Source organism: Protopterus annectens, chromosome 16.part0 (assembly GCF_019279795.1).
Source record: "Protopterus annectens isolate FY-2018-M chromosome 16.part0, PAN1.0, whole genome shotgun sequence".
Taxonomy (NCBI): Eukaryota; Metazoa; Chordata; order Ceratodontiformes; family Protopteridae; genus Protopterus; species Protopterus annectens.
Window position 1 is genome coordinate 648,739,488 of NC_056750.1, and position 72,089 is coordinate 648,811,576.

A 72,089-nucleotide genomic window follows, 5' to 3' on the forward strand; every position below is an offset into this window, starting at 1 on the left:
AAATTAAAAAGCAATCACACCCCTTCTAACAACCAGTCATAAGTCTTATACATTTAAATTAAGAGAAACCTAAGAAAACATGTTCATAATACATTTTAAAAACAAGAAAAAAAAAATATAAAAATGAACTGACACACAAAGTTTACAACCACGTAACATTTTAAAAGTGTTTACACTTTCTGTGATCTGTCCTTTAATTCACTAACTATGGAGATTGTCTCATTTAAACCAGGGAAAACTATTGTATTGAACCTAAACTGCCAAAACATTTCCTTAGTTAATAACCTGTTTTTCCAATCCTTACAGTATGGTGATATGTTTATTTGTTCCACTATGAAAAATTTAAACTTCTCAAATCCTGTACATATTAATGAATGTCTTGCTAATGCGCTTTTATTGTCATTATATTGAATACTATACGTATGTTGGTATATGCATTTATTAAACGCATTATTAGTCTTGCCAATTTAAAAGGCAGGACATTTCGTGCAAACTGCAAAGTTTATCACTCTTTCTGAAGAGCAATTAAACCTTCCACCCCTGGCATAGTTTTTAACTTCCAAGTATCCAGCCTTCATAGTTGCACTCAATGTAACCACATTGGTTGCAATGTCCATATTTTACCGGGATTGCATACATTTGTATTCTTTTCCTAAATCACTCGGGTACAACACACAAACCAACACAAAAAATAAAAATTATGGCACAACAGTTCCAAAAATGCAAAACTACTTTTATTGGGCACTGTTTTCTCTCCAAACAAAAGACTTCAGCAAAACAGAGAAATGTAAAAGTGATTCATTAAACAGTTTACTAAAACAGCATATGATTCAAATTGACCAATCCAGTGAATTAATGACATTTAGAGCATATTTGTTTACAGAGTGAAGCAAATGTTAATAGGAAACTTTACATTTATGGAGGGAAATGTAGAAGTTGTCTAACTTGCATACACACACAACAATAAATTAAAATATTTATCAGAATATTAATTCTGTATGTATGCAATGTGCACATTAGTGTTTGCACATCAACATGTAAGACTTTACAAACAGGCAAGCTTTGCAATGTCATACTATATGCAGTTCATCTTTCTTGAAGTAGCTTTACAGTATTGATTGAATTGTGTAACACTGTACAAGATGTAGGTGACGTGAACAAAATGTACCAGATTAAAGTATGTATCTTAAAAGTGCTAATATTATTGAAGCTAGCACTAAACTGTGCAGCTTTGCTCTTCATGCAGTTTTAAGAAGAACTGAATCATCAATGGATTGCACAAGGGTTCAAGGTATATTTCTCAAACTCTTAGTGCAAGAAATCTGGACAAAGCCTAAAAATAATGGGGGTATTAAGGCCTAGAAATGGGGTAAGATTTTAAATATGGCCGTTTATAAACTTAGAAATTTGCTATAGTAGCACAATTTGTGTTGGTATGCATTTTTCTGAAGGATATAAAGTCTGAAACTCAAATATCTGTCATTATTTATTGACTTCAACCCTCACCTATTTGCCAGAAAATCCTAAATTTTGTGAGGAACCGACCAAACATATGAGGCAAAAATCTGATATTCTACAGAAATCTGGACAGTTGAGAGGTATAGTTCAGGGGAATCCACATATTTAAGGAACAGCATCTTATTTGCTGTAGCCTGCCATATTTATCACAAAACAGAAGAGTGCAATTGACGTGTAAATAGTGCTGTAAGCAATGTCTGTATGTGTAAATAGCGGTGTCAAAAGTGTTCATAACAATGAAGTTATGAACACATTGGAAATAGTGTAGCACTTCTTTAGCTGCAATAAGTGTTTTACCAAGTTTGAATTGTTACTTTATGGCTAGAAAGGTACCTGATAGATACCTGGCTGTATTAGTAAAATCAGGTTTCTTTTAATGATTTATTGGATGTAATATAAAAAGATGCCTGAGGAAAGCCCATGAGGATAGACTAACAGAGACTATTTCCTAGTGGTGTAGCACCCTGTCAAAGGTATTTTCTGTGCGTTTAATTAAACCACACAAGTTTTTTGTTATTTGGAAGACATTACTTTAACTTCTACCTGTATAAAATACACTTCTCTACTGTTGTAAAGTCTGGTAATCCCAGTTGCATTATCTTCAGTATTGGTGCACTGTGGTGGCCATTTTGTCAATAGTTATTAGTGACAAAACTCCTTAGACCTGTTGCTGCCAACTTGAGTGTCCTTTCTGAAAAAACTAATAGACAGTCATGTGGTGTGCTTTTCCTTTCTTTTTTTTGTACGTGTGGATCTGTGTGCCAAGATGAACACATTAGAGCAGTTACTACAGACTATAGCACCTGCACAAAAGGGATGGTAACGGTAACAAAGTCGATGTCTATCCAAGGACAATGCCACTGTTAAAATAATTTATTCATGAAGTAGACATCAAGGGGTATCATACCACCTTCAAGCAGAATGGCCTCCAAGTGGGATAGGATGGGAGTTAGATGATCATGCCAGGATCTTATCTGTCCACTTAAGTGATGACCTGTCATGAGTATTTATGGACAAAGTTGGGACTGATTGCCATGGCTATGATAAAGTCAACAAGGATTTGCTTGCCACAGCTGTCGTTTCCTCAGTGCCACAAGCTGGATATTTTCCTCATAACAAAATGGTAAAGTCACAATAATATAGCTTAATGAATTTTATTAATTTATGCAGGGATAAACATGATATGAAATGTGACAGAAATGGTAGCAGATGGCAAATTCAAAAAGCCTTTACCTACTCTTCTAAGGAAATGAGTATGCCAGGCTGACATTAAATACTCTGAACATTTTGTTGTGCAAGTAGAAAGTCTTATGCTATGAAACCTTGTCTGTCTGTGAGCAGTTTAGACCTGTCAAGTGTTGGTCACAAACAAAAAAGTAACAGCTGTATGTATCTTCTGTTCAACATGTGGAAAATGGGGCTTGTAGTAGTAATAACACTGACAAACCTGTGAAAACTATAACCTCTAAAAAAGCATACTACTGCTAGTGATGTCATTCTTGTAGAATGTGATATATGTTTTCTAGAATGATTTAAACTGCATTCCCTTACTGTGAGATTGCCAAGTTAATTAAGTGCAATGGTTTAACTGCTAGCAAAGAACAACAAGGACCATTAGACAATATAGTAACACTTCTAAATGAGCAGTATGTTTGTATGTATATAAGAAGAAAGCTATTTTTACCAAAGCAATAGAAATTGCATGCATTCATGGAGATGTGAAATGGTGTCTTATTACTCAAGCAAAAGTACAACTTCCTTTTGGAAAGGTAGCCTCCTCCAGATGCTGTCATTCCAAATTTAATATATGATGGTAATAAGGAAAGATTTTCCTCCACTTTAAATAGGTATGGAATCAGTGGGAAGAAGGAGCTTGTTGAAGAGACCACACTTTCAGTGTGGGGAGAAGAGCCAATAGGTGAATAAGGCTACGGATGTGTCTCTGCCTAATCCAGAAAAAACAGACACATTTTCTCGACTGTATGAATACAGAAAAGATGAAGGCAAACTGGCAGCAATCCTAAACCTACACATAATTTGGCTAGAAATAGAAAGAACGAAAGAGCCTACACCAGTTAAAGAGGTGTGTCAGAATATATAGTCCCACGAAAACAAGTAGAAGGAAAGAAGGGACTTCGATATTAAAATATTTTCTAGCTTACAAGTATTGCAAAGCAGGAAGTGTCAATGTAGACTGAAAATATTGTCATGCATGAAGCTGAAGTGACTAGCAGAACTGAAAATAAGGAGAACTCACCAAAAGTGTATATTCTAAGGAAATGAAGTTAGGAACTATGGAATATGATGCTTGAGTTGAGTTGTCATCAAGCTAAGAAAAAAAGCCACAGAAATGGCGAAGCCTGAGTGATTAAATAAAGCCAACTGTGGGTAAATCTTCAATATACCACACCATGGAGTCGGTTATTGCTATTATACAATGACATTATTTAAGAATAAATTACTTAACTTTCTTAAACAATGTCTTTGTATAATGCCTCCATGGTGCCTCTGTGGTGCCCTTCCATGTTTTTTCAGTATCCTGGGGCTTTGTCTGCTGTACTACGCATGTGCATGTGTATGGGACTTGTGTTGTCACACTTGCACAGGTACATCAGTGCTGTACAAAAGAAACAATGGAGAAAGGAAGATCTCTGTTTCTTTTTTTTTTTATTCAAAATAAAAAAAGGAACGGGAGACTTTTACTGTTTGGGAGAGCCTGGACAGACAAAATAAAAGTATAATCAGGTAAGTTTCTTTAGTTTCACAGAACGTACCTGATTATCCTTTTGTTTTTCTTTGCACCATCATTTGAGGTCTTCTGTTTTCTAATTTGAATAAAAAAAAAGTAAAGTAAAAAATCTATGAGATATACTAATGGAAAATTGTCCAGGTGACTGCACCTTTTTCCATTGGTATATTCTCAGATTTGCAACAGGCATGATGGTTGGGCTGACCAATCAGTGTGCTCGTTTTTGAATATTAATGGCCAGTCACTGAATAATAGGAAATAATTAACCTGGGTATTTTAAGAGGGATAACAGTACTAGTCAGAGTTCTAAACCAATTTCTTTCAGTACAAAACAGAAAAGTAAAAACAGAAAAATAAAATAAAGGGAAGTCTGTAAGCAACCGGTATGTGTATCTAGAGGTAATCTGTGTTTTAAGTTGCCCTTTTGAGAGAGAAAGAAACCCAGAGGCAAAAAATGGCAGTGTGAGAGAAAGATATTAATTCTCTCTTTGGGAGAGGGATAGCAACATAGAGAAGATAATAAAAAGGAAAAGCGAGTGTATATGGATGGACAAAAGAACCTTGAACAGTGCTCTTATGATTTTCCTGCTGAGCCAAAATACAGAAACTTGAAGCAGAAGGGTGAGAGTTCTATGCATTATTAGGAAGAAAAAATACATAGAGAGAGAGAGAGAGAGAGAGAGAGAGAAAGCAATTGACAACAAGGAGTAGTGTTACGAAACCTCAGTGCCAGCGTTGTTAATGTTGGAGGTAGTGTCTTCAACCTCACAACAAGCTGAACTTGATGAAACCCCAGAATAAGCTGAACATCAGGTAACTCAATTATATTTTAAAAAGACATAGTAGAAAGACTACACTTTAAGCAGAGCAAAAGAAAATATAATATAACTAGGTTAGAAGAGGAAGATGCTGGGCAAGATATTTCTACATTCCCACACTTTTAGTTACACAGTGACTTGTTTTACAGAGTAAATAAGCATAAAGAAGAACTGGTATGAAAACTATTTGTGCACAAGCCTTTCAGAAACCTAATGATGAGATTAGCACATAGCCATGTGGGAGAGGAACACCTAGGAATGGATAAGACTGAGGCCATACCTCCCAACCGTGCCAAATTACTCAGTTTCTACCGAGTTTTGGGGTTCAAATGAAGGGGTGCCACAATTCCCGAGTGGCACCTCCTTCATTTCCAAATTTTTTCTTTTGTTTTTTAATTTCCACACTGTTAGAGCTGATGTCATCATGTGCGCGATTATGTCAGCTCCGTCAGGGCTACCAGCCTGCTGGAATTGAGCTCAAGGAGCTCACACATTTCCAACTGGCCTGGCTGCTCAAATGCGAGAGGGAACACCAACAAATGGTTGCTGACTGTTACATTGTGGATCATTATACTCTGCGGCGGAATAAAGAACTCTTTCAAATACGGGAATGGCAATTGCTGTTACAGAATTATCAAGGAAATGAAGGGTGGTGCGGGAACAGCTGTAACTATGCAGCGGAATGAAGACTAACTGAAGAGAACTGCAATGTCAGCGGAATGATGTAAGTTTGTGTGTGTGTGTGTGTGTGTGTGTGTGTGTGTGTGTGTGTGTGTGTGTGTGTGTGTGTGTGATTCACTAAATGATAGCCATTAAGTTTCAGTCTTCCTATTTTTCAGGAAGCTGCTGATTTGGTGTAGTAGTATGTTGCTGTGACTGTAGTGCATAGGGTCCTGGGTTCAAGAATTGCTAGTGAAATGCATGGTGGTAACACAACATTTTATTCTAGCAACTTTACAAAATTATACAAGCAATGTTTAAAATGTGTGCCTGGTAAGTCCCTAGCCACCACTACTTGTAACCTTTGTCCAGATTTTTTGTGCTAGGAGTTTAGAGCTATGGTGAGAAGTAAGAACTGAATTTGTATCCCCCCATTATTGGCTTTGTTTGTCCAGGTTTTTTGAGCTAAGAAGGTTGAGAGCTATGGTGAGAAGTGAGAACTGAATTTGTATTCCCCCATTATTGGCTTTGTCCAGGTTTTTTGTGCTAACAGGTTGAGAGCTATGGTGAGAAGTGAGAAATTAATTTACTAAATGATAGCCATTAAGTTTCAGTCGTCCTATTTTTCAGGAAGCTGCTGATTTGGCGTAGTAGTATGTTGCTCTGACTGTAGTGCATAGGGTCCTGGGTTCAAGACTTGCCAGTGAAAGGCATGGTGGTAAAACAACATTTTATTCTAGCAACTTTACAAAATTATGCAAGCAATCCTTAAAATGTGTCCCTGGTTTTTGACCTCTTCCCCCCCCAAAAAAAATGAAATTGAAAATAAGTGCGAGAAGCTGTGCAAGATGCCTATGGCTTACAGTACTGTCACTCTATTTATAGTGTGGGTGTGGAAGTAGACTTTTATGATGGAAATGTTCCGAATTGGGCAGTTTTGTCATTATTGGTTCGTGCATTTTGTTTCATTGCCTACAGTACAGCCTACTGGAAAAAGGTTCAAACAATAAATTTAAAATGCGCTTTGTCTAACAAGTGTGTTGTATTAGACAAGGAATATAATTTAATAAAGTCAGGAAGGTGTATCAAAGAAAATAACACATGTATGTTTCTTGTTTTGTGTGCAAGGAGCCAATGATTTGAAAACAGCACAAAGGTAATCTTTATCACCACTGGCAAGATGCATTTTATTTGGATGCGGTGTGGGTTTCAATGCTGTTTCAATGAATGTGAGTTTCAAGGTCAGATAAGTTTTAATGCCAAGTCTATTTTCATTGTGAGACAGTATTGCTTTGTTTAGCAGTGTTTGTGCATTGTGCTGTAAAATGTAAAAATAAAATCCAAATAATCATTGTAGAAATAAAGCAGTATGCATGCACACAGTGTTTATGGTAAATGGGGTGAAACAGCCAGGTAATGGGACATTGGAATGGCTGCAGGGGGACTCTAGTGCCATATTTTGGTTGTCTTGTCTTCAGTTTGCATTCAAAAGTTGGTATCCCACAATTCCATCGGAGTGGGTAGGGTTATGCAATTGTGTATGCAAATTATATGTTAATCAGCATACCGATTTGTACCTATTTTTCATGGGCCTCTTACAGATTTTTGAAGTTTCCAGGTTGAGAGGTATGACTGAGGCATGGATCCTACAGAGAATTTACTGGACGAGATAACAAAATACATTTAGAACATATGTGCCAAAAGACAGAATCTCATCCAGGTGTAAAAATCCTTTAATTTCATTGCCTATCCCAGAGGTGTCATTTGAATATATTACAATGGACATTGTGGGGCCATTAGTAAAATCCAGTAATGGATTTCAATTTATTTAGTTTATTTTCTACTATACAGCTAAATACCCCAAACACATTCCATTATGTAAAGCCACTGTTAAATCTATAGCCACTTAGTCAGTCTTGTTGGGTAAGGATACCACGGGAAACACTCACTGATCAGGAAGTTCCTTTTAGTCCAGGGTAATGGACCTGTTGTACCAATGCTTTAAGGTCAAGCAGCTAAAATCCTCAGTGTACTATCTCCAGATGGATGGCTCAATAGAGCATGTTAAGCAAATATTAAAGGCTGTGATATGAAATGTTATTAAGAAAGGTGGCACAAAATGGTACAAGTTAACACTATACCTCCTGTTTGGCATAAGAGAAGTGTCAGACTCCTCAACTGGATTCAGTCATTTTGAAATGTTATATGACTGACATCCTCAGGGATTATTAGATATTGCAAGAGAAACTTAAAAAGAGAACCTCCCATTTAAAAGTTTCTTAGAGCACTATACCATCTTGCAAGACAGTCTGAAAATAGTAATGGATGCTCATTGTACAGGAATACATGGAAACAGCTCAAGCTACACAATGGGGTTTATAACTGAAATACAAGCACCAAGGAAATTAAATCCAAAGTCTGTGTGCTGATTTTAGTCCTCTCAGGGTCCATCTAACATAACAAAGAAAATAAATGCAGCAAACTAGAGTTACACAGACAAGTAATGGCAGTACAGAACAGATATACCAAATTAGCATTCTGAAATCATGGAAGTGTATACAAAATTTAATTAGTTTAAGAGGAGAGGTTTGTGAACCTGTTAAAGAAAGAAAACTGGCCTTTACACATTCACATTTCTGTTATGGAAAAAGGAAGTGTTTTCAGAAGTGTCTGGTACAATAAATTTTGATTCAACATAATAATAAAACTAGTCTAGGAGATACGTTTAACGTAATACCCCATCAAATACCACTGTATAGAAAGGCAGAATATGAAGAAGGAAGAAAAATATTTAAATACTTAACTATGGAAAGGGCATTAGACTCCACTTCCACTCAGTAACCATCTTCCTTCACATTTCAGAGCCTGTGATCACTTCATGCATCCCCAACTCCGATAGTACAAGGTCACTGCAACAAGGCCCAATTCTCGAACATTTTCACTGAGAATATTATCATTGTGAAATGTAAGAAAGTTTAACATGAAGATCTTTTCTGTGTATTAACTAGTCAAATACATGCCTTCCCTGTACTGGAAAGTGGTGTAGACATTTTCTCCAAAGGAGTACTCCTTGCACTATCGCTTACTAAGTGGGCCACTGTCCTTTCCCCTGACCAGTAGATTTCACTGTATATGCCAGTGACTTAGTCTTTCTAGATTCCTGATTTCTGCATTCAATAGATGAAAGAAAACGTGTTCTTCTTTGTGCCTCCTTGTTAATTGCTCTGTATCACCTATAAATTGATTATTCTCTGTAATAATTGACCTGAAGGTGGGAGGGTCACTGTAGTAGGATGTACTGCTAAATTCCCACTCAGTTTGGTCTCCATTTCCACTCAGCCACTGTCTTCCTTCACAGCGCAGGTATGTGTTGTGTTATTATATTTCTATTTGTTATGTGTAGAACAATGGAAAGACATTAATAGTATGCATTTGTATTGATTTCATTAAAGTCAGGTAACCTTTATGTATGTTGAGCCTGTGCCCTTTCACAAGTATGCATACAATTTCATTTGCTGTTGTTATGGTATAATTAACACTCATTTAATGTACTGGTTAACCAAAGGAAGGTTTACTAAGTGATTTTGTTATACTGGGCTTCTCAGTGTAGTGCTATATTCTGATAATTTGCCCTGTACAGCTCTATACACCGTATTACTGTGGTTTCTGTATCAGCATACCTCCTGGTGAGCCTGTTTTGACCTTACATTCATGAACTTTCTTACCATCGCTCTTCTCTTACAATACCCCATGTTCTCTTGCTTTGACTTACTGTGGTTCTTTCTCCATTTCTAGGGATATGTATTAACTGTATTGCCTCCATATAATACTACACTTTAGTACACTTTTTCTCTTTTCTTTTCTTTCAGAGTCAGTGCTCATTTTTTTACCCCTGACTCCAGTACTGCAAGGGCTCTCCACAAGGCCCATCTCGCGAACATTTTCCGTGAGAATATTGTCATTGTACAATGTAAACAATGTTAACATGAGAAGCCTTGCTGTGTATTATTAACTGTAACTATTTAAATACATGCCTACCCTGTGCTGGAAAGTGGCTGCATCATTCCCCCCAAAGGAGTAGTCCTTGAACTCTGAGGATCACTTACTAAGTGGACCACTGTCCTTTTTCTTGATCAGTAGATCATAATGTATATACCAGTTGCTTAGATTCCCTAGATTCCTGGTTTCTGCATTCAGTAAATGAAAAAAAAAAACTCACCTAATTGCCCTGTTATCAACCATAAACTGATTGCTCTCTGTAATATTTGACCTGTGGGTCCAGCATGACATTTTTTACATTTCACATGTGACAGCCATTCCCAATTTCCTATTTTCCAACTTACATCTAACATTTAGCATGATTACCAACAACCTTTCTCCCTCCCGTACTGCTTTGCACTATATCAATTCATGCTCAGACCCCTCCTCAACAATACCTATCCACTGTTCCACATTTCAACCTCTACTTTCCCCCAATAAACCTTCACTAAACTCACTGGACCCCACCCAGTTTGGGTTCGTGAAGGGCCGATCTTGTCTCCTGAACCTGATTGACTTCTTCGAATCAGTCTCCAGAGCCGTGGACGAGGGTAAGACAGCCCACACAGCCTATCTGGACCTTGCCAAGGCCTTTGACACCATCCCCCACTCTGGAATCATAGATAAACTTACTAAGCTGGGCATTAATCCCTATGTCACTCGATGGGTTGCCAACTGGCTTACTGACAGAACCCACACTGTAAAAGTAGCTGACTCCAAATCCAGCTCCAGACAAGTGGAGTACCTCAGGGTTCAGTCCTGGACCTCTCTTGTTTGGCATCTACTTCTCTGAAGTACAGGCCAACACTAAGAGACTCTGGCTAACAAAGTTCGAAGATGACTGCAAACTGGGAGCCATTATTGAATCCCCAAATGATGTCGATACTCTACAAAAGGGCCTTACAGAAACAGATGCTTAGTGCCAGAGCCATGGGCTCAAGCTCAATGCCAAGAAAAGTATAGTTATCCCCTTTGGGAAAAAAAACATGTACCCGTGAATTACCACATAGGTGGCAGTACACTAAACACCGAAAGTGTGATAAGAGACTTAGGGACACACGTGGACAGTGGTCTCACCTTCAATATCCACATCATCACAACAGTCTGGAAATCCTTCTATGTGGCACACCTCATCACTAAGGGCTTTTTATCCAGAAAAAAGGAGGTCATTGTCTCACTGTACTCATCCCTCATTAGACCCATTATAGAATACAACGCCCCATTTGGTATGTACACCTCAAGACATCTGCAACAACTGGAAAGGCCACAGAAATACCTCACTAAAAGAATCACAGGCCTAAAGCAGATGCCTTATGCTGACCGCCTTAAAAAACTCCAGCTATATTCTGTCGCATATCGTCTACTCCGAGGCGCTCTCTGCTTAACATACAAGGCCATGTCAAACCCAGAGCTGTTGGACATGCTACACTTAAAGAAATCCCAATCCCTCAGAGCCACACGCTCCAGGGATCTAAACCTTGTCATCACAATAAACATGCTGGAGGGATAGGTTCCTGACCCAGAGACTCCCCAGACTCTGGAATAGACTGCCCATACATGTCAAGCAGAGCACCTCTTTGGCCATCTTCAAAAGGAACCTTGATGACTGGATGAGAGAAAGGAAATTCACCCCAGGGATCATGTCAGTCGCCCTGCTAGACATGGGTCCAGGAAAGTAAAGAGTGTGGGAAGAAATAGCCAAGGAATTGTTATGGCTAGGCTTGTATAGGCCCTAGGGCCGATAGCCTAGTACCAACCTATGAACTACTTCCTATTTTAACTAAATTCTCATAACTCTATCCTTTCACACCCCTCTATTTCTTACCTTTCAGAAACATAAGACAAGATAACAGGGTAAAGTAACTCTAGTTATAATAATTTCACCTTTAAACCTGTGCCCATATCCTACAGAAAACTACTTTTAAACCAACTCAAACAATGCTCTACTTCAGTTGATGGCCTTCCAAGCATGTACCTTAAAATAACAGCTAATAGCATTGCTTAATGACTTCCACGGTGGTGCAGCGGTAGCATTGTTGCCTCACAGCAAGAGGTTCTCCCATTCGATTCTCGGCTTGTGTTGGGAGTGCCTTCTGTGTGGAGTCTGCATGTCCTCCCCACGATCGAGTGGGCATTCGAAAGACATACGTTAAATGGGTACGCCTTTGTTGAAGGTTGGGCATCGGGCTGGCAACTCGACACCATAAAAACTAACTGCCAATCATTAGCGGACCGGAGTTCCGCTGTGGCGACCCCTAATCGAGAAAAGCCAAAAGACAAACAACAACAGTATTGCCTATCCTGTCTCAATGCTTTTCAATAGGTCAAACCAAGAATCCTACTTTCCCTCTCTTTGGAAAAACAATCACTCATTAGCCCTTTATACAAAGGAAAATATTCAGAAGACATCACTAAATTTAGACCTATAGTAATCTTATCCCCCTCTCCAAAATACATGAAAAATTTATTCAAAAACAATTGCTAAACTATCTCTTGCAAGAAGAACTCTTATCCCACACACAACATGGGATCTGTTCCTTCCATATTACGAACACTATACTTCTAGGCTTTACAGATAATGTCAATAAAGCCAGAGATAATAGCAAACAAGTCTTATTTTTAGACTTGTGTAAAGCCTTTGACATAATCTGTTTCAGCCAACTTCTACTTCAAATGTCCTTACTTGGTCTATCTCAGCCCACCCTTCTGTGGTTTAAAAGCTACTTGTTCATTAGGTATCATTCAGTAAAATGGCTCTCCACCCTCCCTCAACACCTTCCAGTCACTACCGGTGTACCACAAGTCTCTATTCTTATTCCCCTCCTCTTTAACGTTCTTACTAACAAACACTTTCCACACATCTACACAACAAGCCTCCCTAATTCAATATGCATATGACTACACACTCATATACACATAGGACAACCTGACACTTCAGAATATTACTCAGGAAGCATTAACATTGACTGAAACATTGTTTTTTACTCACAATTCATGCTCAACCCCCCCCCCCAAAAAAAAATAAACTACTATTTTCCATAAATCACTCATCAAAAATAAAATTTTAAATTTTCTCTCTTAGTAATACAACCACTTACCAGTTCTCATAGCAAATTATGATGATAATGATAAAATTAGCCAACATATGGTTCTTGTACCTCCTTCCTGAATTGTATGAATTTGCTCTTTTTCTGCAGTTCTTGGTGATATATGTACAATATGTTTGTTATTGTTGGAATTATTCCTACTCTCAATATTGCTTTGGAGATTCTCAGTGGTTTTTGCATTCTCATTCTGTTTTAATTGCAATCAGTGCAAATATATTACACTTGAAAATAAATGTGTGTGGTTTATAAGAAAACATATTTACCAGGAAGGCTTGATTACAATGCAAAGTGTATTGTATATGCTGTGTACTGTACTTGTAAGAAAATAAAATAAGGTTATTACAAGGTAAGCAAATGCATTTATTTGTGAAGAAAGATTAATATTTTATGCAAACATTTATGTAGTTCTGTGAGTTGTAAATGTTTTTTTCATTTGTGATGACTGATCAAGTGAAATACATTGAACAACAAATCTGATGCAGAAATTGGAATGAGCATTGTTAGCAGGTGGGTCTACTTCTAAATTTCAAACTTACAGAACTTTGAATTTCTTATGGTTGAGACCATAAGGTCGAAGTTGTGAAACTTCAAACTGTTTAAATGGAGATTGCCATACAGTGCAGAATGGTATATTTACTGTTTTTCTCGCTGTAGTGAGATCTCAGAGTTGGTATATTTAATGAGCAGGGGGTGTGGGGTGCAGGAAGGGTTTGCCCCTCTGCAAAAATGCAAAAAATATATATATATTTTTTTTTTATTTAAATTCCGAAGTTTCAGAACTTTGATGTTAAGTTCTCAACCATAAGAAATTCAAAGTTGTGAAAGTTTGAAATTTGGAAGTAGACCTGGGCAGGTATATTTAAATGACAAAGTGAATTACAAATGTATTTAGGAAACATTGCAGCATAGCAATTAATTTTGTGTAACTTCATGTGATTTTCTTGTGAAAAGCCATGTGATATGTGTATGTTACTTAATGTTTTCTAAATCTGTTTTTCCGTGACATTTTCACATTCTGATCAAGTCTTGTAAGATGAATGTGCGCATGCAATTTTTAGTATTAAAGTTGTTTCATGTTAATTAAGTTTTGTTATGTTTTTAGTACTCAGTGTTCATAAAGCAGAGAAGCAAATCCTGGCTAAGTTGCAACTCCATTTCGGGAGGCACACGCACACACACACACACACACACACACACACACACACACACACACACACACACACACACACACACACACACACACACACACACACACACACACACCACATACATATCTATAAGGAATTTACAGTCCCACCAGTTCATCCCATGTGTATTTGGTATTTGGGAGGAAACTGAAGGCCCCATAGAAAACCCATTTGGACAGGAGGAGGGCTTGCAAATTGCACATACAAGAGATGCCAGTTGGCAAACACAACAGAGAATGGCGTTTTGTGAGACAGATATATTAACTGCTGCACCACTGTAGCACTCATAATACAATCACAGACATAATTTCTACATCATGGCTGACATTTCATATGACAGACTATTCCAACAGTACAAAGCTGTAACTATACCCATGATGCAAGCCATCACCTTTTACAGTTTCAGAATTTGTCCCTGGTGTATGTACAACATCCACATGCTGACAAATGTCATGCTCATGTTTTAAACATACTGGACACCTTGCCCCACCCCTTTTGATTCAAAACAAAGCAATGCACCAGATGCGTTATTATTTACCAGATTTCTATACAGACATCTGGAGAAATGTCCTTAGTTTTACACATAATAAGCATAATTAAAACAATCCTAGTACAAATACATATGGTTCAATATTGAAATGAAAATGCATATATATATGTGTGTGTGTGTGTGTGTGTGTGTGTGTGTGTGTGTGTATATATATATATATATATATATATATATATATATATATATATATATATATAGGGTTCCTATCACAAAATTGAACATTAAGAATGCCGAATACCGGAAGGATGAACTTGGTAGTTGAAAAGGTGAGAATGTCGAAGTCGCGGAAACCCGAATTCTTTCCCAGGGAAAGAATTCGGTTGGCCGTTTCTGCGACTTCAGCATTTTTGGACTGGGTCCACATAAGTGTACGAACAGGTAGTGACAGACTTTAGGGTTATGGTGCGGGTCAGTTAAGTGTGCAATAGTGACGGACTTTAGGGTTAGGGCGTGGGTCAGGTAAGTGTGCGATAGTGATGGACTTTAGGGTTAGTGCATGGGTCAGGTAAGTGTGCGATAGTGACGGACTTTAGGGTTAGGGCTGGGTTAGGGATAGTGCATAGATAGTGGTGTATGTTAGGTTTAGTGTAGGTTTTGAAGGTGTTTGATGTGATTGTGTTGTGTGTGTTTTTCGAAACAGCAAATTTTTTCCCTGGGAAAATATTTGCTGTTTTGAAGTTTCAATATTATCCAAATTCAATCTTCCAAGTTCGAACTTATGGTGTTCAACATTTTGGAAATTCAATTTCATGATATAGACCTTACACACACACACACACACACACACACACACACACACACACACACACACACACACACACACACACACACACAATGCTATTTGGAGCATATAGCTTGCTATAGTATTGTCCTGTGGGTGAGAGAAATGCAGTTATGCAGCCAATACTATCTTACATATGTCTTTAGCTACAGTGTATCAGACACAAGGACTGGAAGGACCACATTTTAATTACTTAATATAGCAGTCACACCTCACTAAAGTATGCGTTTCCCTGCAAAGTAGCAGCACCACTTAGTCACCACTACTAATACAAAACAAACCTTCAACAGTAACTAACAAGCAGAATACTACATTACACAGGAACGTGCCAGTGTAAACAGTTATATATGGCTTCCTGAGCATATTATATCTATATCTATCTATCTATATATATATATATATATATATATATATATATATAGCTCTCTCTCTCTCTCTCTCTCTATATATATATATATATATATATATGTGTGTGTGTGTGTGTGTGTGTGTGTGTGTGTGTGTGTGTGTGTGTGTGTGTGTGTGTGTGTGTGTGTGTGTGTGCGTGTGTGTATGTGAGTGTGGTGCTGCAAGTAAGCCGAGGAAACTGTTGTGCCGCGTGGTAAAGTTGCTGTAAATTGCTGTTCTATGATGTACTCATAGTTAAAATGAATACTTGAAAATGGCTGCCAGCATACAGACTTGCAGATTTAGCCACTAAACAGACATCGTTCTTCCCCCTTCACAAGGTATACAAAAAGCAATATCTACTGTCCTGCTACTTCAACAGATGGCTGCACACTCAACCATCCGTGGTCTAATGTTACATATTCACTCAGATGAATCAAATTTAAAAATCCCTGCTCTCAACTGCTGCAGTTTTCTGCATAAAACTGTAATGACGTATATACATCTGTGTGAAAAAATCGCTACAAAACAAATCTCCAGGCACATATGACATGTGATGTGATGTTTCTTGCCTATTAATGCATACAGTACAGCACCTCCCCCTACAGGATGGGTGTTTAACAAAAAAAAAAATGGATTTGGTATATGGACATTTTATTAATTTCATCCATCCAAAGGTCAGGGGTTTTACCATCACTGGGTGGAACACATTTTTGTATCATTATGATGCTGTACTGCAGTATGTAATGTCTAGAAATGGAATAGGCACCCAAATCACTCTGGAAGAAATTAACAGCTCCAACCATCCATACTTTGGGTGTTACAGAAAATGGAAAGTGAAAACTCAGATCATAACAATGCAACAACCAAGTGCAAAGGAAGATTTTTGGGTCTCCTGTTTACCACCCACATAAATGCTAATCATGAGTTTATTGAATGCAGTTTTGGAAATTCTAGAATAGAAATAAAGAAAGAAGTTTTCTTTAGTAGTATAACATTAAAGCAAACAAAGCTCAGTAGATACTGCTGAAGCTAGCCGAGGAACAAACAGCAAAACCACGAAAAGAAATCTTCTGCATAATCCTGAACAGTCAGGGAAAGAAAATTCACATCCAGACGTCTGGAATGCAGAAGATTTGAAATATGGTCATACTGAAGCTTTATGTGATTACTTTGTTACGATCTGAAGAAGGCTATTACAGCCGAAAGCGCTCATCATTTCTGTTTGTTTTTTGAATAAAGTGGTTGTTTTATCCATAGATGTGTCCAGCATAAGTGTTTTATCAGCAGAGAACAAGCCGTGGTGTTTAGCCGAAAATTTATTTTCATAGTATCATAACAATAGTTAGCTACACAAACCTGTAAAAATCTTTCCCAGATTTAACTCACAATGTTTCAGTAGTCATCTGATTTTTTTAAACATTTAAAGGACTCTCAAAATGCCTACTTGTTAGTCTAGACCATAAAAACTGTAAAACATAGTCCCATTCAATTTCAATCCTCAGATCGCTTTATATTGCAGAAATGACACAAAATGATGATATGAAAAAAAATTGAAGTGGTGTACATAAAATAAGTATAGCAATAACAGTAGCCATTCAGCCCTGGAATCATTGAGTTGTAACTCAGTGTACAAGAAATACCAAATGCAATCTCTTAGTAATATTTAGTGTAATGAGAAGCAAGTTTATTTGCTAGATATTGTTTGCATTTAATGATGATAACAGTAATTCCCAAATATTAGTAATAATAAAACTAAAGTTGGAGAATGAAGAAAATATATAAACTAGGTGAATGGTAATTCACACAAAAGCAATATTATATTGCCTCGGTCAGTCCTTGTTGATTTTAATTAAGAAAGTACTGAGAAAGCAGGCTTAGTCTAAGCACTGGCTTCTTCCCAGCTGAATGGAAAATGGCCACCGTTATCCCATTGCACAAAGGTGTTTCTTCTACTGACCCTGAGAACTATAGACCTATTAGCCTGACTAGCCTTAGCTGCAAGGCCATGGAGCAAATCATCATAGACCTTATCAACAAAGATATAGGTGATCTCCAAACATTTGGTCCTACTCAGTTTGGATTTGTCAAAGGGAGATCATGCCTGTTAAACCTGGTGGACTTCTTCTAGACAGTCACCAAGGCCCTGGATGAGGGGAAATCTGTGCATACAGCCTACCTAGACTTAGCTAAGGCTTTTGACACTATCCCCCATTCAGGCATCATTGATAAACTCACCCAGCTAGGTATCAACCCTTATATCATTAGATGGGTTGCTAACTGGCTCACTGATAGAACCCATATAGTCAAAATGGGGGACTCCACCTCCAACAGTAGGCCTGTAACCAGTGGTGTTCCACAGGGTTCAGTCCTGGGACATGTACTATTTGGAATCTACCTCTCAGAAGTACAAGCAAAAACTAACAGTCTGTGGCTGACAAAGTTTGCTGATGACTGCAAACTGGGAGCAGTTATTGTATCTCCAAATAATGTCAGCATCCTACAAGAGGGTCTTACACAAACAAATGATTAGTGCCAAAGTCTTGGCCTTAAAATCAATGCAAAAAATGTATTATCATCCCTTTCCATAAGAGCAATATTCCTGCTAACTACTACATCAATAGCAACACCTTAAGTATGCAGTCACTGATGAAAGACCTGGGCACACAGGTTGACAGCAAACTTACCTTTGATCATCATGTCTTCATAGTGGTAAGAAGGCATTCTATATAGCTCATCTCATAAGTAAGGGCATTGCCTCCAGAAAAAAAGAAGTTACAACCTCCCTTTACTCTTCCCTCATCAGGCCAATAATTCAGTACAGCGCCCCTTATGGTATGTACCTTTCCAAGCATCTGCAGCAATTGGAGGGACCATAAAAGTTCCTCACAAGGAAATTTCAAGGTTTTCAGCGTCTGTCCTATGTGGATCATCTGAAATCACTGTCACTCTTTTCTGTTTCATACAGACTACTCAGAGGTGATCTCTGCCTTGCATATAAGGCAAACTCTGACCCTGCTTTATTGGAAATGGTGCATATCCGCAAGTCAAACAGTACACAGGTTACTCGCTGTAAAGACCTTAACCTGGTATGTGACATTAAGAGAACCTGCTGGAGGGACATATTTGTCTTCCAGAGGTTACCACACCTTTGGAACAGACTCCCACTTCATGTCAAACAGCGCACCTCATTAGCACTCTTTAAATGCAATCTGGACAATTGGATGGATAACAATAAATTCACCCTGGGGCTTCCATCTGTGTCCCTCTTGGGCAGGGGCAATAGGTGCTGATTGTGGAAATAAGGGTAGAACTTGGCTAGGCTTGTAAGGGCCCTAGGGCCATTAGCCTAGTAACTTCCTATGATCCTATGAAAATTAATGCATGGGCAGAGTCAACAAACTAGCACAGTATATTCACAAGGCAGAGACTTTGGATCTGGCCTGTGCACGCTTAAAAGAAAACAATGAATTGTTGAGACTGTATTAGAAAAATAAGGTGAGTGAGGTACAGGCATTAAGTTCATCAAAGTGTTTTAAAACATATGGACAATTAAGACATTAGTTTATCCTCTAAATTTCTTACCTAAGTTCTAATCTGTGCATCATCTGTAATATGGAGAGTCATTTAGCAGCTCTTTTATTGTTTCTGAATATATTAAAGACTTACTAAAAATAAAATGCGTACATGAATTAATAAAAATAACACAATCTGTGAATAAATTGGTACTGAGAATGAAATAATTAGTTTATAAGTTCGTCATTTATGCCACATTGTTGCTGTGCATTTTCTTTGTTTTAAAAAGCAGTCCTAAGTGACATGAAATAACAAAAGATGCATTTGTTCTCTAGGAGAAATGATAGTTTGACAAGTGCAAAGCACGCTGATCTCTAACACCTGGAGAATGAGGTTTTATTGATGGTTTAAACCTATGGATAAGGAAGGTGGTGGTGTGGGCTTGACAACAGTATTGTTTTGCTGAGACCTGCAAACAGTTGAAAACTAATAAATGCTTTCTATTATCTGAAGATTGTATACTGATGTGGCAAGCGACATATATCCCGTTTTGTTAGTTATAACAAAGATTACTAGCAGCTGATTTTATTAAAGAAAAATTTTTTTTTAATTTGATTTGAAAAATACATACAATTTCTTCCAAATCAACTGAAGTCTGACAGTGAGAAAATTGCTCATCTATGTGTTAGTACGCATTGTGGCACACTCTATCCTGTAAATGATTTAACTTCTCTGAAAGGGTAAAGGAGGCTGTAAACAGTGGCTATGTGGTACACATAGTACATCTTGATTTTGGCACCAAGGCCTTCAAACTATTCCTTTTGGTGCCATCATGCAGAAGCTAAACGCATTAAACATTGACCCATATATATAGTAACATAGCAAAATGGGTGAAAGACAGAACCCACACAGTGTGAATTGCAGGAAGCTGTTTAGAATGCAATGAAAATGACCAGCAATGCCCCTTGAGGCTCAGTGCTTGGACCTCTCCCTTTTAACCTTCTCAGATCTCCAAGCAAAATAATAAAACCTATGGTTAACATAATTTCTTGATGACTGAAAAATGGCTTGTTTTGTTAAGTCACCCTCTGACTCCAGTGTAAACTTTCCCTTGCTGTACTAAAAATGGACTCAAACTACATACACATGTACCCATTTGTTAACCAGCTAGACCCACTGGATGCACAATCCCTTTTTAGGAGTGATCTGGGAGGAATGTCTAGTTAAGTGACTTGCTTAAGGTCACACAGTAAGCAAATGAGGGCTTAGGGAATCAAACCTTGTACCAAAGAAACTAGCAATCACACCTTTAACTCAAAAAAGTTTAGTATTGTCTGTTTTGGCAGGCAATCCATCCCCTCATTATACTACATAGGCACTGTATAGCTTACAAATGAAAATGCAGTCAGGGACCTAGGAGCATAGGTTGATAACTCCCTCTGTTTTGACCAGCATGTGACACTGGCTGTCAGGAATGGCATATATTTAACACAGATGTTTGCAAAAGGAATATATTTAAGATTTAAAGAAGTAATACTTCCCCTACATTCAGCATTGATAAGACTAAGAAATGAGTACAATATCCCCCTCAGGATGCATCTCACTAAACACATCAATCAATTAGAAAGACCCCAAAAATTCGTAACCAAAAAGATAACAGGCCTGAAGTCCCTAAGCTGTCAAAAAGCTGGATGCTTTGTTCCTTTATTCGGTGTCTTGTAGGCTTTTGAGAGGAGATCTCTGTCTCACTTACTGTGCCATAAAAGATCCCATTGACTTGTAGCTACTGCATCTCTGCAATTCCAATGACTGAGAGAACCAAGGACCTAAATTTTCACCAACAAATAAACAAAACATGATGGAGGGGGGGGTACAGGTTTGTAACTCAGAACTTCATAAGTCCATGGAATAAACTCCTCTTGCATGTTTAGTAAAATGACTTACTAACTTACTTTAAACATAATCTAACTGATTGGATGATTGTTCACAAATGTACTCTAGGATTGACTGCTATGGATAAAAGAAGTGTATTCTGTGGAAGGGTAATGACAAGGGGTAAATAGTCATGAGACTAAATGGTTTTGGAATGTCTATAAATTCTAAATCTACGAAAAATTGTACTTATTTTACATACATATGATTGGTCACTTGGAGTGGCTGGAAAGTTGGGCCAGATGCTAAGATTCAGTAAGCTCATTGTCAGTCAAATCAAGCAGACCCTAAATCTGAAGTAGCCATTCATTTTAAGTCTTATGAAGAGCAGTTATCAGAACACAACAGAGCTTTTTATTGCACAGTCTTGACAGAACTGCTGTATTTAAAGGGTAAGTCCAAGTCTTTAGCATAGAAGGATAGATTTTCCATCAGTATCAGGAAGATGGGTAAACTTAGAGCTCTCTTACAAAGCCACAATGTTCCAGTGTTATTGTTAAGATCTGGACCTCACAAGATGTCATAAAGAGCCTTACTCCATTCAGTCCTGGTGAAAAGTAGTTTATCACCAAAATGAGATTCCATCTGCCATTTCAACTGAATCAGACTTTTACATCCTCTGACATGTATATTTTGTGCCCTGGTTAATCCACCATTCTCACATCTTTCACAAAGTGATATTTATTTATTTATTTATGGCAAGGAGTGAATTCCTGACTTTGGTAGAGAGAAGCCTTTGGGAAGTTTAAATCCACCCCCATTGAATGTAGATCTAAATCTTTAAAATAAGTAAACTTCTTGGTGAGTCAGAAATTTCCACACAAGGGTCTATTAGACAGAGGAAGCCTCAAAGGTATAAACAAGTAGAGCAAGTTAAGAGTAGGTAAAATAAACTAAAGTTTTAATTAGGACTACAGACCAAGGATCTAATCATCTATATAGCTAACCTGATAAAACCCCTTTTATTAAAATATCCCAACCCACACATTATGTTAGAATACACTCCTGCTGGAATTGTACTAAATAGTGACAACTTTTGAGTTTTTTTCGCTTAATTGCTATTCATTTTGGGGTATATTATTATTTAATAATTAAGTAACTGGACTGGGTAACCATTTGAAATGTTGGCACCTGCTTGAAAAAGTCCAGAAATACATAGACTGAATGGTCTAAAGATTGGACTTCCATATACCAAGTCTGAAATGCCATTTCTTGGAATATTCCCTTTTCTCCAATGTATGGTGAACTTGGAGTTGGTATATATAAGTTTAGGTGTGTAGGGGGCTTGCCCCCCACATAGGGTGGGCACAGGGGGTCTTGCCTCCCCCCTGCAAATTATAAGTTTTAAGGAAAAGAGGTATCTTCAAGATTTGCTCATCTCCTGTGTTTTTGGTCTTTTTTTTTTGGTATGTGGACACTCAACAATTCAAGTGCCGACATTTCAATAGGGAGCTGGTGGACTGGTCATCATGCAAAGTGAAGAGCACAAAATAAATAAATACATGAACAGTAGCACATCGTACACAGCATATTCCGCAAAACATACACAAAGTTTGCTGGATGTGTTCATAGGTTCATAGGTGTTTACTAGGTTAACGACCACAAGGGCCTTTTTAAGCCTAGCCGTGCATCCCAAATCTCCAACAAGTTCTGATACCCTTGATAAGTGTAAGCAGGGGCTTGGGAGATGAAACATTTACAAGCGGGGGCTTGGGAGATGAACCATATACAGTTTGCCTGTGTCCATTACAGACATAGGTGGCAAGCCAGGGATGAATTTCCTGTTGCCCATCCAATTGTCCAAGTTGCACTTGAATGGGGTTAGGAAGGAACTCTGCTTCACATGAATGGGAAGCCTGTTCCAGAGAAGCAGTAGTGTCTGGGATAAATACCTGTCTCTCCAGGTCCTATTTATATCACAGGCAAGGTTTAAGTCTTTAGAATGGGTAATTCTGGTGCTGTTTGTTTTGTGGATATGCAGGAGGTTCATCAGAGTGGGGTCTGACAATGCCCTGTATTCCAGGCAAGATCTCCCACAACAGCCTGTAGGAGACAGAATACAGTGATATGGCCTTGAGTTGGTCTGCATAGGACATTTTACTTACACTCTGTATTCTTTTAGTGAGGAACCTCTGTGGGCATTCCAATTGTTAGATATGCTTGGTTAAGTACATACCAAAGGGGGCATTGTACTCAATGACAGGTCTGATGAATACCAAATACAGTGGAACAATGACTTCCTTGGACCTAGATGCCATACCTTTGTTTATAAGTTGCGCAACATAGAATGATTTCCTCACTACTGTAGACATGAGATGGTCAAAGGCTAGATTACTGTCTGTGTGTCCCTAAGTCCCTGACTATTGGGTCAACTCTAACTCTTACACAAGTTGTTTGTCTGTGTCAGTCCTTCTTGGAGAACATTTGAGTCAGTGTGGGATTGAATGACAACTCCTAATTTCAAAAAACATCCTAATTTGCAATCATCTGGACATTTAGTCAGCCAGACACCAGTGACCACTCCTAATTTCAAAAAACATCCTAATTTGCAATCATCTGGAACTTTAGTCAGACAGACACCAATGACCTTGGCCTTGACTTCAGAGAAGTAAATGCCAAAAAGGAGCGGTCCAAGGAAGGATCCCTGAGGAACTCCACTTGTGACTGGCCTCTTTGCTGAGGTGGACTCCCCAATTCTAACTTCCTGGGTCCTGTTTGTGAGCCAGTTTGCTATCCGCTGGGTGACATGTGGGTTTATACCTAACCTCTTGAGTTTGTCAACAATGCCTGAGTCGGTTATTGTGTCAAATGCTTTGGCCAGTTCAAGGTAGGCAGTGTGTGAACCATTTTCCCCTTATTCATTGCTTTGTAGACCTTCTCAAAGAAGTCCACCAGGTTGAGTAGGCATGACCTGCCCTTGACCAAACCAAACTGGATTGGGTCCAGTGTTTGGAGGTGTACTATATCATTATTGATCATTTCCATGATAATTCTTTCAGTGGCTTTGCATATAGGACTAGTGAGACTTAAGGATATGTAGTTTCCAGGGTCTACAGATGGCCCAGCTTTGTGCACAGGGATGACTGTTGGTGTTCTCCATTCATGGGGCACAAAGCCTGCTTGGAGGTTATAGTTAAATAGCAATTCCACAGCCCCTGATAGGTCATGTTTCATGCTATTTAGAAGGCATCCTGGGATATTGTCTAAGCCTACTGATGCAGTGTTCTTGGCCTTAGGCAGATCATTAAGGACCTTTTCCCTAGTGATAGCAAAGGGGGTTATATTCAATGGTATTTCCTGAGGGAAGGTTGGGGGGGTAAAGTTCTAGATGAATTTATCAGCCAGGAGGTTTGCTATATCTTCTGGGTCAGAATAGGTGGCTCCATTTACCATGAGCTCTGCACACAATTGTGTACTGCCTTTGAGGTTGTGTTCAGAGCTAAAGAATGCTTTGTGGTTGTCCTTGGCCTGGGAGGCCAAACTTACTTCAAATTTGGCTTTGGCAGAGTTTATTTGTCCTCTGAGTTGTTTGGTTAGTTTGTTGAGAGTGCTTTCAAACTGCTGGGTGCTGCACCTCCTAATTTTTGCCATGATTTTCTTCCTTCTGTTATGCATCCTATTGATTTTGTGATTCCACCAGCGTGGCTTGTTTTTTTGGAGTTTTTATTTATTTATTTATTTAATTAGTTCTGTACTTCTTCCTGGTGGGTACAGCTGCCTCTATGCAACTATTAGCATGCTTTTAAAGAGTTTCTAAGAACAGTTCTGCATAGGCAGCAGTTTTCAGGGTTTACAGGGGCTTGAAATTTTGCCAAGTTCTGACTTATTAGCAGGAGGTTAGCCTTAGAGTAGTTCCTGAATATTCCAGGTTTAGCTGGGGGGGTCTAGGTTTTAGTTTTCCTTCAAAGGAGACCACTTTGTGGTCTGACCTTACCAAGGAAGACATTATGCTAGGGAGTATGCAGCACTCCCATATTAGTTCACCTGATTCATTATGGTTGCACCCCTGGTTGGTGTATTGACAATCAGGTCAACAGTGAGTATTAACAATGCACAGTTAACAGAGTTTACAATGCAATAAATCAGTCAGAGCATATTGCAAAATGTTACCATACATGATAATAAATGAAGTTACTAGTTATGTATATTATGAAGTATGTTACGGAGCTGTCATAGCAAACTGTTTGGGAGAGCTAATACTTTAAGTATTATGTCCTAAACTCCTGCACTTCATTTTTAAGAAATAAATGGTCATTTACCTTTAGTATTTAGACTTTCTACAGTATTCTGTTTAAAGACTTATTATGATTAATCACCATTTCATTTAATCAACATACAATTAATCACCACTGAAACATCAGCATAGATCATATGTAAGTACTAGGCTAGCTGCCCTTACTGGTCATTTTAAGCCTAGTCAACTTCCTTTTTTCTGCTCAAAATAAACTGTCCCCTTTGGATATAGATTGGCCTCACCCATCCTGTACTCTGTAGTTATGTATTACCCCTAATAAGAATAACTGGGATCATACCATAGATTATTTGAGGGGACCCATGCATGTGATAAAGCATTTTGGAGCTGCCTCTGTCCATTAGTAGCATAGGGGAAGTCCTGGGATAAATTTTAATTTAAAGTTTGATACACCTTCAAAAAAAATCACATTCCAAAGTAATGACAATGAGCACATCATACATTAGTACTAAACAACTGTATGGCAAGGCTCCTCCTGCAGCCCCTGATATTATGGAAAGCCCCCTACACCCAGATCTATATATATCATCAAGTAATGGTTATTTATTTTTATAACACGGTTATGTCAGGTCCTTAAATCTTATTTATGCTGCATTAAAGAATTAGAAGAAAGACACTTTTTTTTCTGTTCTCTAAATTCATTGTGAAATAACATCTTTGACAAAGAGAAATTTAACATACTGGAAGTGCTGTCTGTCTGGTGACATTTTGTGACATAAGGTAGTGTTACACAACTGCTTGTAGTATTACAACTTTAAAAGTAGACCCATAAATATATTCGGCTTATAAAAACAGAATTTTGACATTTCCACAATAAAGGGATGTGTTTATTCATATTGTGTAAATGGTACATAAAATGTGTGGCATTTGGCTTCACTGCATCCAATATGACCTGAGCACTGATATGTTTGATGATCGTGGTGTCGCTGCTATAGCCGACATTTTATATTGTGTAAGTGTGACTTGCTTCTGGTAAATTATCTTCCCAAAATTGATGTTTCAATTGTCTGACATCATCAGAATTGGACTGTGGATCTCCTCTTTAATGGGAATAATTAACAGTACTACTACTAATCATTGTGAGAAGTTTGCGCTGTGCGAAAAGTAAAAAATTACATATGTATTGTGATACTGTATATTAATTAAAGGATATTAGTGGTAAGAGATATAGAACCAGCTAAATAAAACTGCAAAAATTCTCTTAAGGAAAAGGATACAGCAGTAGAGTTCGACAATAACCTTTTCAGGTGAAGGTGGGTAGGATCACTCAAACGTCAAACTGAGAGTAGAGCCTCCTTCTTTAGTGTATCACACAGGCATACTGTCGTCTGTGTCAAGTGAAGCTTTAAAACAGATAGCTAGACTGCTGCAAGGAACCAGTTCAGCTTCAACACAATTAAGCCTTGTTAAAATCTTAAAACAAAGGATAATTACAGGACATTAGGGTTAACATAGGATACAGAAGGACAAATAAATTAAAATGTCAGCTAATCAAAAACATTCATAGTTCTAGAAGGATTTCATTAGTCTGTTGTTTTTATATAAAGTTACAAAGTATTTAATTCAGTAATTTTCACTACAAGGAGATTAAATGTTTTGATGAACCACAGTACTTCCTGAAGCCACATTATCATTAAACCATGTTGATATCTTGTTCGGCCTGTATGTCTATATGAGCTTCAGACTATGCTTTTCTGACACTGCTCACATTTTTAATTGATGTGTACTATATTCACTAGGATAGCATTATTTTTATGACTTGACAATTTGTTTTATAATCATCATTTCTGCTCTTCTTGCCAAGTTTCATAATGCCACATTTATGGACAATAAATAGAAGACACAGTGCTACTGTACTATGTGTCCATTTTTTGCAGACTGTTCTGAAGAACTTCACCATCTTTTATTGAAGCAGTTATTGGCATATCCACAACCCATAGCTGGGTGGAAGAGTTTACAAAAATGAAGTCAACCAAAAGTGTCCTCCGGGACACCACATCAAGATAAACAAGTAACCACTCTACTGGCATTGGGTCCTGTTGCCTAGCCTGTGTTTCATTGATTGAATTACATATGGTTTATTTTATGTTATTAATTTAACTATTACCATATGCGGAATAGTTTTGACTGTTTTAATCAAGGTAAGATAATTAACATATGTTGCCAACCCTTCATCAGGTGCTGTTGTCATCTCTTCAAAGTACAACATAAGATTCAAAAGGCAAGATATCCCATTAACAAACCCATTAGATGTAACAACAAGAATGGCTTCTGTTGCAATGAAATGTAATTGATGTTATCTCTTTAAGTGTGAATGTGATGTCATCGGGACATGTGGCCCTAAATTTTTTTTTAAATTGTAGCACTTCAGTTTTATACTAGACCTGATGAAGCGGTTTGTGAAAGCTTTTTAGCTTGTCTTTTGTTAAAGTTATTTGATCAAGAATACGATCCATGTTTGGTGAAGCCGTTCTTGTTAAATTTTCTGTGTGTTGCTTTTGACTACAGATTTACCAACTGAAGCTCTTCTTTTAGAGGATTATTAACAAACCTACGCTCTTCCACATCTTATGGAAGCTGGTCATTTGTGCCTTTCTGGATGCCATCTGTGTTTAGTGAAGTTGATCTGAATAAATCATCACCCCAAGATTCAAAAGGCTGTTCATTATGATTCTCTCTACAATTTTGCATACAATACTGATGAGGCTGATGTACATAGACTTGTTACAGTCTCATCTAACTTACACAATATTTTTGAACCAGTTTCACCACAGCATGTCATAGCGTGAGTCTAGATGCTAACACAAGCAATGGGGGTTTTAGTTATGGTGCCACTTTTTCTGTATAGAAAACCACTAATTATGTGTTTGCTCCCATGAAACCTGAATTTTTATTTGTGCATGTGCTAGAAGTCAAGATGTCTATAGTTATATAAGAGATGCCTCCTTTGTGTTTATAAATCTCTGACATAAGTCTTATTGTGAAGTCTGAACATTTTGTCTGTAACTACATTTGGTATGCATTGGTAACCTGTTATGATCACAATTCTTCCTTTTTAATTTTGTGATAAAAAACACCATATTACTGCTTTAATCCTTTTAAGATAAAACTGAGTTTATAGTTAAAAGCATAGCATTTAGAACTCTGCACAGATCTTATCATTATTAGAAAAAATAAATTAATCCAGCATCCTACTACAGAAATGTTGCAGTCTCCTTCTCTGAAGGGTTAAGTAAGGAAGCTTATCTTATATCATTTGTGAACCAACAAACCTAGGAACACTAGCATAAGTCCAGGAATTTGGATGTGTCTTAACTCTTCCTATGCAATATGGTTATAATTTCAGTGTGAGCAGATGTTAGGACATGAATAGATGGTTCTTCTCCCAGTGTCCTCTAGCATTGTATCTAAGTCAGCACTGTGTTTTTCCTCTTTTTGTTTTTTTTTTTGCTGACACTCAAGCACATTTGAACTTAAAAGCCAGCAATAAAAGTGCAGTGTGGATAGATATTAGCAAATCTTTAGCCACAATATCAAAGTGATCTTCTGTTGTCTGGCATACTGATCTTGTGAACAATTGCTATATACAACTTTATGTCACTGACCACTTGTGCTGAGGATGGGCTAGTGAAGTTCAAGTAATATAGCAGAGCAACAGACTACAATCATCATTGGACAGATGAACTATTTCAACAGAGCAATGATAAGCTCTACTGCTGACTCCTTAAATCAGTACATTGTCTTGTGTGTGTGTAGAAAGCTAACATAAAAATAGCTTGAGAGGAAGAAGAATGACTCAGGAAGTAAAGAACGATGAAGGATAGATGAAATGGGGAGAGAAAGGGCTTATGTATTCAACCTGCAAGGAGGTGGTGTAGTTTAGGAAGCTATGTGGAGGAACAGCATGTGTGGTGAACTGAGAATGTGCAAACTTTAAAGTCAAGTATGAGAGTTTTGAGAGGGTGGTGAGCTGGCTACTCATGGGACTGTGAATCAAGACAGACTGTCACACATGAGTAGGCATGAGCGTAGAAGACAGCACTGGGAAAGGAAGGTAGACAGGAGGAAAGTTGGCGAGAGTAGAAATTTGGCAGAGTTAGTTGAAGGCTGGGTTACAAGAAGAAGCATACAGGAGGTAGAGTGAAGGACAGCAAAGGATATGTGATAGAGATGAAGGAAGCAGGGAAGTGATGTCCTTCATGAGTGAGGTTAACTGAGAGGAGGAGGAGCAAGCTGCCGAGAAGGTACATGGTGAAGATGAAGTATGGACAGAATTAATAGGAAGGGAGGAGGGGAACATAAAATCAGAGATGTTCTAGACAAGATGTTTATATGTGGGAAAGTAGGAGGGAAAGAGCTAGGAGGAGCTTGGTAGACAGTCAAAATTCAGGTAGAAAGTCAAGTCAGTTAGGGGAGGAGGTTGTGAGGAGAGCAATGCATGGCTAGCTCTTGGCTAGAAGGAACGGGGCGGGGTCCAATAGTGTAAAACTCATTTACCAAGGGTATTGAATGGGGACCAGGGGAAAGGAGGAATGTAATGAAACTGGAAAGAGTCATATACCCAAGCTTTACCAAGATTGGTCAAGTATTACCTAAAAGGATCAGAAAAGAAAGGAAGCAATCACTATTCTGCAGAATACAGGGAAGAAGATCTGTTGATAACCCAGAGAAACATAGTTTGACTAATAGCTCAGATTCAGGAAAGACAGGAATGGAAGGTGAATGTAAGCCACTTCTACTGGCTCACCCATCATGGGGTAGAAGAGTTTGTGGTCTTTTTCAGCCAAATGGCAACACTGATGGTCAAAATAGGGTATGTGATCTTGGAGTTCTGAGTCCATAATAGTAGCCCTCATATTTTTATATGTTGTAGCATGCACATGCTAGAAAAGTGCATAAAACACCCCCATGGAAACAAATTACTCATCAGTCACTAGAAGACAGGATGATGAGCCTAACTACAAAAACTTGTGATGGTTGCCTTTGTAATGGCTCCAGAGAAAGGGGCAGCTAGTAATCACCCAGCAACAGAGGAGAAATTTAATGAAAACTGGAGCTCGCACACATAGTGGTGTACAGAGGAACAAATGACTTGGTGAAAGGGCCAATGCAAAGAGCAGTAGGAAGGGCTAAAGTGACTGTATGTATGAGCTGTAGTTTGGGAAAATAGTTATTCTGTTAGACATGCTACCTGTACCAAGGGCTAGCAGTTTCAGGAAGGAGTATATCAGGCAGTTGAACTTCTACTTCAGTGAATGGGGTTAAGAGCAGGAGATTAAAATGCTGGGTTGGTGTTGGAGGGCTCTGGAGGATGAGATGATGTTTAGCAGGAACAGATTCCATCACAGCCCTCTAGCTGACAGCATTGTTAAGATAAGACATGGAAAGATACATTAGTAAAACTGTACTTTTAAACTCAGAAGGGAAACAGAAAAATTTCCAGGGAGTGGTAAAGGATGAATAAGGATATGCAAAGCTAGGAAGGAGGGAAGGTATAGACAATGGACTAAAGGTGGACAAAGCCTAAGTAGATAAAGAAGGGGGTAGGGGCCATGTATAGGTGCTGACAGGAGCCAAGTGAGGAAAGTAACACAAAGGCATGAAATAATAAAGATGGAGCAGGGGAAAGATGGAAATAACACAGGAGATAGAGAAATTGGGGAAATAGGAAGGCAGTGGAATTGCCAAAAGGAAAACACTAGAAAAGAAGGTATGCCAATGATGAAGAAGGGAAAATGTTCTGACTACCCCTCAAGAGACACAGGATCAATCAGCAGCTTCGGTGCTTGATGATATGGCAGGGGAAGATAGGTGTGCCCATCCTGAGTGGAGGTGGTAGGTCCTGCCAAGTCTTAGCCACCGTTATCTGATATGATCACTGACACAGGGCAAGAATTGCATCATATGGGTGAGGAACAGTACAGCAAAGATATTGACAAGACCATCCAAAGCATGATGGTGGCCCTTTATAACCAAGCAGTGGGAGAATAGCACAAGTTGTTGCAGGACAGTAAGCAGTCCCTGTAGTGACATAGATAGCCACATCACCACTCTCAGGAGAGGAATCTCCCATGAGCTCATTGACTGTGCTATGAGAGTCAGGTGGTGGGGAGTAGACCAGCTTACTGGTCCTGGAGGGCAGCCTACCCTCTTCATGGAAAAAAGCCCCTTCCCCCACAGTGGCACTTTTACATTTCACTCTAGTGCCTGCCAAGTGGAAGTGCGCCTTTGCACATTGAATTCCCCTTGGTTTCCTGCATTATTTGCACACAGTAGCATATTTTCACTAGGCTCAAGCTTCACATCCAATGTTGTCACTAGGTTTCACCCATGTGGCAAACCGTAGCTGCCTCCTTGTCATCAGGATGAGTGACCAAGCAATGGCCACTCACTCCCATCCTCCTCTGTCAGGTTCTATTTATGCATGAACCTCTGTTCAAAGTTGGGTCACCTGTGATGTAGTTAGGGTGTTGTCTGTCAAGTTGTTCTGGCTAATCGTGATGTTTGGACAGACTTAATATAGTTACAATCTCATTCTGTTGGCATTCTGTAGTATGATAAAATAAATATTATGATGTGATATAATATTATATAATACACTGTACGATATAATTCAATGATACATGCTCATGGATAGTAATATTTTTAATGCAAAGAGTAATGAACATATGCATGTCAAAGTTAGGTATAATAGTTTATATGAACTTGTGTCTTTAAATTGAATGCCAAGCAATCAAAAGCCTAACAAATGAAAAAAAATGACAACTACAGTAGTCAGTAGAAAAATTCAGTTGGACTGCACAAACAGAAAAAAAAAAGAAACTGCATTACTCAGTAGAAAACCTCTTTTGGATTGGACACACAAAGAGAATAACTGAAAACAATATTTTTCCAAAATGCACTCCTCCCTGCACTTTACATGCTGTTATGTAAAATATGCTAACTTAACAATCGTGCACATATGAAGAAAGGACGAAGGCTACCCAAATGGAAAGCTCTCCCTGCACTATAAGCCACACAGTGTGATCACAAATCAGTGAAAACATAGCTGCTGTTCAGCACACCATTAAGTGCTGAAACCTATCAACAATACTTTTGCACATCTGTTACTTACATCTAATCATAGTTTGCACATCTGTTACTTAAATCTAATCATAGTTTGCTCAAGAACTTTAAAAGTGCAACATTCATAGAGACTATCATTTAATTTAATGGATAGCACGCATGAGCTTTGATAGAAAGGTCTTAACAGAGATTTGCTTCCAATTTGCAACACACTGCCGCGTCATCACCACAGAATTTGAAAGTTTTTTGTGCATGGGATTGTATAAGGTGTACTGCAGTGATATAGTGCAGTGCTCAATGTGATGTGGAATTTCTGTGGCTGCAGTGGCTATAAATGGGGGTCATGCTAAGGTGTCATTATGTGGATTAACTTGTCCACCATGTGTGACAACAGATAAGCACATTGGGCAGTGCTTGTGTTATGCTATGACTCTGTCCATCTACTTTGCTGACCACATCCCATTGAGTTCTTCCTAGGATTTTCAGTCAGTTTTTTTGCAGTGTGTTTGTTCCTAGCTTGCAGTATGTTTTATCAGTGACATGAACACTTCCAAAATAGATCGGATGACAATATTTATATAAGTGCTACACACACAATGTAGTTGGTTATTAGGTCACTAGCAATATCTTCAGCATATTTCTCCTACCCAGAATGTGTCTGCCTTACAAAGTAATCTTCTGTCCAATTCTGTTTGAGATGCCCCAGTAGTGCAGTGAACCTTGGCTCCCTAATACAGAGGATGATGGCAAAGAAGGGCAGATGTCGGGCGCATTACAGAATGAGGCTGTGGTAAATGTGACAGTGTGTGTGATGGAGATATTGTGATATGCATGCATGTGGACAATACTAGTGACCTTTTGTAGACCAATGACTGACTTGCAGTGGCTGCCCATATAGGGTATCAGTGGGACAGGGTTATTGTTGCCATCAAGGGTTCACTGCTGTCAGTGATGTACACTGATTATCAATTGATTTCATGCAGCTTGTTCATATGACCCAGAGGAGCCATGACGAAATGTCAGTGCTTGAACAATTTTGGGAGGCTGCCTTCCACAGTGTAGGACTCTATTTAAGAACTGCTTATAGTCGTAACAGATGTATGCGTGCTTTCACATTTCTTATGTGCCTGCATTATGCCCCAGTTCTTTTTGTTTGCTGTGAATGGTAGAAATCTTACTACTTTCATGTGCCTGTCACATATGCATTCTGCATTGCCAGCCCCATCTGCTGCCTGTCACATTGTTTCTTGTAACACTTGCTTTCCTACATTTAGAATAAAAAAGGCTTTACTTCTGAAAATATGCCGCTTTCCTGTTCCATTTCCATGCTGCTTTCGCAGTTTTACTTAGGAAAGTGACATTTATTTACTTATAGGTTCATGGGTTCATAGATATGTACTAGGCTAACAACTTGTTTTGGAAGTTGATTTTACTAGATAACTAGAACCAGCAGACAGATGTATTACAACTGAAACTGATTCACCTGATTACCTTTATGGTGAACTTGCAGTATTTGGTACTTCACGGAGACATTTTCTGGAATTGTTTTTGTAGTTTGAGTCAGTGACCGTAGTTCTCAGACATTCAACTGATGTGTAACATATGACTGCTCTCTGGTTGGTACTTGTGCTACCCTCCTGTACTAACGGGTTTCCTAAAGTCCCGATACAAATGTCTGTATGACATTCCATTTGCCAAACCCAATTTCTAGTGTCATCCTTTTGCCCTGATACTTTGAAGTCCTTTGAAATACTGAGGAATGTTAAATTAAATTCTAGTCTATGATGTCCAGGCAACACACACACACACACACACACACACACACACACACACACACACACACCATGATGTGAAGAGAATTCGCCCTCATACCCTATGATGCCCAGGGAACCCTGTCTGCACGCGCGCACACATAGACACACACACACACACACACACACACACACACACACACACACACACACACACACACACACACATACACACACACACACACACACACACACACACACACACACACACACACACACACACACATACACACACACACTGTTCGTTGTCTCCTAGCCACTAATTCATCCTAACTTACTCTTCAGATAGTTTAACTTTAATGCCTGTTGTCCTTCATAATATTTAGTGTTAGCAATCCAGCAGCCTAGACTTCTTCCACCACTCAGGCAGTGAGTATTTGGGGGAGTTGTTCACATAAAAACGATCAAATGTTCCTGAAGTGATAAACAATCACATACATAGAGTCTTGATAGTCTACAGATCACAATATTGCAAAATAATGAATACTGAATACAACACAGAAATACCCCACCATCTTTTTCTGTGAGGGCCAAAGACTCCCACCTCAAAAAACTGATGTGCATCTGCATTTCCTTAAGTTACATTTTAGACTGCAAATGCAGAACATCTTGCTGAATTAAACAGTTTTCTTAGTGTGATGGCTTCTGTTGAAAAACACATTTTAATTGATAAAGGGCACTTTTAAGCTACACACATCAGCAAATCTTCTTTCTCCACATATTTTTTAGCAAATGAAATACTGCTCTCTTATACATGCATGCCTGGTTATTGACTGGTCAAGCACTGCTCATTGTATTTAGCTCTGCGTTGACACTGATAAAAGTATAATTGGTTTCCAGTTCCTGATGGGGTTGTGGTATTTGGTCAGATACACGATAGCTAAGTAATGCACTTATCTGAAATTATTTTTCCTCAAGTGACACCACTGAGATTGGCATTTGCCTTTGCCACAAGGAGCAATGATGATGAAATTGATTATGCATATTAAACTCTGAGGTGCAGGGGGTGAAGCAATCTGCAAAACAATGTGGAGGCTTGTCTCCCTTTCAAAACATTTCACCTTAGAAATTTATGTTGACCATGCTTTTTCCTAGAGCAACATAGTTTATGGCAAACAGACATTGTTCCAGGGCTTGCATCTTTTGGCCTCACGGTTTATATTTCTGCAACAAATATGAAAAAAAAAACAAAAAAAAAAAAAAACAAAAAAAAAAAATAGGAGCTCCTTTTAAACCTTGATTTTATTCAGAAAGAATACAGCTGGGTACCATATATGCACTAAGCATACTTGTCTGACTGAAGACTGCTGGAACGGGGCTCGGTTTTTAGCTGTTTTATTGGTTAATTGGTTAATTTGTTTAAATCAGTTTGCTCGTTTGCTACTGTTATATTAAAAAAAATTGCACTTTATTCATCTTCTTTTACTGTATGTGTGTTTTTTTCCAACTTTATTACTTTATTTTGCTTTTGCTGCCTATTCTTAAAAGTACTTAATTGTATTTACTCTGCTGCATTTATTACTGCTTGTTAGTAGCCTGATTAGATTGCAACTGTTATTCTAAGCCTTTTGGTTTAAGCACTTGGGCTTCAGGCCAGTTGTTTTACAGTAAGAAGGTTTGTGGTCTACACTCTTGTGGCAGGACAGGTAGCTTATATCCTTCTAAGTTGGGAGTTGCTGATTGAAGGCTTAGTGTCTGTTATTCTAAAAGTGTCTTAGTTCTGGTTTAAGCACTTGGGCTTCAGGCCAGTTATTTTACATTAAGAAGGTTTGTGGTCTGCACTCTTGTGGGAGGAGAGGGTAGATTCTGCCCTTCTGAGCTTGGAATTTCTGGTTAAAAGTTTATTGTGCCTGCTTATTTGAACTGTTTCTTTCTGAAATTGGTGCACTTTGTTTGCTGTAGCACAGACTAGATTCAGACCTGCTGAATTTACCTTTGTTTGTATAACTTGAGCACTAATCCAGGCCATCTTTTTTTGGAGAAAATTCCCCTGCACCCTAGTGGCAGAAGAGTGCAGCTAGAACTTGTCTGATTGAAGACTGCTGGAACATGGCTCAGTTTTGAGCTTTTTTACTGGTTAATTGGTTAATTTGTTTAAATCAGTTTGCTCGTTTGCTACTGTTATAGTTAACAAAAAAAAAAAGTTCTAGCTTGTTTTCCCGCCTTTCCTGTTATTAGAGTAGTCCAGCTACAGATTTGCTGTATTCAGGACTGTATTGTAGTTTCTGAGTTCCCCAGACCTTTATGTGTTAGAGGGAAACCTCTCTGCTTAACAGTGGGAGTGGTAAGCACTAGGTAGCCTATCTACCACACGAAGTGTGGTTTCTAGCTCCCTTTTAACTTTCTGCTTTAAAAGTCTGTGTTTGCACGGGTTTGTGCACTGTGCAGTGCTACTAAGCTAGGGTAAACTATTACCAGTGCCAGAAAGTCTGCTCTTCAATTTTTCCCTTAGATCTTGCTAGTTCTTGTCTCTTTTGCATTTAACTAGCTTATTCACATAGCACTTCATCTGGTTTCTTATAGCAATTATTGTAGCACACATAAGTGCTAACAGCACTAAACGTTCTTTAAGGAAACATCTCCAGTACTTATTAATAATGAGCATCCCTCTTGGCATGTCTAAAGGTCAGTTACCTGTGCTTTCTCCTATTAACCTGGTGAACTTGGGCATTCTGAGGCAGTGTAGCAACTGCCTCATGTACACAGACAACCCTTTCCTCTTACTTCCCAACACTCAGACTTGAGAGAGATGCACTTGTGTATCCAAACTGGAAGACATGCACTCTCCAGGCAAGACCGGACTAGCTGGTCAAGAGGAAAAGGTTGACAGCTGCACCACACCACATGGAACACATAGCTCTCCAGAACACCCACCATCACAGCTATCACATAAAAACAAAAAAGACATACCCACCTTCGCGGAGGCTCTCAATAGAAATCTGCCCAGCTCAACCACCACAACACAGCACAAATCACAAGACACATAGCTCATGTACACAGTGTGCCCCTCAACCTAAGCCCCTAAGGCAAAACAGCTTGCCCAATACACAAATCATAGGTGACTTGATAGTGACACACACTGATGTCCCACTCACTAGGTTGAATAAGGAGAAGGTAACAGTCAGCTGTCTGTCAGTGCCAGGATCTGACACATAACACATGCACTCAGGTCACTCCACAACAAGTGCAAGTTTAACTCTGTCATTGTCCATGTGGGTGTGAATGACCTGAGATATACCTCCCTGGACTACATGAAAAGATTCATGGTGGAGCTCTTGGATTATGTGGCCCAGGAAGGTATGACACTAGCCCTGAGCAATATCCTACCATCACCCAGAATGATACCGCAGTACAAGCAGAAAATGACTGACTTCAACAACTAGCTAAGTTTCTGGTGTCATTCTAAGGGGATCCAATATCTGTCTGCTTGGGATGATATGATTGACAGACCTTGGTGCTTTGCCAAAGATGGCCTGCATCTGTCACCCCTAGGTTTCCGGATACTGGCTAAGGCTCTTGCCACCCCTATAGTGCCTTTTTTAGGTGGTGTTCCAAAGACCAGATTTCCACTGTAACAGCTATAAATAAATGCAATCTGAGGGTCATGCTGCTCAATGCTAGAAGCCTAAATCTCAAGATGCACTCACTCGAAGCACTCCTTAAAATGGAGAACATCATTTGTGCTGTAATGGAGACCTGGTTTAAAGCAGCAGGAAGCACCCCTGCACTACCAGGCTATAACTCATTCCACACCTTTCAGCCCCAAAAAATGGACTGAAGCTCCAAAGGCAGTGGCGTCTCCATATTCATAAAGGATATGCACATCTCCAGACTAGTAGCCCAGCATAATGCATCTGAAATACTTCAGGTACAACTAACAGTAGGTAAGACGGCGATTTAGGTCGTAGCCTGCTATAGGTCCCCAACCATGTCCCAGGACTCTCACTGCACGTTCCTAAGCACCCTTGAAACTATTAGGGTCCAACCCAACACTCTCATATTGGGTGACTTCAACTACCACTCCATCAACTGAGAAAACTACTCATGCAGCAATACACTTGCCCAACGCTTCCTGGAATTCATTAATTCCAATGCACTGGACCAGCTCATTCTTTCCCCCACTAAAGGAAGCAACATCCTTGACCTGGTTATTACTAACATGGGCAACTGTTGCTCAACACCAATAGTGAATTCCTCCCTGGTTAGATCCGACCACAAACTAATTATCATGAAAATACACATCTCACCCACACCTCTAGCAAAGGTAACCACCATGAAAAACTTCTCCAAAGTTGACTTTAGGCTCCTAAAAACAGAGGTGGCTAACTTCATGGCACCCATGCAAATGGAAAATAGCTGCATGACTGCTGAATCATACACCAATGCACTGTATGAACATGTACATAAATGCATGGAACTAGCCATACCCAACAGAACCAAGATGCTTCTACAAAAAAAGGAAGCCAATCTGGTGGTCCACTGCCATTAATAAACTCTACAACAGAAGGAAGAAACTGTTGCAGAAAAGGTGAAGTCCCAAGACTGGAACAACTCTCTTACTAGTCTCAACAAAAAGTTGAGATCCCTCATGAAAACCTCTAAAGCTAGCTATGAAGGCAGAATTGTGGCAGACACTAAAAACAACCACAAAGCCTTCTACAGTTATATCAAGAATCCCTACGGCAATACCCAGGTTTTCTCTGAGTTACTGCACAATGGTACCTCATATACTGAGCCCACAGATATTGCCAACATACTGGAAGACAGATTCAGTTCCAACTTTACCCCTCTCCCCCCAAAGGACCATTCACAATACTGGAAGAATGCCAGGCACCCAGCATTACTACAGCACAGGTTAAAGCTGCTTTGACCAAGGCCAAGTATACAGCTTCCATGGGACCTGACAATATCCCTGGCTGTGTTCTACATGAACTACAAAGTGAACTGGCACCACACCTGTGTGCCCTGTTCAATCACAGCCTCACCTCAGGCTTTGTTCCTACAGACTGGTGCACTGCTACAGTCATCCCTCTCCATAAAGGAGGAGTGACTACAGACACTGGGAATTATCACCCCATTAGCCTGACGAGTCTGATATGTAAGGCTATGGAACACATCATCATGGACCTAATTAACAATGATATACGGAATCTCCAAACTCTGGATCCCAGGCAATTTGGTTTTGTAAAGGGTAGATCATGCCTGCTCAACCTGGTTGTCTTCTTTGAGTCAGTCACCAGAGCTGTGGATGAGGGCAAGGCAGTTAATACAGCCTACCTTGATCTGGCCAAGGCCTTTGAAACCATTCCCCACTCAGGAATTATTGATAGACTCATCAAACTAGGCATCAACCCCTATATCACTAGATGGGTTGCAAACTGGCTCACAGACAGAACCCACAGTGTAAAAGTAGCAGATTCCAAGTCAGACTGCCGACCAGTCACAAGTAGAGTCCCACAGGGATTGGTCCTGGGTCCTCTCCTGTTTGGCATCTACTTGTCAGAAGACCAGGCCAACACGAAGGGACTCTGGTTAACAAAGTTTGCAAATGATTGCAAGTTGGGAGCTATTATTAACTCCCCAAGTGATGTTGACATCCTACAGAAAGGCCTCACTGAGACCAACGACTGGTGTCAGAAGTTCAGAACCATGGCCTTAAGCTCAATGCCAAAAAATGTGTTGCCATCCCCCTTGGGAAAAACCCAATTCCCTTGAATTACCACATCGATGGTAGTCCACTGAACACAGAAGACGTTATAAGAGATCTGGGAACACAGGTTGACAGCAACCTTTCTTTTGACCATCACATTGCCAGTGTAGTCAGAAAGTCCTTCTATGTGGCACATCTCATTACTAAGGGTTTTGCATCCAGAAAGAAAGAGGTCATTGTCCCCCTCTACTCTTCCCTCATTAGGCCATTCATCGAGTACAATTCCCCATTTGGCATGTACCTCTCTAGACACCTGCAACAACTGGAGAGGCCACAAAAGTACCTCACAAAGAGGATCCTAGGCCTTAAATACTTGTCCAGTATGGACAGACTCAAAAAACTCCAACTATTCTCTGTCTCATATCGCCTACTTAGAGCCGATCTCTGCTTGACTTACAAAGCCATGTCTGACCCAGCTCTGTTAGAAATGCTACATCTAAAGAAATCCCATTCCCTCCCCACCACATGCTCCAGAGACCTCAACCTCATTACCACAATCAACAGAACATGCTGGAGGGACAGGTTCATAACCCAGAGACTGCCTATGTTCTGGAATAGACTTCCCATACAAGTCAAGCAGAGCACCTCACTGACTCTCTTCAAGAGAAATCTTGATGAGTGGATGGGAAATAGAAAATTTACCCTGGGGATCACTCCAGTGGCTCTACTCGACAGAGGCACTGGGACCTAAGGTCGGGTGGCACAATGCCAGGGTAATCCTATGGTCTAGGCTTGTAAATGCTCCAGGGTCATTGGCCTAGTACACACCTATGAACCTAAGAACAATTTGACCCTGTTCACACATTTCAACTAAAAAGAAAAATTTGTATGTAATAATTCATATAACAGAATGCTGTTATCAAATGACAAGCTGGGAGGCCTTTTTGCTACAAAACAACACATGGGATCAAGAATTAGCAACAAACACTGTATAGCTTGCTACTTCTGTATCTAAAAAATAGTTCTTTTAATATTGAACCCTGGAGCCTTTACAAGCCTAGCCCATAGAAGTGCCCTGGCATCATGCCGCCGTTAGTTCCAGGTGCTTCTATCAAGTAGAGCCACTGGAGTGATCCCCGGGGTGAACTTTCTATTTTCCATCCACTCATCATGATTTCTCTTGAAAAGGGCCGGTGAGGTGGTCTGCTTGACATGTATGGGAAGTCTATTCCAGAGCATGGGCAGTCTCTGGGTTAGTTAGTGAGTTTTTCTATGATTCCTGAGTGGGGAATGGTATCAAAGGCCTTGGCCAGATCAAGGTAGGCTGCATGAACTACCTTGCCTTCATCCATAGCTCTGTTGGCTGACTCAAAAAAGTCGACCAAGTTGAGCAGGCATGATCTACCCTTCACAAAACCAAACTGTGTAGGACCCAGAGTTTTGAGATTCCCTATATCCTTGTTTATTAGGTCCATGCTGATGCATTCCATAGCTTTGCATATCAGATTCATCAGGCTAATGGAGCAATAGTTCCTAGGGTCTGTAGTCGCTCTTCCTTTGTGGAGAGGGATGACTGTAGCAGTGCGTCATTTGGTAGGGACAAAGCCTGAGGTGAGGCTGTAATTGAACATGGCACACAGGTGAGGTGCCAGTTCACTCTGTAGTTCATGTAAAACATAGCCAGGGATATTGTCAGGTCCCATAGAAGCTGTATTCTTGGCCTTGGACAGTGCTATTTTAACCTATGCAGCAGTAATACTGGGTGCCTGGCAATCTACTGGTATTGCGATTGGTCCTTTGGGGGAGGAGAGAGGGGTAAAGTTGGTACTGAATCTGTCAGCCATTATTTTGGCAATATTTGTTGGCTCGGTATAGGAGGTACCATTGTGTAGTAGCTCAGAGCAAATCTGGGTATTGCTGTGGAGCTTCTTTACATAACTATAGAAGGCCTTGTGGTTGTCTTTACTATCTGCTGCAATTCTGTTTTCATAGCTAGCTTTAGAGGATTTGATGAGGGTTCTCAACTTTTTGTTGAGGCTTATAAGGGAGTTTTTCCAGTCTTTAGACTTTACCTTATTCCGCATCAGTTTCCTCCTTCTGTTGTAGAGTTTGTTTTATGGCAGAGGAGCACCAGATTGGCTTCCTTTTTTGGGGGGAGAATGTCTTGGTTCTATTGGGTATGGCGAGATCCATGCATTTGTATATGTGTTCGTAGAGTGCATTGGTGTATGATTTGGTGATCATGCAACTATTCTCCATTTGCATGGGTGCCGTGAAGTCAGCCATGTCTGTTTTTATGAGCCCAAATTTAGATTTGGAGAAGTTTTTCATGGTGGTTACCTTTGTGGGGGTGGGGGGTGGAGGGATGTAGATTTCCAAGGTGATTAGTTTGTGATTGGATCTTACCAGGGAGGAGCTGACTATTGGTGTAGAGCAATGGTTGCCCATGTTAGTAATGACCAGGTAAAGGATGTCGCTACCTCTAGTGGGGCTAAGAACGAGCTGATCCAGGGCATTGGAATTCATGAATTCCAGGAAACATTGAGCAAGTGTATTGGTACATGAGTAGTTTTCCCAGTTAATGGAGGGGTAGTTGAAGTCACCCAGTATGAGAGTGTTAGGTTGGAGCTTAATATTTGTCAAAGAAACAGCAAAGGTTCCAAGCATGGCTTAGTTCAAAATATTTAATGGGTACAAAAAATACACAGGGTAAGCGCTTTCATGGACCAAAGCTCCACTTCATCAGATCATAATAAAGCATGTCAGCAGTTAACTCAACACTTAAACCGGTTTCATCCAATACAAACCAAGTTTGAGAGTGATGTAATAATTGGCATTAATTAATACAAATGTACAAAAAAAATACCTCTACCGGTATTAGCAGCTCAAGCAACGACGTTGACTGATTCAGCAGGTGGTTCCAATTCTTCTTTTTTACTGAAAGAACCAGTAAAAATACGAAGGAGATCGAGGAATCGGTTTCAGAATCCCAGGATAAGATGGATTCAGAGCGAGGAAGACACAGCAAGGACAGTGAAAAGAACCAAACAGGTTTAGTATACAACATTTCATCTATTGTGTTAACTGAGACACAGACTGCAGTTCTGAATAGAGGCTTGACTTTTGTACCAGCACAGTTGGCAGTTTTAACTGATGTCCTACAAGATTTACACATGTTTGGCAGGACTTTAACTTTGAAAACAATGTTTAAGGATGCTGTGTGTAATGATAGTGTTTTTAAGAAACCTAGTGTATTTGTACCCCCCCCCCCAACTCTACTATTGATTTGTTTACAGAGGACTGTGGGAGGCAAGTGAGACAAAAATTTTTAGACAAACAGAATGATTGTTTTTTTAACTTGACTAGTGATGGGAGGCAGGCTTTATCTGAGTTGAAATGTTTAAATAGTGTTGAAGTAAGACCAGCTGATAAAGGTGGAGCCATAGTTGTGTTGGACAAATGCTTGTATATCTCATTGATGATGGAATTATTAACAGACACAGACACCTATGTTCCCATACCGTTGTATACTTTGACAGGTGTTAGAGAGAAAGTTGAGTTTTTAATATTTGATCTATTGATTACTGGTTTAATAACAGAGCCGTTGTTTGAGTATTTTAAAGTCAACAATCCCATCACCCCTATGCTATATGGGCTCCCCAAGATACACAAAGATCTTTATAGACCACCTGTGAGACCTATTGTGCCCAGCAGGGGCTGGCTTACAGAACCGTTGTCTATTTTTGTGGAGAAAAATCTACATACTGTTTTGAATAAGTGTGAAACTGTTTTAAAGGATACAAAAGATTTCCTTGCTCAGCTGTCTGGCCAACTTGGTAATATTAATTGTACATGCTTCTTTGTTACACTAGACATCGCTTCACTCTTTACTGTGATACCGAATGAATGGGGAATAGAGAGTGTTAGGTCTCTATTACACACACACAATGTATCTAATGACAAGGGCAGACTGATTTGCAGTCTTTTGGAAATCATTCTGGAGAACAATGTGTTCATTTTCAATGAAGTACATTACTTGCAGAAGGTTGGCGTGGCTATGGGCACAGCTTATGCAAACAGCTACGCCAACCTGGCTCTGGTAGGATGGGAGACACAACATGTACTTACAAATGACAGATACAGCTCCTCAGTTGTTTGGTATGTACGGTTTGTGGACAATGTTTTTTTGCTTTGGCAAGGGATGGAGCATTTACTGTTGGAGTTCATTCAGTACATTAATAGTACGAATGATTTTCTAAAGTTTACTCATAAATATTCAGCTACTAAGATAGACTTTTTAGATGTGCAGATCAACAGGGACATGCTAGTTACTGTCACTACCAGTGTTTACAGGAAAAAACAGTATCCTGCACAACAACAGTATGATTCCGAACCATACAAAATTGAATGTCCTTAAGGGGCAAGTTTATCGTATTATGCATCTTCACAATAAAGAAACTGACTTGAACATTGCCCTAGCTTCATTGAAAGAAGAGTTCTTGAGTAGGGGTTACAAGTGTGACACCATAGATACACAGATTTCTGAATCCTGGAAGGAGAGGATGGGTAGGTGTAGACCATTCTTTAGCACTGACTCTAGGACAGAGGTTGGTCAGACTTCTAATCTGATGGATGATGGTGGATGGTGGATCCACAAATAATATTGTAGGCAATAAACTTAGAATGCCTTTGACATTTGCCAGCAATATTAATATGGTATGTGATGTCATTAAGACAAATTGGGACATTTTATTAACAGTACCCGAGTTACGAGGTGTTATCAATAATAAACCAGATTTTACGTTTAGAAATAATAGATCTTTGAAGAAACAACTATGTTATAGAACTCTGAAACATAACACTCATGTGCAGTCAGAAAGGGTGGGCATGTTTACATGTAGAAGATGTGCAGCTTGTGCATATATCTATTCAGGAGGTAATTTTACATACCCACAGCTAGGTTTTGTTATTAATATTGATTTTTATACTGACTGCCATACCAAGAATCTAGTGTATTTTAGTTTTGGTACGACATGCTACGCATATTATATTGGCAATACAAACAGACCCTTCACAGATAGGATTTTAGAGCATCTTTGTGACATCAGGAACTATAAAGCTATGCATGTGATGAAGGAAGGCTGTGAACATAGGTTTAAGTTTTTTGTTGTAGAAACTTTACATGTCAACAATAGAAATGAATCTGTTGAGCAGAAGTGAATACTAAAACTACAAACTGACAGGTATCTTGGTTTAAACAGCAGAGTTTCGCTTAAACCATTTTTAAGAGCTAGACCATTGAAGTATTAGTAGGTTTTGAATACGCTGAATCAGATGTTTTGTAGTCAAACACTTTTTATTAAGGTTTTTTATTAGGATGTTTGAGTTTTTAACCAAATATGTAAGCATGCTTTTTTTATGAATGAGATGGTTATATTTATTCTCGTCTATCAGTCCAAGCATATCAGTAACTACAAGTTTTATATATATATGTTTTTTGTACATTTGTATTAATTAATGCCAATTATTACATCACTCTCAAACTTGGTTTGTATTGGATGAAACAGGTTTAAATGTTGAGTAACTGCTGACATACTTTATTATGGTCTGATGAAGCGGAGCTTTGGTCCGTGAAAGCGCTTATCCTCTGTATTTTTTGTACCCATTAAATATTTTGAACTAAGCCGCGCTTGGAACCTTTGCTGTTTATTTGACATTTACTATGTTTTCACAGTTGGTTCCTGTGTCGAAAGTGAGGTTTGTTTGCAGTTGGACCTTAATATTCTCCAGGGTGCTTAGGAACGTGGAGTGTGAGACTTGGGACATGGTTGGGGACCTATAGCAAGTTACAGCCTGAATCAGTGTCTTACCCAATGTTAGCTGCATCTGAAGTATCTTTGATGGTTATGTTGTACTACCAGTCTGGAGGTGTGCGCATCCTTTATGAATATGGAAACACCACTGCCTTTGGAGCTTCAGTCCAAGTTCTGGGGCCGAAAAGTGTGGAATGAGTTATAGCCTGGTAGTACAGGAGTGTTTTCTGCTGCCTTGAACCTGGTCTCTGTTATAGCACAAATATCGATTTTCTCCATTTTAAGGAGTGCTTCGAGCGAGTGCATTTTGAGATTTAGACTTCTAGCGTTGAGCTGCATGACCCTCCTATTGCATTTGTTTGTAGCTGTGCTAATTTGGTCTTTGGAACACCATCTAAAAGAGGCACTATAGGGGTGGCAAGAGCTTTGGTCAGTATCCGGAAGCCCAGGAGTGACAGATGCAGGCCATCTCTGGCAAAGCATTGAGGTCTGTCAATCATGTCATCCCAGGCAGACAGATACTGGACCCCCTTAGAATGACACCAGAAACTTAGCCAATTGTTGAAATCAATCATTTTCTGCTTGTACTGTGGTATAATTCTGGGTGATGGTAGGATGCTGCTCAGGGCTAGGGTCATACCTGCCTGGGCTACATAATCCGAGAGCTCCTCCATGTCTTTTTTTCATGTAGTCCAGGGAGGTACTTCTCAGGTCATTCACACCCATGTATTCGTGGGGTCTTTGGCGAATTGTAGCGTTCTGGCATTCACTGTTTGTAAAGTATACCCATGTACAATGACAGAGTCATATTTGTGCCTGTTGTTGAGAGATCTGACGATTGTTGTTGAGAAATCTGAGTGCATGTGTTATGTGCCAGATCCTGGCACCTAGCAGACACCTGACTGTTACTTTCTCCTCATTCATCTTAGTGAGTGGGACATCAGTGTGCCTCAATATCGAGTTACCTATGACTAGTGTGTTGGGCATGCTCTTTTGCCTTAGATGCTTTGGTTGAGTGACACACTGTTTAGGAGAGTATATGTCTTGTGATTAGTGTTGTGGTGGTCAAGTGCATTTCTGCCTTGGAGGTCTTTGCTGTTTGGGTAGATTTTTATTGAGAGCCTCCATGAAGGTGGGTGTGTGGTTTGTGTTTTTATGTGAAGGCAGTGCAAGTGCATCTCTCGCAAGTCTGAGTGTTGGAAGGTAAGAGGAGAGGGTTGTCAGTGTACATGAGGCAGTTGCTACATTGCCTCAGGATTCCCAAGTTCACCAGGTTAATAGGAGAAAGCACAGGGAACTGACCTTTAGACATGCCTGGAGGGGTGGGCATTATTAATAAGTACTGGAGCTGTTACCTTGTAGAATGTTTAGTGCTGCTAGCACATTTATGTGCTACAAATAATTTCTACAATAAGTCTGGTAAAGTGCTAAACTAATAAGCTAGTAAAAGTGTAGGAGAGGAGAGAACTAGGAGATCTAAGGGACAACATGAAGAGCAGACTTTGGCACCACTCAGAAGCTTACAAACAGTCCTGGGTACAGCATATCTGTATCTGGAGTAGAGTAGTTACAGGAAAGGTGGGAAACAAGTGCAAATGCAGGCTTTTAAACCAGAAAGTTGAAATAGATGGAAAAACTCCCCAAATGGCCAATAAGGTACAATTTCTGGGCCAGAAACCACTCCTGTTATGATAGATAGGCTACCTAGTCCTTACCACTCCCACTGATAAGCTAGAAGGCTTCCCTCCAACACAGAAAGGCTTGGGGAAGGCTCAGAAGCTTACAAACAGTCCTGGATACAGCAAATCTGTATCTGGACTAGACTAGTTACAGGAAAGGCAGGAAACAAGCACAAATGTGGGCTTTTATACCAGAAAGTTGAAAGAGATGGAAAAACTGCCTAAATGGCGATATTGTAATCTCCTGTGGATCCCCAGATTGCCTGTCAGGAGGATGGTCTGTGGTAAATGACTTGTAGCCATTTCTTGTGTCTATGGAATGCTTGGGTACTGCAACCTTCAGTTCTGCTTGGATGATTATTCTCTCTGGTTAGCCCTTGACTGACTGAATGACCAAGTTTCTGTCAGTGTTTCCTGCAAGTGGGCTAGTTATTGATGTTTCTATATCTGTCAAAGTTGAATAATGCCTTTGCCTATACTGATTTGCAATTTCATTTTATTTCAGATAGATTTAGAAGCTGGAGTTCAGTTGAGATTACATTTTTATATCAGTTTGGTCATTGTCCTTATTGTGAATGGATATTACATCTCTCTACAGAGCACCTTTATTAACAACGAGCTTGTTTAACAAGCTGGCAAAACTGCTTTCAGAACTGCCCATTCCAAGACCTGACTGCAGTTTCAATTTAGCAAATGAACCACTCAAGCCGTCTTTGGAGGTACTTTTTAAAAGAGGATGTTTTTACAAAACATGCAGGTGATGAACTCATTACTTAGTTTCTTGCCAAGACTTCCTTGTTTATGGTTGCTACAGTTGGTAGGTTATTTAAGCACCTATTTGCTCCACCCTCTTTTAGTGCAACTGTTATTGCCATTCTTCATGCCCTGAGTGCCGTCTTCTGCTATCAGTTTTTATTGTATTTTGGAAAATTTCAGCAAGCTTTTTTGATGGATTTTTATCAGATTTTCTGTTTCTGCATATTAGACCATCTTTCCCACCCATATACAACAGATTTTTAATGGTTTCATGTTAATTTTTAGCAAGCCTCAAAGTAAGTCTTTTTTTTACAGGGGCAAACCGACTGCTTCTAAAGTACTCTAATTCTTGCCTTGGAAGACAGTCTTTTTAGCTATAATTGACGTTGCCCTTGTGAAAGGTGAGGAAAGGCACTACGTACTTCAAAGTATATAGTTCAAGAACCTTCCCAGCTGATGTCACAGCAACAAAAAAGTCTGTCTTTCAAGATAAGCATTTGAATTTTGCAGAGGTAGTTGGTTCAAGAGGAACTAACACAACTTTTCCTGCATAATATTTAAGCCCCAATAAGGTTTCTCCCTTGTCATCTGTCTAAAGTATGACATTCACCATGAAATGTGACACTTTGCAGGACAAACCATATCCAAAATGAGTGCAAAGAGCTCTACTTCACCAACTTGCCAAAATAAAAACACAGTATTGCAGAATTTGAGCTGTTTGTGTTTATTCATATCAAGAACCAAATGGAAAAGGCACCAAACAAGCCTGTATATGAACTCCATTTATTGCAGTAAAAACACACCAATCTTGATGTGTTTTTACTGCAATAAATGGAGTTCGTATACAGGCTTGTTTGGTGCGTTTTCCATTTGGTTCCTGGTCATCTGTTATTTGCACTGCACCAGATATTTGGATTTTGTCATTTTTTTTTATTCATATCAAATTAAGGTATTTCAGATACAAAATATTTGTGCACCTATTACAGGAAACATAGGAAATATCCTTTTTCCTCAAATCTCAGGACATTTGCTATTTTTTATGTTTTTTTCACAGGATAGAACTAATATGGATTGTTCTGTATAAAGAGGGACAGGGGGTAACTGGACTGTTCTACATAAATAAGGACGGGGGTAACCTAGTGAAGGATGATCTTTAACTACTGTTTAAAAGGTAATCTGCATACTTGGAGGTCCAAGGGTAAGTAGGCTGACATGGCTGATAGGTATACTTTAACAAAAGTGTACGTCAGGCTAGAACTGAATAATGCAGAGAAATACTGAAGAACCATGGAAATACCCCCCCTGTCTAGGGTGGAGGTACCTCCTCTTGCACTTTGGCACCACAGGGACAATTTCTTCAATTTAGTTAGGTATGATTGTCATACACTTGGCTTTCTCACCTCCCTCACAATGCCAAGCCATTCTCTTAAGACAGGTGCTCAAACGGAAGTAAAGTACTAAGTTCAATGTAGACAGATTTAGGTATATTAAGGCTCAATAGGTCTGCTTGCTGTGGAAGCAGGAAAGTATTATCCCTTCCATGTCAGATCAGATGGGACAATCACTGATGTCTTGTCTAGAAGAAAGCAGAGTGAATCATAGGTTTATAGGTGGTTACTAGGCACCTGGCCTAAGAGCCCAAAAACCACTTTAAGCTTAGCCAAGTTATCCCACGTTTACCAAAATATTGGGGACATGTGTCAATACCTCAAGGAGTTTTATGGTTATGATATAGGCTTTTACACTTCAAGTGTTCACAGGCTATCCCTGAACATTGGGGACATAGGTGACCAACCAGGAGTAAATTTATAATTTCAGTAGCACTGGTACAAGTTACATTTGAATAGGGTTAGGGATGAGCTTTGTTTTGCATAGATATGGAGCATGTTTCAGAGAAGTGGTAATCACTGAGACACATACCTATCCCTCCAAGATGTCCTGTTTATATTGCAGACAAGGTTTAGGTCCTTAGAATGGATATTTCTGATGCTATTTGTTTTGCGGATGTGCAACAAATCCATGAGTGTGGGATCAATGGATGCCTTGTAGGCTGGGCATAGATCAACATGCAGAAGTCTACAGGAGATCAAGTACAGGGACAAGGCTTTTAGACAGCCACATCGAAGTTGTTGTTTACTCCCTCTATTCTTTTTTGTGAGGAACCTCTGTGTTTTTCATGGTGTTGCAAGAGCCTGCTGAGGTACATGTTGACGGGTGTATTGTACTCGACTGATCTGATGAGAGCTGAGTACAGCTAAACAATTAAATCCTTTGAGCTGAAGGACATGCCCTTATTATAAGTTGTGCAACGTAAAATGATTATCTTATCACAGTAGACATGTGGTGGTCAAAGGTCAGGTAGTTGTCATCATGCATACAAGATCCCTGACCTGATCAGTTTTTAGGGGTAAATTATCAATGTGGTAATTTTCAGGGGTGGATGTCTTTTCAAGGTTACTATTATGCATTTTTGCACTAAGTTTTAGTACATGACTCTGGAGCCAGTTGTTTGGCTGTGTCAGGCCCTCTAGAAGGGTATTTGTGTCTTTTGGGGAATTACCATGCCTAATTCACAGTTGTTCACAAAATCTCTTTCCTTAATAGGTTAAGAGGAGACACATCACAGAATTATATTTATATGCATATTGTCAGCAGCCAATAAATGAGGAGCAGGAGGGAATTATGCTGGCAGGCAACAACAGATTCACTAAGTTTCGGAACACAACTCAAACAGGGTGGGTGGAAGTGAAAATTATTAGACCATTAGCTCTGAGCTGACTGGCCTGGAATTGCCTTAATGCAAAGAAAAATCCTGAATTAGCCTGACACACATTCACTACATAAGGAAACGAGGGTTTAATACCAACAGTCGGTCCACTTAAATAGCAAAATGCAGTGCAGTTATGTACTGGAATTACTAATACAGGTTTAAAGACCTTAGCTAAAGCAGATACAGACTGTTAAAAACAAAAACAGATCAAGAAATGAAAAGTCTTCACTTATCTTTGTTGCTATATACAAAGGAACTATTACAAACCAGCAATAGTTTAAAAAATACAGTAATAATAGCTTGGCAATTGTTAGACCCTTAAGTCTCAGCTGACTGGCCTGGAACTAACACCTCCTCCCTTATCCTTTGACGTAATGTAAGAAGCAAGCGAAAGAGAGGGAGAGCACACCCAGACTTTTTTCTGTCAAGCTTTGCTGTGAGGTGCTGTGGAGTAGAAAGCGTTCCGCTGCCTGCTGTTTAGAAAAACAAACATGTTTATGTCTGCAACACTGTTCACTCATTGCAGAAAAAAATAACTGCACAGCAGCCATTTTTTCAGGTTTACACAGGTCCTACTTAACTGACCCACAAGGGAATTCCCTCTGAAGGGCTATAAGTTACCATGAGTAACATACTGAATTTCATGGCTATAGTTCCCAAGTGTGCATGCTTAGTCTACATATGTGGTAAGAATGCATCCCATCCTGGGACTGCTACTGTTTGGCATTTACTTCTCAGAACTGAAGGCCAATGTCAATGGCCTCTGGCTGACCAAATTTTCAGATGATTGGAAATTAGGAGCAGTTATAGAATCCTTCACTAACACTAATGTTCTCCAGGAAAGACTGACACAGATAACTTGTATCAGAGGTATGGACTAAAACGAAATGCCAAGAAATGTATAATAGTATCCTTCAGGAAGTCATCCATCCCTGGTAGATATCATATTGACAACACACCCCTAAGAGTCAACCCAGTAGTCAGTGACTTGGGGACACACAGAGACAGTAATCTAGACTTTGACCATCACATGTCTACAGGACTAAGGAAATCATTCCATGTTGTGCAATTAATAAACAATGTTATGGCATCTAGATCCAAGCAGGTCATTTTTCCACTGTATTCAGCATACATCAGACCTATCATTGAGTACAAAGCCCCCTTTGGTATGTACCTAACAAAACACATTCAGCAACTGGAATATCCACAGAGGTTCCTCACTAAAAGAATAGAGGGCTTAAGTAACGTGCTATGCAGGCCACCTCAAAGCCTTGTCCCTGTATTCTGTCTTCTACAGGCTGTTGAGGGGAGATCTATGTCTAGCATACATAGTTCTCCTCAGACCCCGCCTTGATGGACTGCCTACATATACACAAAACAAAACTCACCAGCATTACCCATTATAAAAACTTAAACCTTGCTTGTGATATAAATTGGACGTGCTGTTCAGAGAGGTATGTATCCCAGAGACAACCCCCTTCTCTGGAACATGCTTCCCATCCATATGAAACAGAGTTCCTCCCAATTCAAGTGTAACTGAGACAATCGGATGTGGAGCAGGACATTCACCCCTGGTTTGGCATGTATGTCTCCAATGGACACAGGCAGCCTCTAAATGGTTTACTCCTACGTTTCTGCTTGTTAATCTTTCATCTCCCAAGCCCCTACTTCCACTTATCAAGGGTAGCAAAACTTGTCAGAGATTTGATATGCATGGGTAGGCTTAAAAAGACCCTAGCGGTCACTAGCCTAGTATATACCTAAAACCTGTGAACCTTCACTACTTGCTCTGTCACACTAAGTCTCTGATACATATATTATTCTGAAGTCCAGAAGGACATGCTGAAATTCTTGTATTTTTGCAGATTCATGTACAACTTGTTTCTGCCTGCCCTCCAGGTGTCTTCCACTTTCAGACCAAGGATATGAGCCCCCTCAGTATGACCTGAGGCATTTGTACTGACAGTCTAAGTGGGAGCAGTTTGCTAGAATGTATACCTTTGTTCCTCTGGCTTGTTGATCCCATATGTTCATCAGATGCCATTGTAATTTCCTCATGTAAAGTCTAACCAAAGGAACCATCAAGACAGTTGATACCATATGACCTAAGATGATAATTTTCTGCTGCCATAGTTTGGAAGATAATTGTCAGGGTTTCCACTTTTTTTCCATAGGGAAGAAAGTTCTTCAGTTTTCTGTGGCTAGAAGGACCCCTAGAGCATTGGCCTGGCCAAGCACTGCAAAGTATATTCCATTGCCCATGGCATCTCCTGTATGGACTGGGTCTTGATGAGGCCATCATCCAAGGGAAGATAATTTTTGAATGCCCTTGGTTCTGCAGTGCACTAACACTGGTGGTAGGCATCTGGCAAATGGTTTTCTGCAGTAGCTAAATTAAAGGAGAAGGGGTAAACTTGAAGTGCATTTCCTCTGTCACAAACATTAACTGTTGTCTATGATCATTAATAATGTGTATGTGTAAACAGACATCTTTAATGTCTAATATTATAATGAGTACCTGGAGGCTAAGCTGGGGACTCAGTATCTGCAGAGCCAGTGTATTGAATTTGTGGACTTTCAAGAAATTGTTCAGTGCTAATTGATCTAGCGTGGGTCTCAGTCATGGGAACTAGGAAAAAAAAGAGTCAGATCAATTTGCCTCTTGCCCTTGAAGTCCATTTACATATGATACTTTGGGCTAATATATCTTCTAGGAGGAGATTTGCTAAATGTTCTTGTTTCTTTGTTACATCTGTGATTCCTTTCTTTTGTGGTCTTGTGAGAAATTGAAGCTTGTAGCTCCTGGAAATGATGCCATTTGCCCATGATAATGGTGACCCATTGCTGGAGGCATGTAGCCAGTTTGCCTAAATTCTTAGGACAAGGAGAGAAGCTGGGAGTAAATAAGAGATGGGGCCAGGATAGGGTTTTTGGTGTTCAGGAAGAGGGCCTGTTGTAGTCACAGCTCCTTCCTAGTGGTGAAAGGACTTGCCCCCCCCCATTTGCCTCTATCTACCCCCCACCACCTTCTTTTTCTGATAGGCCTTTATACCTTTCCCTTTTTCTTGCTGCAGTAGAAGGGGTCTTGATTTGAACAATGACCCATGTATTTGGACAGTGGAGGGTGGAACATGTGCTTGACAGAGTCTATAGGTTTCCCATTATCTTCTAGATTCTTGTAAACATTGCAAATCTGGAGTCTGAAGAACAGCTTTGTAGCCAATGAGAAACCAAACAGTTGCACCTCTACATCTTTGGATAAGGACTTTGTTATCAGCCAAGTGTGTCTCTGAAGGACTGGCCTCATAGTAGTAGGCCTGGATACTGCATCTACAGCATAATGCCCACATTTAAGAGTACATTTTTCATAACTGCAAGGAGGCCTGGAATTTTCCTTCTTTGCCTCATCTTAAAGTCCCCCACACCTCTCCAACAGCTGACTGAGGACATGTTCCTGATATTTAAAGGATGCATATCTGGCAGTTAAAAGCCATAAGTAATCTACTCTCATTATTATGAAGTGTGTTATATCCCCGAGTTAGTCTAGCTCTCTTTACAGATTCCACAGGAATCTTGACCAAGGCAGATGCCAGGTTTGGGGACTGGTTGAGTGCCTGTGCCACACTAGCATCCTCAGACCTAGCATCCTTAGATTCTAACTGCATGTACAAAAAAAGATAAAGATAAAAGAAGGTCCCCAGGAGGACACTTATATACATACAAATATTTCAGGCATGGGTTGTAATGCACGTCAAGCCTGCCAATATACCAACACAGTAATTCCCATAGTAAGTGTCAAGGTTGTTCCTAAAAATATCTACATGAGTGCTTGCTTTAATAATTGGTAGTCTATTCCATGCATCAGCTAATCTCTCAGAAAACCAATTAGTACATCTCTCATTCTTATGCAATCTCCTACACGGGTTGTCCAGTTCATATCTACTACTCTTTGATAACCCCAAGCATTCGCAGATGTAATTATCTGTAAATGCCTGATATGCAAGCAATAATGCCCAACAGGGTATGTGTTACTATGTAAATAATGCCTGCTCATGGGCATTTTGAGTCCCAGTTCTACAAATGGAGGGCCTCTACACCCATCACCCATCAAAGGGAATTATTTACACAGTAAGACACACCTTGCAGGGCATTATTGTGCTCACAGAATAGGCTGCCTCTAAAATGGTTATGCTTTACATACTTATTTTTTTACTATATTATTTTTATATATTTTTGATGTAAAATAGTTCCTCTGCCTAAAGTTTCAAAGTTGCTATAGTATATGTAAATGGTGTTGGAGGAAATATTTTCACCCAAAATATAACATTTTAAAAAGTATCCAGATATTTACTATATTTTTTGATCCCATACTTTGAAAATTTGTGGTTTGTTGCCAATCATTGGGGACTGAACTCACTAAACAATGTCATACTGTGACGCCCCTGCACTGGCCCAATAATCAAGGAGCCTCAGTCCTCACCACTAACACCAATGAGGGACATGCACATTGGGAGGATAACAAGTACACACACAGTAAAGTACAACTTTCCTTAAGAGCACACAGAAATCACAGTGAGTCTGGGGCTGGTTTCTCCCTCTCTCTGCAGATCCCCAGTAAGACTCCCCACTGGCACAGCTATAGGGTTAAGATCTCAGCCGAGTGGTCAAGCCAAAACCTCCAGCACCTTCTCTGTCCAACCACTGCTTTGTGTCTCTGACCAAGTAGCTGACACACACACACACACTTTAAGATTTGGTTTATATCCAAAATGCACAGACACTCCTGGGAAAGGCTGGCACAGATTTACTAACTATGCCCCCTTCTGCCCAGACTATAAGGTAGTAATCACTGCCACCAACCACTACTTACTTATCAGCTACTAAAGGCCCTTCCCAAAGGGTGACCAATTCTACTGTGCAATGTTACTGTTATCCAAATGATAAGTGTGACCAGAACTGTTAAGGCTATTTAGGAGTGGCCTGTACAGTGTTACCAAATACATGCAAGTACTCTAAGAGCTTAAATATATCTAAACAGAACCAGCCACAATTACACATTTTAAATATATTTAATAATAAATAATAAAAGCACAAGATAATACTCATTAACTCAGCACAGTGACAGCAGAGTTCAGAATCACAGGAAATATTTTAAAACAACATTGCAGGACCGTCTCACATAAATATAGAAAACATCTAAGCTAATCTTACTATATTCCTGTTTATCTCTAAGAGAAATCACTGCAATCTAAGTCTTATTTACAGAACAAAGACAAGTGCTGGTGAGATGATGTTTACAGGTCCAGAACAAGACTGCCCAGACTTTCTCTCTGAGATAGTTCTTAAATTAAAAACAAACATTTCTGCTGGGTCATCTCAGATTACATCATTTTTGTCAACTCTGCTTTTAGTTTCCAGACCAACAGGAACTTAAAACATAACACCTCATTGTCAAGAATACGTATCCCTTAGAATCTGACACTTATCTCTTAAAAACCTGCCTGGAATTGGAAATCGTAAAACCTTTACCTTGGAAACCTGTAATTATTTCTGTTTCCAAGCAATATAAAGAATTCTTAGCTGCAGACATTCTGTCTTCTAGCTGTGGTAAACACCATCATAAAAATGTTTACTTATTTTCTCAGAGTTTGCAAGTTAACTCTGTATGTCCCAGTTTCTACTATGAAAACATACAGTTGCACAGGCATATAGTCCATATACATTTTTGCTCTTTTCCAGCAGGATGCACGATGGTTACATATTTGAAGCTCAGCACATAACATACAGGTTACTTGCATTTGTAGACAAGCCTATGGATCACATTAATATTTATAATGACATATAATTATTTACAAAATTCTAGCTAGCTGGCTGGCAGTCTTCACACATACATTTGAGTTTCAGACTTTATTTCCTTAAGAAAATGCATGCTAACACAAATCCAATTTATTCAAGCAACTTTCTGATTTCATAAGAGCAATATTTATAATCCATTCCTATTTTTGAGCCTTTGTTTCCCCTTTATTTATTTATTTATTTAATGACTTTTTTTGACCGGGGAAGTCCACCGGGTTTGAAAACCCATTTTCAGTGGAGGCCCAAGGAGAAAAGCTGCAGTTACAGATCAAAAATTTTGCGACAAGAATAATATTTACAATACTATACAATGTCTGAAAAATATGTTATATACGATTTTATACAATTTGCTAATGATTAATAATGAACAGAATAGAAAGTTTGATACAAACTAGTTAGGTGGTAGTAGTATACATACAGCATTTTAATGCCATACATTATATAGAGGGAAAAGTCAGTAGATACATTAATAATAATCAGCCAATGAAATTTAGTGGATTTACTTATAGAAAAGAGTCCTACTGTTCACCAATATCATGCTAGCCAACAGAATCTTAGAATTTCTTTATAGTGGTCTATAGTTTTGGGCACAAGGACATATTTGAGTGTTAAGAAAGTGGCTTTTTTAGGAAGAATTTGAAGGTTTTTATGGAATCAAGGTGTGTAATAGAGGGGGGGTAGGGCATTCTATAATTTTACTATGGAGTGGGAGTACAAGCTTTGTCCAGCTTTTTTCTTGGGTTTGGATATACTTAGAAGCTGTTCATTAGTAGACCTAAGATTCTAGGAGGGGATGTAGAATTATAGGATAGAATGAAGTGAAGGGCAGTTTTCTGGGTTGTGTATTAATTTATGAGCAAGAGTTAGTTAGGTGTATTGAAGGTAGTGGGGAAATTCAAACAATTTCAGTTCCTTTATGGCCTGGCAATGGTATGTGTGGTTTAGTAGACCAGAGGCAAATTTTGTAATTTTATAATAGCATGATTGTAGTTTGTTACTTAGAGATGCATGAAGGTTGGTAAAGATGGAGGAACCATACAGGAGGGAAGGGAGTAGTAGGGTATTTCCAGTTTTATTTTTGTGTTTATCCATGTAAAGTTTATGTCTGTAGAGTTTGCCTAGTTTAAAATATATTTTTTTATTGTATTAAGGATATGTTGTTCAAAGTATAATTTGTCATCTATAGTAATGCCTAGTAAGTTTGCTGTTTTTTATGACTTCACTTTCAGTCTTATTTTGGGAGTTAATTTTAAAGTCTTGTGGAGGTTATTTAGATGAAAATAGTAGTAGCTTAGATTTCTTGGGTTTAGAAGTAGTTGTGCTTTATTTAGGCTTTATCCAGATTTCTTGAGAAAAGAGGTTGAGAGGTATGCAAACACCTCTTAACTGCTGCTATAACTGATCAATCTCTCTCTCTCTCTCTCTCACAAACACAAGCACACTTTTGCTTTCATGCATTCAAGCACACATGCACTCAGACACAGAAACATAACTACACATACACACACGAGTGCACACTTTTATTTCTTTTTTATTGTCCTTTCAATTTTACACTCGCTAAACAGCAAAAGTGCTGCTTAGTGAGTTTAATATGATGGCAGCTATCTTCCCATCAGCTCAAGCTCCATGGCAGTTTAATATGCAGCCATGAAGTGGCAGATTCATTTTTCAGAGGGCATTATCTCTAAATTAAACCCCTGCTGGAGCACGCTCATTCTTCAATCAGAGTGGTGATGTACAGGTCGCCCATTCTGTAAACCTGAATAATGTTTCCTCTTAAATATCAGTATCAGACTCTGCACAAGTTCAAATATTTTAAGCTTTCATAATATATTAAACTACCACATCCATAGATGCACTTGGTAGATTTCCATTGTATTCTTTCCAATTTACTGATGTTAGTTTTCTTATAAGGTTTCCATATTATTATTTTGTTGTCTAGTTTGGGTCCAATGTAATTATAAAACATGATTTTGTTGTTTTCAGTTTCCAGGACTTTATACATCTTTTATGCAGTCTACAGTTTTATAACTGCCATTGATCAATTAGTTGATATCAGGAAAAACTTAAAGCTGGGTCTACCCATATATGCAGGTCATTAAATGAATTCCCCAGTTCTGATCACTGTGTGCTGCATTAGGTATTTACCCTTCTGTCTATGTCCTCAAAATCTCATATGCTTTTCATGTATTTAAGCACATATTATTCTTCTGTGCCCAAAAGTTAAATTTAGTCAATTTCTTTTGCAGATGTGCCTTATCTGTAACTGATGTAATCAGTTTATCCATTTTAAAGTCATCTGCATATAAATTATAGAACACCTCAAATGAAAAAGATAGGCCTGAGAGATACCTAAACAAGTGTAAATTGTCCAGTTGCTGTATGATACTTCCCATGTCCTATTTGTAAGCCATGCAGCTATCCATCTTGTAAGGCTGCCAGCCCAGCTAGCTTGAATGTTGTAAATAATCCCATGTCATTTGTAAATATTAATATGATCCATAGGCTTGTCTTACAAATGTAAGTAAACTGTATGCTATGTGCTGAGCTTCAAAAATGTGACTACAGTGTACCCTACTGGAAAAGAGCAAAACTCTAAGAAAATAAGTTGAATTGTTTACAGTGGTGGTTATCTCAGCTAGGAGACAGAATGTCTGCAGCTAGAAATTATTTCTATTGTCTGGAAACAGAAATAATTACAGGTTTCAAAGGTAAAAGTGTTTAACAGTTTTATGACTTCCAGTTCTAGGCAAAACTTCTGAGAGATAAGTACTTTTGACACAGAGGTGTTAAATTTTAAGTTCCTGTTAGTCTGGGAACTAAAGGCAGAGGTGACAAGAATGATTTAATCTGAGATAACCCATGTCATGTAATGTTTGATAGTAATTTAAGGACAATCTCAGAGAGTGAGTCTGTGCATTTTGTCTTTGGATCTGACAGCATTCAATCATCAGCACTTCTTGCCTTGCTCTATAAGTAAGACTTAGATCACAGTATCTCTCTGAGAGATAGATTGGAATATAGCAAGATTAATTTAGATGCTTTCTGTATTTATGTGAGACTGTCCTGCAATGTTGTTTTAAAATATTCCCTGTGATTCTGAACTCTGTTGTCACACTGTTGAGTTATTGAGTATTGTCTTGTGCTTTTATTATTTATTATTAAATATATTTAAACCTTTTAATTGTGGCTGGTTTGTTTAGAGATATTTAAGCTCTTAGCGTACTTGCATATATATTTGGTGACACTGTACAGGCCACTCTTAAATAGCCTTGCTGTTGGTCACACTTACCATTTGGATAATAGTAACATTACACAGTACAATTTGTCACCCTTTGTAAGGGCCTTATAATAGTTGATAAGTAAGAGCTTGAAGGTGACAGTGATAACTACCTTATAATCTTGGCAGAAGGGGGCATAGCTAGTAAACCTGTGTCAGCCTTCCCCAGGTGTGTTTGTGGATTTGTATAGTAATCAAATCTCAAAGTGTGTGTGTGTGTGTGTGTGTGTGTGTGTGTGTGTGTGTGTGTGTGTGTGTGTGTGTGTGTGTCAGCTACTTGGGCAGGGATGTGAAGCACTGGTTGGACAGACAGGGTGCTGGAAGTTTTGGCTTGACCACTCAGCTAAGATCTTAAGCCTATAGCTGTGCCAGTGGGGAGTCTCTGTGTGTTCTTAAGAGAAATTGTACTTTATAGTGTGTATACTTGTCATCCTCCTAATGTGCACGTCCCTCACTGGTGTTAGAGATGAGCATTGAGCCTCTTTGATTACTGGGCCAGTGCAGGGGCTAATTTTTTGATCAGTGCTTTGTATATGACTCTTTCAAAGACTGAAGATATAAATATAAATTATATCAGAGTACAATTTTTTATTCATAATTGTTGTTTTATTAATCTAAAACATAATGTTACAGGTCATTATAGACCTGCTTTCAACATATGCATGCTGATATATAGTTTCAAGTCCTAACCTTTTAAATCTTGACAATAATTTATCCAAAATAATATTCACTTTTTTCTACAAAAATAAAGTTAACTTATAGGTCTGTATGACTCTGGGTTTGTCTTTTTCCGCTTTCCCTTAAAGATGGGTTTTACAATAAGATATTTTCAATCAAAGGAAGCTTCCCATACTTAAATGGCCTACTAAATGGCAGATATAATAACAATGGAAGTTCATAATAATAAGAAGAATAAATTCTTGGTCGGTTACAAATTTTACAAATGATAATATGCACAATACTGTTTTGAGATAAGGTAAGTATCATAAGAAGTATTTAAAAAAAGTTAGTTTTTGTAGCTAGTTACCCCAAATATCTTTTCATTTACAAAAAAAAAAAACAAACAAACAACAACTGCAGATACCAAACTGTCAGGAAAGTAAATAAGCATGCAAACTAAATGTAAAAATAGTAATAGAAATAAGCAGGCACAACACCAGAGGGTAAAGAATCCTGCGGAAAAGTCCAAAAATCGTGTCACAGAATATCGCAAAGTGAGTAATAATAAATTCATCCACAGGAATCAAGCAGAGCAATCCAAAATTGAGTTAAACGGAAAAAATAGTAATAAAGCGGACTATTCAAACAGTCCAGTTTTATTAACAATAGTAAGCGCTTTCACCTTTCGGCTTCATCAGACATAAATTAGAAAGGATTCCTTAAGCATTTAAATATCTAACACTTACATTTCATTGGTCTCTACAATAATGACATCACTTTACTTTGAATTCATAAAATATATTATAAAAATCTGATATAAGGTATTTGTAAACTACATTTATATAAAACGTAATAATATAAACATAAATAAAATACTTTAAACCTTGAATAACATTGATAAAAATGATTATAAATAAATCTATACCTAAACGTATAGATGTTAACTAAAGAAAATATACCAAATTTAAAAGGTATGTATAAAACGAAATTCATGTTTCATTCAAGCAGAGACTATAGCCCTTCTCTTCCGTAATAAAGGTTTAAGAGAAGCTTTATCATTTAATCCAGGCTCCTTATCTGCTTGACATCTGATAATCCATCTTAATTCATTCTCTTCAGTTAATGTTTCTATATCTCCACCTCGTATATTTGGTTTAAATGATTGCATCACAAGAAAAACAAATGTATGGTTGGGACCTCTCTCTTTGTGATGTTTAGCAAGGGCATTGGTTTGAGTACCAATGCGCATATGATATAAATGTTCCCTGACATGTTCCCGGAGTCTTCTATTGGTCTTGCCTATAAAGAAAGACTCACAGAAAATACACCTGGCCAAGTATACTAAATGTTCACTTTGACAATTCATTTTAGTGTGAAAAGTATACTCATAATCGGTGACAGGATGTATGAAAGAGACTCTCTCATCTATGTAGGGACATTGTTTACACTTCCTACATGGTTTGGTGTTAACTGAATCAACGGGAATATGATTATGTAACCTATCTAGAGGTCGTTGGCAAAGAATACGTTTCAAGTTCTTCCTATTTCTATAAACATACCCTGGTCTTAGTCCTACAACTCTCTTAATGTTATCATCTAAAAGAAGTACATCCCAATGCTTCTCAAATACATTTTGAATCTTTACTATGTCAGTAGTATAAAACAATGGAACTTTCAGTGGTCCTGAACCCCAAGAGCCCTGTAACTGTTCCTCAATTACTTCACCATCAGAAAAGTATGGTTTTGCCCTAGTTGGTCTAAGGGAATTTACATAATCAATAGCTGCTTCCACTTCATGTTGTTTATAACATCTGTCAAAAAGTCTTTCTTTAAGATTTGAGACTTCCATTGTATACCCATTCTGGGTGGGATTGAGTCTTGAGGCCCTCATTGCTTGTCCCTTTACCACATTTCCAAAGACAAAGGAAGGGTGCATACTTTCCCTGTGGAGTAAAGTATTCCTATAACATGACTTACGGTGTACAGAAGTATTTAATAAACCATTATCCAGCCTTGTTATATCTACATCCAAAAAGGAAATCCTACATCTAGAGTAGTTTACAGTGAAACTAAGAAAAGTAGTCAAATCATTAATATTTGAAACAAAATCAAGAAGTTCTTCTTCCAACCCAAACCAAATGAAAAAAAGGTTGTCTACAAAACGTCTGTAAAATAAAACATTGTTTTGAAATTCTGGTAGAATGAATATTTCTGACTGCTCCCATTTGGCCATCACTATGTTGGCGTAGCTATTGGCACATGATGTGCCCATAGCCACGCCATCATTTTGCAGAAATATCTCTTGGTTAAAAATGAAAACATTGTTTTGTAAAACTGTCTCTACAAGGCACAATGTATAAGCTACTAAGCACTCCATTTATTTGAACTTCATCTGAGCTAATACAAGCAATTTAAATGTAGTATATATATATATATATATATATATATATATATATATATATATATATATATATACCCTTGATTTAACTGCATAATTAAATACATAACTTCTTTGTGTAATCAACCATTTAAAAAACTAGTAAATATTTAAGGAACAAATATACATGTAAAAAAAAAAATATATATATATATATATATATATATATATATATATATATATATATATATATATATATATATATATATATATATATATATATATATATATATATATATATATATATATATACACACAATAAATACGTGCTGATTTTAACAAACATTTAATATTAATATTCTCATTCAATTGTAGACATTTATTTGCTTGTAACTTGATTGTCAGTCAACTTCTTTGACTTCTAATTTAATTAAACTTCTAATGTATTTAAACCCCCTCCATATAAACAGTAAACTGCATGATCATGTACAAAAAAAAGAAAACTTTTGAAAATCTTGACAAAAAGCAGCATGTTTACGTAATTCATTTGTGAAGCCTTTATTTTTAATTGCCAGAACAAGCTCATAAATTCTCTTTGATAGCTTCCTAGTAGTTTTCCCTACATAGAAGCTATTACAAGATGCACACATAGTAGGTTAAACAATCATATTTGATTTACACGTAAATCTTTCTTTAGCACAAATTTGTTTTTGTGAATGTTTTAAAATAACATTGGACCATTCATTTATGTATCTAGAATGCTTGCAATTTTGACATTTAAACATTCCACATTTACTTCCATTAACATTAGTTGGCATTTTTTCAAACAAATTCTTAAGGTTGTAATTTTTCTTATATGTAAATTTGGGTTCAGAACCTATAACAGATGCTAAATCCCTATTGCTAAGTATAATCTTCCAATTATGTCTTACTGACTGTTTGATATTATGAGCATCTAAAGAAAATGGAAGAGGAAAAGCCGACAAGTTTGCCTGATCTTTCTGTCATACACATTCCTTTTTGAGCGCTGTTGTAATGATGGAGGGAAATTTTGTGTCTCTTAAGCTAACAATTTCAGAAATAATGTTATCAAGCTATCAGCTAAATAGCCTCTTTCTAAAAATAAATTTTTAAGAATTATAACTTTATTTTTGAACATAATATTGTTACTTGTTAGACGGGATATATTGTTACTTGTAAGATGGGTCAATCGAACAAACTGCCCCTATAACATTTTTCTTCATAAAACTTGGATATTGATTGCTAGAACTCAAATAATGATTTACAAAAATAGTTTTCTGTAAATAGAACTAGTGATTTTTTTGAGAACTAACATGCATTTTAACTTCAGCATTCAGAAAAGAAAATACTTGACCCTGTTTGCCTTTAGTAAATTTAAAAAAATCTGTGCTGTTATTTAAGTCTGTGAAAAAACTTTCTAATTCAGTTAAGCTGCCTTTCCAAATAAAAATCAAGTCATCAATGTAACATTCATAAAAAGTTATTTTGTTGAACAAGTTGTGAGTACACAATTTTGTTTGCTCTTACCAGTCATTACAAGATTGGCAAAAGATGGGCCATCCCAGTCCCCATAGCTACACCACATTTTTTCTTATAATAAAATAAATATGATCTAATACTAGTTCAGTAAGTGTACAAATTAAATTAACATAACTATTAGAAAAATCTGTAAACTTACTTAAATAATCTCTAAGATAATCCAAGCCTGTCTCTTATAAAATACTAGTATATAAAGAAACAAAATCAAAAGTTACTGTCAGATTTTCTTCTCCACTGAACATATGATTATATAATAAATCTAACAAAGTCCAAGAATCCTTGCATAAGTGGATTTAAAACAGAATCTAAAAAAGAAAAAAGAAAAGCAGAGATTACCTCAGGTCAGCAGCAATAATAGGTTTAAAGTTAACTGTTCCTTATCTAAAATACTTTTATCAGATTTGGGGATTCCAAACAGACGTGTCATTTTAGGGTACTCTATTCTTTAAAAATCAAAAAGTGACAAGTCTATTTGTTCTTGCTGTAACATGTTTAAAAGTTCTAAATCAATCTTTTTAAAATTGTCATTAATAATATTAACTAAAACCTGTTTGTAACAATTATGGTCATTTAAAAATTCATTAAGTTTTTTATTATAATCCTCAGTGTTCATAAGAATGATTCCTCAACCTTTACCTGCCATCATAACACACAAACCATGTTTATTTATAAGTTCAAAAAGAGCCTTTCTTTCATTAACACTCAAGTTATAAAATGTTTACTGTGTTATTAACAATTACTGTTATATCTTGTTCACAAGTCTCCAAAAGATTTGTAAAGTGTGGTGTAAAACAGGATTAAATGTGCTTCTTCTCTTGAAATTAGAACCAGAATAATCAAAAAATTTTTCAACTTCATTTAAGATAGATCATTTACACTGACTTGGCTCTCCATTTTATATGTGATGTGTGAACAATGTGACATAAGATTGTACAAGCTATGTTATCTAAGAGGCCTGTAAGTTCCCTATTAATGGTCAGTGAGTCCCTGAACTTCTTTACATTAAGGTTTTCTAAGGCTCTACTCACATCCTATATATTTGCTCCTTGCAAGTGCAACACTATTCAGTGTTAATTATCCTATCTGCAAATGTATCAGTTCTTTTAACACTCACTTACTCTTCTAAATTGTGGTCTAGACTGATGGACTTATCAAATGGCTTTTTGTGCATGCAACATATGCGACAAAAAAGAATTACATATGGCCAGGCGTATTCCGCCTTTACGCCAGGAATGTGAAGAAGTCCATAGAGGGGTAATGTCAGCTCAGCTGAAGGAGAGGATTACTCAGGTCCGAAAATCTAGCAGGGAAGGAAAAGATCACTCAGGTTTGAACGTCTAGTGGGACATCAGACCTAAGAGTGGGCAGAGTTCCAATGTTTACGACTGCAATTACACAATGAAGATTAGCTGTTTCTTCAGTCATCACCGATTTTGCTTTATGAAGACATACGGATGCTGAACATCAGATTTATTGTATCTGCTAGTGGCCTTCATTTCAATGGTGCTTTTTGCAGCCAGCTGTTATGTAGATTTTATGGTATTCTGCTGGGTGATGTTAAAATGCACATGCCTGTTATTTGAAAATATACTCCTGTACTTAGTTATGCATTACTCTTATGGATGCAAAACTGTTTATTGAAAAAAGATTTTACTAACTTCAAAAGAGATGTTGCGCAATTACCGAGGTGTGTTTTAATTTGCTACATGGGTGTTTGCCAGGGTAATCTGTTCCTTTAAGGTGTCAGGTACTGCTTGATAAAGACAATTTAAAATTAGTACCATTTTAACATTTATGTGAGGATATGCTTAGTACATATAATATTAAATAATTATTAACTGATTGCCTAAGGTGCTTTCCTTTATAATCAGTGATGTTCACTCACTATTATTATTGGGAAATTTGAGTAAAGGTTAATATTTGTATCTCCTTCAGAGCTAATACCACTCGTTCAGAAAATGGCATGTACAACGATTTTCATCGGCTTAAAAGTGCTTAGATAGCTTGCAGCAGAATATACCAAAAAGAAAATAAGAAATCATAAATAAAAAGACGATATATTCTGTATCAAAATACTGTTACTAGTCTGATTTAGTCCTCTTTGGTCTCTTATGAGTCTGACATCTTGATAATATACAGAAAACACAGACATGGTATAGTGTGTCACAATGTTTGTGCTATACAGTACATTGTAGAACTGTTTGAAATATGTCTACATGATGTTGAAATAATACATATTTATTATTTATATGTAATAGAGTGACATTGAATGTTATATTTGGAAAATTCCCCTATATTACAGAAATAGTTCTAAAGAACAGTATGTCAGGGTCATTAAAAGTACAGTAGATGATGTGAGGGCAAACAAGCACGGTAAATATAAACTTCTTTTAATGGACTCCTGGGATATTAACAGTCACCTTTAGTGAAATTCTGTACAAGTTGATAATAACCTTGTAATGTGAGAAGAAAAGGTGATGCAATTGTCTCTACTGTGGATTGCTGTTTTAGATTTTATTGGATGTACAGATACCAACTTTATGCAACAATACTATGATCTGTCTAATAATTTTTGTATCTACCTTTCATCATTTTTAACCATAGGAAGTGGAATTATGGTATCATGGCTGGAAATATTAATGGGAGGTAACTGCGCAAATCCAGTTATTGCAGCCTTCAGCACCAGTGCACGTGGTTGCAATAAACTCAACTGAATGTGCATTTCATTGATAATGCTTACTGCTGTATACTTATATCAAAATCTAAGCTTTTCATTTGAAGGAGATTTTTAAAGTAGAATTATCAACTGTTCCTTTGCTGTGGATATGCTTGCAGTTATGGTGATTTTTGGCTGTTTGTAAAAAAGAAACCTTCAGATATACTGTACATTTTGGCATAAAGGGTGGGAGCAACATTTGTTACTGTTAAAGGATGTGAGTGCATGGGCAAGTATTTCCTTGTTAGGATTACAGTAAGGGCGACATCAGGGTGTATTCTTAATGTTACATGTGTGTGTTGGTGCCTGTGAAGAATATGTGTGTGTGTCTATAGTAGGGGTGCTGCTATGGAATATTTTTGGTAAGATAATGTGTAGAGCTGGGGATAGGGGTCATTGGCAGGGTTATGGATAAGTTATTATACATGAGTAAGGTGGTGAAAGAGGATAATTGCAGAAGAAAATCATTTGTTATCATTTTGGGACTGGTGTAGTTTGGGCCACTTTTTTATTTTAGTTAGTTGCAACATATAAAAATTTATGTAAACTGCACTAAGATGTCTGTATATTGATTTTCATAACATATTCACTTGTGAAAACTTATTATTATACTAGAAAGAACATACATTCATCTACACAGTAAATAATGACACATAATAAAACAGTTGAAACTGAGATACAGTGGCAAAACGTTTCTCACCAACCAAAAAGTACAACTTAACAAATAGTGCAAATTGCCCATCTGGAAAAACACAGTATCTCCTTGTAATGGAGTGCAAGTTCAAACAAAAATAGTCAGTCCAGACAGGCCATTTTTGAAATAATATCAGTTTACAGCAATACAGACAGGCTGGTACAAAGAATGGCATAACCTTAGCACAAAGGAGATGGATTATATGTCTGTCACTTCCAGTATGTTGTTTTCACATTTATTTCATAACAAAAATTATATAAAGATATGTCTTAAAATTGTTACTTGCAACAGGCTATGCAACCATAATGGCTTTACACACCATTCAGGCCATTTTATCTGTCTGATTGCCTCCTCGGTTCATGTTTTCCTGCAGAATAAAATACCAATGTTCCTAGTACTAAAGAACCATCCATTGTACCAAATGAGTGTAACTCCAATATCTTTAGTATGTGTAACTATTTGCATAGCCCATGAAATGCACCAGTTTACTCCAAATTGACTTATTTCTATGCCGACACATATGTGGCCATATACAAAGCAAAGAAAAACAGAAAACATGCAGCAGTGCTTTTCCTATTATATTTTAGTGTTCCTTCATCCTTTAAGACTATTAAATACAAAAAACATAACATTTAGTTTTATTATAAATTCCTTACATGGGGAAGACCTGATTGTGAGAATAAAAACATGGCAAGGACTTGATGCCATATTTCTGTTTAGCAATGACATGTTCTTATAAATGAACTGTACCAAGAAGAACTTCTGGCTACCACTAGCACATAGGAAGTACAGAAGTCAGCACTGAGGTTTGAAGTAATAGGTTCATAGATTAGTACTAGGCTAACTGCCCTTACAAGCCATTTTAAGCCTAGCCAATTATCCCTTGTGAGACTCAAACCCTGCACTTTCTGTTTGTAAAGCAAGCACCTTAACCATTAGGCCACCTTCCCAACCCTAATCAAAAGTCATTACTCAAGTATGGGCTTCCCTGACTGACAGTATAAAGAGCCCGGAACTTTGACCTCTAAATCAGGAGAGTCACAAACATATGTGTGTGTGTGTGTGTGGGGGGGGGGGGGGTCTGTAAATGTAAGTACTGAATGAACAGGTGAAATGTGGAGTAAGAGTTCTACCAACTGCAGCCCCTGCAGGTCAAATATTATTGCAGGAAATTAATTCATTTTTGTTTCCAAGGGGCAGAAGTCTTACGGTTCTTTACTAAAGTTAGAGGAGCAATTATTTTGGAGCTATAGATAGATAGATAGCTAGATAGATAGATAGATAGATAGATAGATAGATAGATAGATGGATAGATATCCTACTTCAAGAAAAAAACTATGTTTTTCTAACATATTTCTTTTAAGAAAACATTTGTTTGGAAATGCTCCCATCACATCAAGCTTGGCTAAGCCCTGCTTCAGTGAGTTGTAATAAATCAGAAGCTTAGGTTTACGGAGGACATAACTTGTGGATGATCCTACAGAATAAGCCTGCCTTTCTATAAATTACTTAAAGAAGGAATATATACACCTTTGGAAGAAAACATCAAAGGCTGATGCTGTTTTCTCAGCCCTGAAATGGAAACATACAGTAAGCTGTGCATGGCTGCCTTTAACTGAGTGTTTCTGTATTTATCTTCTTGTTTCGGCATTAATTTTCTCCTTTCTGATATAAATAACAGCATGTGTTCAGTAACAGTGAAGCCTGCAAATGAAAGCAGAAATAGATGCATGGAAGTAACAGTTGAGCTAAAAAATGGAATATCAGGTGTTTTGACTTTAGGACATAAATAAGAGCTTATTGTGCAGCATATAACACACTTTTTTGTACAAAATTCAGCATTTAGCATGGCACTGTTAATGTTTTGAAACCTCATACATAATACAACTTAAATTGCATTGGTAATACTTTGAGATAAGTCATCACTCATCAGTAAAACCCTACATTTATGACTGCTTTCTCTAAGATTCATGAATATGCTATTTTGAATGATATTGTGATACACTGTGTCTGCAATGTTCTATAACTGTTTCTAGCTATATTTTTACATATTCTACGCACTGTGTAGACTTTAAACTGAATGACTTACTATGAAATTATGTATTATCATGTAGCGTTTTCTGATCATATACTTCTTTATCTTTATATTTTTATGCATTTGGCCTGGGTCATGGGTGAAAAGGGTCACCTACCTAGTTAACAATCAAAGAAACAAAATAAATATTTATATATGTTTGTATGTATGTATGTATTCATGCATTTATTTACTTATTTTAGCACTAATAAAAATACATGATCCCTTAGCTGGTCCTCAAAAGACTTCATTTTAATAAGGCTATATGTAAAAAACATACACCTGAGAGAAGACACCAATTAATCCTTTAGGAAAAGCCATTACACAGTCTTCTGATGTAAACTCATTAAAATGCGCACCCACTGAATCTGTAAAATGAAGGAGGCAAGTCCTTCTGTTGCAATGTGAGGAGGGTCTACCCCTACATCCTGTTACTTAAATATACCTACTCCATATTTATGTAGCTATTAGAAAAAAATAAGCACAAATATTGCTGTCTCATAGTAAAGTAATCAAATGTAAAATTGTTTCTGCTCGGGCAGTTGTGATTAGGGACATTCAGTTGGTGAGTTGTTGTTGAATATTAGATCTCCCATCACCTACAGCAGTTTTTGAATCTTCTCTTATCATGGAGTACAAATTGGTAAGGATGTTTACCCACCTATCATCTAGTTACTTAACTAAAAACATCCATGTTTGAACATGGGGGATAAGAAATAAGAAATATTCTAACAAATATATATCTTAGCTTCTGTAACTAAGAAATAATTTGTCACAAATGTTTTCAATTCAGCAAAATTAAATACTGTAAGTAAAGACTGGTGTAACCATAGCTAGGGTGTTTAATTAATGAGCCATGACAAACTGTTAATATGTAGTTATCTACCTTTGGAATTGTTTGGTCATGAAAGTAAACTGACAACAGTCATAACTACACAGAGCATTATTATATTAAGGGTTATTTCTGTATCATATTGTTCAACTTAGTCATCTAATACCACTGGCTGTTTTATGTAACTGTACAATGTGTTTTACATAGTATACTTTGTTGAAGATTTCCAAGACATAGTTACATAGTTCTCAATATTTTAGCTCTGGTTGCTATAACTCTGAATCAACAATTCATATTAATGTGTGTCATGCAGGTATATGTATATATATATATATATATATATATATATATATATATATATATATATATATATATAGATATGGTCTACTTTGTTTGATCAAAGTTTCAAAACTTCAAAACCCACATGGCCGAGACCATATGATTGAAGTTTTGAAACTTTGAACACCTTAAATTAAGATCGCTGTACAGCATGGAACAGGAGATTTACTGTTTTCCTCACTGTAGTGCGATCTCGGAGTTGGTATATTTAAGTAGCAGGGTTATGGGGATGCAGGGGGGCCTGCCCCCTGCAAACACATAGAGGTGAAGTTTTTTGTTTTGGTTTTGTGCTTTTGTTGTATTTTCAAAATTTTGAAATTTCAAAACTTCAATCATATGGTCTCGCCCATATGGGTTTTGAAGTTTTGAAATTTCAATCAAACAATGTAGACCCATATATATATATATATATATATATATATATATATATATATATATATATATATATATATATGTGTGTGTGTGTGTGTGTGTGTGTGCATGTGCATATTTATTCATTTTTGTTGCATGGATTAGTTTTCATGCTTTGGGATAAAAAATACTCCAGCTCAAATTATACACCCACTAATACCTCAGAGAGATACAGAGTACAGTGAGTATAAAAAGTGTACACACCCCTGTTAAAATGCCAGGATTTTGCGATATAAAAAAATGAGACCACA